The 71,370-nt window shown below is 41.2% G+C and overlaps 4 protein-coding genes and 1 long non-coding RNA gene across 8 annotated transcripts; 3 read left to right on the top strand and 2 right to left on the bottom strand.

Moving 5' to 3' along the window:
• Positions 1–1,799: 1,799 nt before the first annotated feature.
• Positions 1,800–5,478, top strand: tlnrd1 (talin rod domain containing 1). Its single transcript, XM_064336599.1, has one exon. The coding sequence runs from the start codon at positions 3,851–3,853 to the stop codon at positions 4,913–4,915; it is 1,065 nt and encodes a 354-aa protein (XP_064192669.1). The 5' UTR covers positions 1,800–3,850; the 3' UTR covers positions 4,916–5,478.
• A 10,006-nt stretch (positions 5,479–15,484) lies between these two features.
• Positions 15,485–19,763, bottom strand: LOC135255428 (uncharacterized). Its single transcript, XR_010330168.1, has 4 exons — positions 19,568–19,763; positions 18,703–18,736; positions 18,285–18,416; positions 15,485–16,096 (listed from the first exon to the last, which is right to left on the bottom strand). It is a non-coding gene; the product is annotated as an uncharacterized LOC135255428 (long non-coding RNA).
• On the top strand, positions 17,474–22,017 carry cfap161 (cilia and flagella associated protein 161). Its single transcript, XM_064336600.1, has 7 exons — positions 17,474–17,737; positions 18,656–18,745; positions 19,236–19,480; positions 19,571–19,652; positions 20,444–20,602; positions 20,754–20,827; positions 20,982–22,017. Exons 1-7 carry the CDS (start codon positions 17,666–17,668, stop codon positions 21,211–21,213), a joined length of 954 nt encoding a protein of 317 aa, XP_064192670.1. The 5' UTR covers positions 17,474–17,665; the 3' UTR covers positions 21,214–22,017.
• Positions 22,018–23,676: 1,659 nt separating this feature from the next.
• il16 (interleukin 16) lies at positions 23,677–46,296 on the top strand. Of its 4 annotated transcripts, none has more exons than XM_064336595.1 (22): positions 23,677–23,836; positions 28,471–28,859; positions 30,996–31,129; positions 31,284–31,416; positions 32,413–32,544; positions 32,660–32,771; positions 33,007–33,155; positions 33,597–33,707; positions 34,244–34,358; positions 34,441–34,514; positions 35,735–35,948; positions 36,470–36,587; positions 36,735–36,867; positions 36,997–37,084; positions 37,721–38,241; positions 39,564–39,672; positions 40,008–41,232; positions 41,737–41,911; positions 42,830–42,931; positions 43,204–43,453; positions 44,132–44,251; positions 44,532–46,296. In XM_064336595.1, the coding sequence occupies exons 1-22, from the start codon at positions 23,824–23,826 to the stop codon at positions 44,696–44,698; spliced, it is 4,584 nt and encodes a 1,527-aa protein (XP_064192665.1). In that variant the 5' UTR covers positions 23,677–23,823; the 3' UTR covers positions 44,699–46,296. The 4 variants fall into 4 exon arrangements, with proteins under 4 accessions (XP_064192665.1, XP_064192666.1, XP_064192664.1 ...); XM_064336596.1 differs by having other exon boundaries at positions 35,732–35,948; positions 40,026–41,232; XM_064336594.1 differs by having other exon boundaries at positions 35,732–35,948.
• LOC135255427 (transmembrane channel-like protein 3) lies at positions 46,166–64,142 on the bottom strand. Its single transcript, XM_064336601.1, has 22 exons — positions 63,900–64,142; positions 60,628–60,774; positions 59,473–59,548; positions 58,336–58,417; positions 57,728–57,834; positions 57,292–57,390; positions 57,007–57,149; positions 56,457–56,604; positions 56,096–56,139; positions 54,631–54,778; positions 53,096–53,205; positions 52,754–52,832; positions 51,677–51,925; positions 50,961–51,089; positions 50,777–50,844; positions 50,225–50,353; positions 49,171–49,281; positions 48,845–48,970; positions 48,470–48,548; positions 48,188–48,230; positions 47,727–47,988; positions 46,166–47,451 (listed from the first exon to the last, which is right to left on the bottom strand). The coding sequence occupies exons 1-22, from the start codon at positions 64,019–64,021 to the stop codon at positions 46,593–46,595; spliced, it is 3,360 nt and encodes a 1,119-aa protein (XP_064192671.1). The 5' UTR covers positions 64,022–64,142; the 3' UTR covers positions 46,166–46,592.
• Positions 64,143–71,370: the final 7,228 nt, after the last annotated feature.

The following is a 71,370-nucleotide window of genomic DNA, read 5'->3' as shown; positions in this document are numbered from 1 at the left end:
ATATGGAGCAACATAACAGACAATCATTTTACAATGTAGCATCTCTCTCTCTCTCTCTCTCACACACACACACACACACACACACATGGACACGCATTATTATTTATATTATTTATATTTTTATCATTATTGTTATTAATACTATTATTTATATGTAAAAGTATTATTATGTGTATGTATATTATATGTAATATGCATCTGTTATAATTACAAACGGGTTGTTCAAAAATGCAGTTAATTAGCTATGCAATATGCTTATTGATTTCATAATTATCATAATTTTGTAATAATACAGAAATTATAACCCAGCTATTATCCTACTCATTAAAAACCTTTCATTTGTTTTGCACACAGCAAAAGTTCGTTTTGAATAGCTTTTCAATAGCACTGATGTTACCTAACCATTGTCTGTTTGTGGGGTGCAACAGCGCCTAAGTTTCGGTAGCTATTATTCAGCTAGCATTTCCAGACAAAACTTTCAATTCTCGGCGTTGGAAACACGCCTACAGAGGGCGTGTTGTAAGAAACAAACCCCAAATAATGCCGCCGGATTGGTTAGTTTACCTCCCCAGCGTTCTTTTCACGCCGTGTTGGATCGGGTCTATGGCAATGACGTCATATTACAACAGACGGCATAGACTCAGATTACACGCCCTGTACGTTTTTATGGTTCTCAGCCAAAATTTCAGACGAAAACCAGTGCGGCTATTTGTATTAAAACCATACGGTGTGCATACGGACACATACGGAAACGGCCATTGAACTCATGTTTTTATGTTTTGAAAGAGCCAGCATGGAACAGTGCATGATAATTTTTTAAAAATCCATAAATAATATGGATATGTCGAAGTAAATACATACATAGGCTATGTAAGCCTGTAATTACATGATTGAACATTGTTTTTCGCAAGTTAATTAAACGTGTGTAAAATAAAAGACATTGTAATGCTGTAGTTGACACAATAGCATAAATACGTGTCCATCGATCTGTTTTATTGGACCATAACTAAAAAGTAGGATTAAAACTACACTATATGATGCATAAACCATTATAAATTCATAGTCTATATAACCTGGTCCACGTTACAAATGTTATCATTACAAATTGCCCGTATATTTAAATCTGTACAAAAGCACATTATTCAGCCACATTAATTTCCTACTGACCGCTTAACAATATGACAAGAAAAACCCAAGAGTGCCAGTGTAACACATAATGTTCATAATAGTTATAGGTACATTTTGTCATGGTAGAGAACATAGTAGTTTTGCTAGGAGCTTCAGTTTGGTGTAATCCCCGTTACCCCAAGATTGAATGTAGGATTTGGGTTGTACGACTTGACCTTTGAAAGACACCAACCATTTATGGTAAATTTGATATCACTGAAATATAGCCATGTAATAAAGTTAAAAGCTGCATTCTATATAACAGTGATACAATAACAGGTCTATATTAGGCTACTGCTTGAGTTTCATTCCATATACTTTTATTTTCACAATTTTTGAGTTCATTTCTATGCATCTGTCATGAATTTTAAGTAATTAAAAATAGTTATGATGACCAGCTATCTTTACTAAAACCTAAAAGCAATATTTAAGCAATTCGGGTTTTTTCACCCCCGAAAACACTTTATAATCAACAATTAGAAATTACTGGAAAGTATACCAGTCCAAAATACTCAACTCAATTTTAAACGGTGTTAGCTATTGTGTTTGCATAATAGGCCATTGAGCCTATTGGAAACAATCGGCCGAATAAGTAAGCGGTAACGTACAACATAAAATTAAAGTTGAACTGAGGTTACAGCAAAGGCACTGCTCACTAAGATCTTACAGCTGTGTTTCAGTGAGTGTGAGCCTAAAGTACTTTGAACAACGACTGCAGTATGTTACACGCCTAAATTATACATAATTTATAAATAAAATAAGTAGAGAAAGAATTCCGGACAGGAATGGAAGGCGGACAATCACCCTTACTTGGGAACATTACTTCATTGGGTGGAATACAGTAACTTTGTCCCGGCTACACCGGTAGTCGAATGCACCCACGTCGGGGCCTCGGGAGGAGAGGGGTTGTGGCAGAGAGATCAGCTTGCACTAAATCCGGACAAAATAGACGAATCACAAGGAAAACTATCTACTGCTTGGAACTACGACTAATTTAAAAGCAAGATGTGTGCGGAGACTACAAGCAGCGGATCTCTCTCTGCTCGCGTGGTTATGGGTTCGTAAACACAACCGAAAGTTGCAGTATTTCGGTGAGTAAACGCTCGTATTTGCCGTGCTGCGTTACAACCAGGCAGCACAACCACGGCCACACCCTCTTCTGCTTCCTGATACAGAAGATGTAGCGGGAACACATAACCGACTCCCAATCAAGAATCACGACCACTTCTCTCCAAAGGAGTTTCAAAGTCAACATCGGAGGTAAAAGTTGTGAGTTGTACTTCAAAAACGGAAGCTTTTCGACCGGAATACGACTGATATGGATACCAAAACCGAAACCCGACGCCACGAACGCCGGACTAGATCATGCCTAGTTTTTAACTAAAGAGTGCTTATGGACAGTAGAAATGTACATAGACTTGTACCTGGAGGAGGAACTATTTTATATTCCGGGACCGTGCATGAAAAAGAAACGATTGAAAGCCGTGAAAGGTTCGCCGCAATTGGCCTGTTGCTCTTGCACTGGAGGCTTTTATTTTGGAAGATTAATGGAATGATGGTGCAGGAAAAGCACTGCGATCCTGGTGAGGTCAATCGGAACTGCTCTGGTGGTGGTCGTGTTGTAAGAGGCATGAAACTGCCTCACTGTCACTTTAGGGTGGTCAAACGGATTTTGAACAGATCAACCTATAATACAGTGCACAGAAGCCCGGCTGCTTTCATGCTAGCGGGTATTTTAAATTCAGATTTGCTCGACACAAAGTAAACGAAAGGACACTTGGCTGATTAACTCAAAGGTTGTACCTAACACAAACAGACTTTACTAATACTGTTTATTTTCGTAGCTGCATAGTATACAAATATTTTTTATAATTGTTGTGTTCAGTCTGCACTTCGCCTACACAGAGGCAACCCGGTGGCACTGCAGTTTTTTTGATTTTACATTTTGTGTTATTGTTTTGACCGATATATAGCAATTTATATCTTATTAATGCAACAAATACAACCTGTGAATTATTTTAAACAGCTGTGGGCTAAATTGGCATACCTTAGGTGAAACAGTAAGGGCATTTAACCAGGTTAATATAAGTAAAGATAAAGCACAGAAAAAATCCTGAGTTACAACGAAGGGAAGTTCAGATGCAGCTGCTGGGTTATTGATAATCCATTTACATGTTCAGTGAAAGGCATACCAATGCTATTTGGTCTTCTAGGTGAAACATAATGAACATCACTTAAATCTGTGGCTGTCATACTCAGTTTAGAAACTAAAACCTGTTGAAAACTAAAAGCTTTATTTGGATTCTTAAAAAAAATAATTCTGTATCACCATTCCCACTCCCTTGCTGTTTACAAATTGAAATCTTATTTGAAAAATACTGCATTGCAGTTATCCATTCTGCATCAGTTTTAGTAAATGTTTACTTTTATTATTTCAATGTCCTGTGCTTTTTCAGTTTTGGATTTAACGGTGGATAAACTTAAATGCATACTTTCTGAAGGACAATAAGGAAGTCTTTGGCCAGTTTCAACTCTGTGTTTGTTTTTAAGTACATGAGGATTTTGGCACAAAAATGTCTTAAGTAACAATCCCTTACAAGGGAGTGTGTGGTTTAATCCTTTTTGTGGAAAAAACAAAGCACCACAAAAAAAAAAAAAAAAAAATCAGCTTGACCACCCTACTATGGCTAGTAGTGGCTCGGGGAAGTCAGCTAGTGAGGGATCTACCAGTGTTCCGAGCGGCAGCTTACAGCAGAGGAAAAAGCTCTCGTCCGTCTGTGACTCATGCAAGGCCAAGATGCAGCTGGTTGCCGACCTGCTGCTGCTGTCCAGCGAAACCAGGCCGGTCGCTGGTGCTGAAGGTCCGCCGGTGGCAGAGACGTTCGAGGCGTGCCGGGACACGGTCATCGCCAGGACCAAGGAGCTGTCAATCCTGACGCACGACATCCAGAGCCAGCTCAACATGGGCAAGTTCACCGAGGTCGGGGACCGGCTCCTGGAAATGGGCGACCTGGTGATCTCGCTGACCGAGTGCTCGGCGCACGCTGCTTACCTGGCTGCCGTGGAGACGCCGGGCTCCCAGCCCTCCCTTCCGGGCCTGGTGGACCGCTACAAGGTGACCCGCTGCAGGCACGAGGTGGACCAGAGCTGCGGCGCGCTCAGGGTCACGGCCCTGGCGGACCTGACCCCCCAGCTGCTCCTGGAGGTGTCCCAGAACATCTCCAGGAACCTGAAGACCCTGACGGACGCCTCTGTTCTGGCCAGCGAGAAGTCCAAGGACAAGTTTGCCAAGGAGCAGTTCAAGCTGGGCGTTAAGTGCATGAGCACGAGTGCCACTGCTCTTCTGGCTTGCGTGAAGGAGCTGAAGACCTCTCCCAGCGAACTGACCCGGAACAGGTGCGTCCTCTTCAGTGGGCCCCTGGTGCAGTCGGTGCACGCTTTGGTGGGCTTCGCCACTGAGCCTCAGTTTTTGGGCAAAGCGGCCGCCATCAGCCCCGAGGGGAAGGCAGTGCAGACGGCCATTCTGGGCGGGGCGATGAGCGTGGTCTCTGCCTGCGTTCTCCTGACCCAAGGCCTCAGGGACATTTCCCATCAACCCGAAAACAGCACCAAGATGCCGGACTACCGGGAGCGCTTACGGAATTCGGCCTGTGCGGTCTCGGACGGATGCTACTTGCTCTCTCAGGCACTAAGGGAAAGATCTTCACCCAGGACTTTACCGCCATTCAACTCTCATTCTGTGAATTAAACCCTTTTTAAAATAATGAATCTCCCAGAAAGTTTTTTGTACCAAAGAAACTGATTAAACTGACCCTTTACAGTAGTAAAGCGAGTGCAAAGAGCAGCGGCGGAGAGTAGTCGGTGACGTGGGTTGGTTTGCGCTTTTTACCGAAATCAGACGCAACGGGTCTTCTCACGCTGGATGTGATTGAAGCCTGACTAAAACAGCCAAACTTAGCAACTCAGTCCTAATCAGCATTCACTGTTAGCCCCCCCTCCCCTCTTTGCAAGGAAGTAACAAATTAAACCAGAAAAGTTTACCTCAGTTTTCAGCCATTTGAAAACAACTGATGGATGTAGCCTCACGCGTGTGACATTTGAGCTGGTGATCTATAGAAGTAAATGAGCTGTGTAAAAGTGGGAAGCGTGGCAGTGTTTGTTTTCCATGTGTGAATTTTAATGGGTAAAAGCTGCTGTGAGTGTGTGCTATAGATTTTACACTATTTACCAGACTTACTAGTCCTTTCAATGTGTTTTGATCATGCATGTACTGGAGTATTTATTTCAACTATTAAAATGATGTTTCTCATAGGTGCAGCTGTCAGACTGCTCTTTGGGTAACTATTCAGTCAGCTTAGACCCACAAATAATTTCGAGTATTCATAAAAAATGGGCCAAAAATGCAAATTTCTTTAGAATATGATTAGGAACAGTAAACAAATGCGCAAGGGGAGTTGGACAATGGTGGTAAACATTTCACATGTGCCTTGTGTGGTCAATGTAGGACGATTAATGACTGCATATATTGGCACTAGTACCGATTTTACACAAGACAGTTCTGGAATTTCATCTTTAGATGATTAATGTGTGTGAACACAAAACTCAATATACACAATCCTTGCACAGATATTATTTTAAGCTTCAGAACTTTTTGAAAAAGGCATTGGAAGTATAATTTTCAAGATTCTCCTAACTTCCAGGCCTCAAAATCTAAAAAACCGCCATTGACAAACTTTATTCATTAAAAATGAGAGCACTACTCATGTATTTTTGTCATGATTTTTTTTTTGCCAAATCACAAGAAGCATACTCAAGTATAACTTGGTTGTATGTAATTCATAATACAAGAAAGTATGTCCTAACATGGTGTGGCGGCATAGCAACAGTGCATCTAATTTGTATCAGATTTTTCCCCCTAGTAATGACGCATACAGTAGTGGTTATACATGAGCAAGTCAATGGGTATTTGAAACTGGAATTTATTTCGGTATTGTCTACCAGCAATAACTAATGCTTCATCAGAAATTTGTGAAACAGGATGGTAATTGCGTGACTGTAGGCATGTGTTAGTGCTGAAGGAAATATGACTATTGTGAGGGAAGTCCAGCTTGTCAGCCATTTTGGCTCTTCTTCAGGAATGTGGGGTCTTAAGGGACCTCAGCAAAAATTACTTCCTGGAATGCGTACATGTGACGCACACTTTGGGGTGGCCCCTGTGGGGTCCTCTTTGAAGTGCTCATCCTGAAGCACTTTCCAAATGGAGCACTCCTCAGGGTGGCTCCTGCCAGTTTGTGACTTTCAGAAAGGCCTCTTTGGTGGGTGAAATCTTATCATTTGGAGCCTAGAAATTGGGCCTCATGTTTCTGTTTGCCTGGAATACCAAGCACTTACCCTGGGTTTCCATAGTCGGCATGAAGGCTTTAGGTAGCTTTGACACAATTCATGAGAGGGAAATCATATGTGTGAAATCAGTATGTGATAGTGTGAGTCTGTCCTTTGAGTACAGAAATATCAAGTGTCTAATCCTCTCCTAGGAAAAAAAGAAAACAATGCTGTTTTGTGGCTTCTGGTGCATTATAATTGTTTAAATGAATCCCATCTGCAGGGTTAAAATTGGAATTGTTTAGTTGAGTTTTTGGGAACTACGCACATATGTTAAATTAGAAAGAATTTATATGTTTAATTGGTCTCTTAATAACTGGCATAGAAAGTAACATGTTGGTAGTTCCTATTTAACATAAATAAGAAATTCATACTAAAATGTTAACTGTAACCAGAAATGTAACTTTGAAGTGATGTCCTGGACATGGGACCATATGGGAATATAGGAATTAGACGGCAATATATTTTGTAATTCATATTTTCAATGTTTTATGCATTTTGTTATAGACTCCATCACCATGTACAATGTCTACCCCTTCATGATAGACAAATGCTGCATTGATTTAATTTCTTTACAAATCCACTTACATGAATTCTCCCAATTCCAAAAAGAGCTGCTAACTGCATGTGAGAGTCATTATTGTCTTTGAACAGTTTTGAATGTTTGTTTTAAAGTCCAAAGGGTGCACAAAGAAAGATTGGTTTCAGTTTCAAGTCACCAGATGATTGTAGTGGTCTGTTAACCTAGTAAGACAATTATGAATTTTATGGGATCCGAGGATCGAAACTGGCAAAAATGTTTACTGTTGGTACAAGATAATTTTTGGGACAATACAGTTTCAAGCCAAATATTGGCTTAAATTGCATAACATTTTGTCACCAAAATATAACTTTCCATTATATATTTTTTGTTGAGCTATCATTTGACTAAAACATTTACCAGTGATGTGCATGTATAAAACACAATTAGTTCTCTGTTGTCCAAGCCATAGCTTGATTTTACAATGAAGTGGTATTAAAATTGCTGTGATATGAATATAAAAAGTATCTTTAAAATCGCATACAAACTGTACAGCTTAGTTTATTCAGTTCATTTGTTATTTCTTCATGTATTATTAATTTGGTGCTGTTAAAGGCAACATCCCCTGGAAAAATAATGTGAACACAAAATGCAAATATTGGTGAATTAAGAGTATCTTATTTGTTTCCTATTTATTCATTTATTTGAATTTAAAACGGCTGAGACCTTGATCTGCAAATTCAGCAGCACTCCACAGTGGGATTGCTGGCACACCAAAGTCTCTATTTGTGAAGTGCTGCTAAGTGTCCTCAGTATCCAGGTGTGTGGTTCTAATAGACATTGCTTTCTTTGAAATGGACACAATCATTTGAATGCAAATACTTTAAAGGATAATTAGTTTTATTTTCAACCTGGGTCTTATTTCAGCAGTATTTTCTATAAATAGTATTGGCTCTGTTACACACCTGCTACATTGTCAACAGCATCTGTGGGGCATATCAGGGTACAGGTTCAATTTACCTCAAACAAGTCCAGTTTATTCAATTATTGGATGTGGAAACAAATGTGAGAGTTCAAATTTATTCACTGAAGATAAAAGTAAAAATTCCTTTCAACTTTTGAAATTCCTTTTCAACTATAATGGCTGATTATTAATTGGACTATTGCTTGGATGTTGTTGAGTCTCATCACTTTGATGGCCGCACATTTATTGGAACCGTAATGCACAGATGAAGAGCTAAATTAAATTATTGTGCGGTAGGTAAATTCTCAGAACTGATAGGCATGTAGGAATGATGGAACATACTATGAAAATAATAATTGTGAATAAATAATACTTTTTCTAACTTGGCTTGAAAAAAATCCAAAATATAAACTGAATTATCCTTTAATAGAAGTGAATGACCATTAAAGACTTTGGAGCCAAAGGGCCAGGAAGTCCACAGTGCAATGGTCCATTGCATTTATAATAAAAGGCCTCAGCTTAATCAAATTTAAATAATAATCAATTTTAAATTTTAAATCTGAAACCAAATGAAATATATTCTTAATTTACTGTTAGGTAGAATTTGAGTTATGTTTTTTATTGAGGATTGATTCCATCTGTAACTATATTGATAGTTTTGGTATCAGGCTGACACCAAAAGTATCAAAGAGTAGTAGTAGTTACTTCGCTAGCCAATGCTAACTATTGCTAGTGTTGATATTTAGTGGTTGTTGTTTTGTAGCTGATGTTTAATGGTTGAGTGTGTTTCTTTGTATTCTTACTGTGAGGCTTTTGCTACAACCTTTAGGCCAGAGCTTCAAGGAGATTTCTCTCAATGGGGCTCATGTGGATACATAAACACTAAATGAACAAATAGCGAACACCATAGGCACAAAGAACATACACTAGGAAAGAATTGTCAGTTATATTTTTGTGTTTTAAAAATAGCACGGCTTGATAGGAACTTGCTGTATTCAATGATTTAATTTATTTTTTCTTGGAGAAAAAAATCTCATGGATTTCATCTGTGGTCATTGAGATGTGAGATCAGTTTTATATACTGTTTTTACCCATGTGCATTTTGAGGAATTCTAAAGAGTAGTTTTGCTATTTTAGTTCAATTTGTTGTGGTGATCTGTGGCAGGGAAATGTTTATTTTAGGGAAATGCTCAAGCTCCTTCAGTCATGCTGTTGCCAGGTATTCAGTAAAGTCAATAGTCTCAGCCCAGTTTGAATCCCAAGTGGTTGCTGATTCTTAAGACTGCGCCCGATACATCAACATACAGTGGATCGTAAATGAAGGAGAGGCAAGGCATAGTAATTTACTGAATATTTTTTCCCATTTACATTTCATGAACAGTACCTGGATGTGGATGTGATATTAGTCAGTAATGTAGCTGGCTGCCACCCCTCTGGGAACATTCTGATAGTCTGATCAATTTAAAATAAAATGAGGTAAAATGGTGTGCCTGAAATTAGTCATGGCTGAATGCATTGCAAGCTACTGAGTGCTGTCATGCTGCAGGTGCTACACATAGCATATGATAGCGTTGAAAAGAAAATGTTTGACTTCACTGCCTTCGTGCTGCCAAAATTCTTTAAAGCATGTGTTTCGGGTTTATGGATTGTGTTGGACCATGCGTTTGTTAAAAGGTTGATTTTAGAAATATAATTTCTTAAAGACCTAGAGGTCATAATGTTAAGGTTTTTATGCTGTGCTTTGCACATTAATTCCTTGCTATAGTGAATAATAGGCAATACTGTTATCTTTAACTATAAGAAATAATACATGCTATAATCATTTTAACCTGAAAATCTATTGCTATAAAATGTATTATGTTCACTACAACCTTTTGTCTGTAAATGCCATGTTAGAACAAATCAACACCACATTTGCATTCAACCTAATGCAGTAAAGAGTGCCTATAAGCTTTATTTATCATACAATTATTACAATAGATATTAAAGAACAGCAAGGGAGCTTATTTAAAATATCTAAACCACTGCATTTTTATATGTATGGAAGAAAATATAGATAAGGGTAACATGTTCTGAAAATGCAGCCTTTTGATGTGGTTGAGTTTCCTGTGAGAATAGTATATTTTTAAATTGCCTATGTAAACTTATAGAAATAGCATAATCAGTCGTAAAGTTGTATAGTTGTGTACATCTGAACATGTCATGAAACAGTATGTATCAGGCTTGTAAATTGGCATTTTAGCATGCTTTTTCACCATAATTTTATCTTCAAATGGAGACTAATGATAGGGCCCAAAGTGAAAGTGAAAGAGTTCCACATTTCAGCATTCGTTGGGCTTCCAATATTACCCTGACCATAATGAAATTGCATTGTTGATTAGCACTGACAGCCTTTACACAAGAAAACTGTTGGTCGATATCACCGCATAGTGGTACAGTATACAGAATCAAGGCCTTGTGCAGGTTTATGTCTATAGAGACCTCCAGGTGTACATGACATGTATTGTCATATACTATGATGGAAAATGCATTGGTATGTCCAGTACCTCAGTATACTACTTAGTGCCTGCACATCACATACCATAAATACACGTACTGTACACTCTGGTGGACCGTGAACAAATTAAGATTTTCAAGGAAAGATCCATATCTCCAGTAATATGTTCTTTGCTGGGTCAGAAGCCAGCATTTCTGTGCGATTACCAAATCGTACTTTTGCTAATAAGTGTGTCCCAGGTTAGGCCTTATTCATTATGCCAAGATGCAGCCTTTGAGGAAGGCAACCCAGCCAGACTGAACACTGATTTGTTCCATTTGTTATCGTGGGTTAAGATAAGCTCTGTGCAGCTTCCAAATCCATTCCTGTCCACATTTGAAGTCTGAATGCTTTATCTCACTGCTGCAACCCCTCACATGGAAACGCATCTCCATCATCCTGAAAAGGCCAACAGCCCATTCCACGCTTGTTATTAAAACAATGCCGCCGCTATCTGGCTGCAAAGTAGTCTAATCCTCTTTAAAATGAAATGCCATTATGGAGGGATATTCAGTTATTCATTTTCTAAATCAAATGATGGCTCTCTCTCATGGATTTTTCATTTCAGCGAGTGCAAAGCCCATTCACGTGAAACATACTGCTGGTCAGTGATCAGTCATATCCTTTCTCAGAACGTTTCTCCTAAATCCCTTGAGATTTTAAAGCCTTACCATGACAGGAAGCAGAAGCAGAAATGGTCATACAGGATTGTAGTGATAACACTGATTTTTTTTTTTTTAAAGCAACCTCAGTGGTAATAAAATGTTTCCTTGTCTCTTAGCAACAGGAGGGGAAAACGCACTGACACTGAAAGTTTGAAAGAACGCTTTACTCACACTTTTGCTCACTTTACTGTAGTTATACTGCAACAGAACTTTTTTTTTTTTTTTCTGAGACCCTGGACCATGTGCCCTTCCTGTCCATGCCTGGGTAAAGCCAGTACTGTTAGTTCACAACAGGAAACCAACAGCTTGTGCTATCAGGAGACATTTCCTTCAGAGCACAAAATGTCTGAGTAATAACTTCAAGCTAGGTTTCGCCCATTTCCTGCTGAAGGGGGGAAGTTCTGCCTTTCCCAGTGTCTTGGAACTGATAGTCCCATCCTACCCTGATGCAGTGTTCAATTCTATGGGGAGATGGATCCATTTTCCTCTAAATGGCATTTTCAATATCCTATTTCAGTACAGTGTCTGTACTATAAACAGATGTACAATATTATGGCCAAAAGTATGTGGACACCTGACATCCAACATCTCATCCAAAGTTATTGGCATTATTAAAAGGTTAATATGGAGTTGGTCCACTCTTTGCTGCTATAACAACCTCTACTCTTCTGGGAAGGCTTTATTATACTAGATGTTGGAGCTTTGCTGCAGGGATTTGCTTCCATTCAGCCAGAAGTAAGGCCGGACAATGATTGGGTGATTAGGTCTGGCTTGCAGTTGGCTTTCCAATTGATCCAAAATAAATTGGATGGGGTTGAGGTCAGCGCTCAGTAGGCCAGTAAAGTTCTTTCACACCGTTCTTGACAAAACCATTTCTATATGGACCTTGCTGTGTGTCCCAGGGCGTTGTCATGCTGAAACAGGAAAGGGCCTTCCCAAAGTTGTTGAGGAAGCACAGAATCATCTAGAATGTAATTGCATGCTGTAACATTAAGATTTGGCTTCACTGGAACTCAGGGGCTGAGCCCAAACCAAAAACAGCCCCAGACCAAGGGGTGTCCAGATACTTTTGGTCATATAGAGTATCTCTATAGCCTGAAGCCTGATGTAGAGCGACAAGAATAGAAACCACCTCGCACCTTTCGTGCTTGAGTATCATAGTAGCATTAATATCTCAAGAGAACTTCAGTGGAGAAAGGAATAGAGCTTTTCTGTTGACTGATTGAGAATGTAACTTCTGTAATATTACCAGAATAAGCAGTGTGTGTGTGTGTGTGTGTTTGTGGTCTTCTATTCAATGCTTTTGCAAATTTGAAATAAATATTGGATGGAAGCAGTAACTGAGAGAAAAAGCAGGCAGATGCCTGTTTCATTATTGATGATTGTGGCTGATCAAGTGACAATGATTGTCTGAGGATAGTGTTTCCTGGCTGTTGATTAGTAAAAGGTAATATTACTAATGACTATGCAGGTGCTAAATATCAACAACCTTTTTTTTTTAACCAAAGGCAAATGTTATCTAAAGCCAGGTCATTCGCTTGGTCTTTGTTAATATGTGTTTAAAAATTATAAATGGATGGTTGGATGTATTTTGGATGGTTGACCAAAATGGTTTTATAAACAAGTCTGGAATAATTTACTGAGTGCCTCTTAAAATGCAGAGAATTTCTTTTATAATACATAAGAACATATTTTACAACATTGATGGTGAATTTGATATATTGAATGGACATTAAAAAAATGGAAATGCTACAGCTATATGTGAATGTTAAATTAACAAGCAGGGAACCGTCCAGACCCACGGCGCAACTCACTTCCGCAGATACATTTTAGCTGGCACCACCTGCGCATGCGTCCCACAAAACGTCCCTCAAAGGTTGTCTGTGAGTGTGTGAGTGAGTGAGTGAGTGAGGCTTTGCCATGCATAGCCCATGGCGGCAGTTCCTGCGCGCCGTGGGAAAAACAAGAGGATCTTCCCAGCCAACTCAGTAGTGGTTAGTCTTGTTAGTGCCAGGTAGTTTCAGTCTGTAACAGTCAAAGTGCAGGGGGTCTAATCTCACAAACTGTAACTTCTTTTTCCAAATGCTGCAGATTGTGTACTTTTAAAATTTGGTTGATTGATTTAGCCTTCATTTGACTTGATGAAAAATATCTACTTTGCTTTCAAATCTCTCAGATTAATTTAAAAGTCCATCTGGTAAAGCTTCTCTTTTACAAATTATGATCAATAAGATAATGTAGCAGCTGCTCTTGCATTTGCCATCATGCTATTCTATCTACAGACCTCCTGAAGCACTGAATGTAAAACTGTTCCATATTTGTCAGATACGCATCATCCTATGGTTTGCTAGATGTAATGCATTTGTGAACCTGAGGCATTAGGGCAAATGTGCATAGATGTGGAACATTTGAATGGAATGCCAGCCATAGCAGTGCATTTGTATTTACAGTTCAATGAAATGGCAATGGAAGTCTGAGCATCTCACATATAAACCTCTAGGGGTTTGGAGCTCAAAACTCATGCTTCCCGGCCTATCTAAGGTGTTTATTCTTGTTTGTAGTGATTCACCCTGCTATTCAAAGCAAATCCTGAACATGATTGGGACTCCTGTGCATTAGCCCATAGTTCTGCCCCGGCAGTCAGGGTTCAGTTGGCAGGATGTTCCCAGTCTTCTCACAGAACAGCGACTCTGGTCTTCCTGCACCTGTTGCACAGTCATCCAGAGCTGTCGCAATAACTATGCAACTCAACTAATGAACTGCAGAGTGAAAATAAGCAGCTGCTGGCTTAATGTTTTATATGATATGTGTGTTGATAAAGGGAACTGCAGTAAGAAGACACCCCTGAGGTTTGGATTTATGGTGTGACATGAAACTGAAGCATATTTTTGTTTCAGATTTACATCTGTACCCTAAATGTATTGAAACAACAGACACTGACTGATTGCACTCAATCCAGGTGCCTGAGTGCCCTTGAAATGCTACATTGGGTTACCCTCTCAAGATCTTGCATCACCTTCCACATAATTTAAACCCGATGAACAGATATGGAGTGATTCACATCTTCTGGCATTCTGAAAATTTTGCAGGTGTCTTTGTCCCATGGTGCCACTGTTATTTCCTCCTGATTAAAAGTTCACAGACAAACATGTGTGGAAATCTGGAAGTCACCCAAGCACACTTTTTATTTCTGTCCTTTCCTTTTTGGCATGCCTGAATAGTGAGGTCCTGAAACACGTTCTGCCCTTTCAGCCTCTCTTAACCGGATCAGGGTTGTTCACAGGATATTCTTATTCCTAAAAAAACTCCCTCGCACATGCCTGACAGCAGCTTCTTTGTAAAGGTTGGACCACGCCCGCCGGCTGCATGGCCCCTATGAGCCATAATCACCGGTGTCCATGTGTTTTGACAGAATCCTCTGCGGGACTGCAAACAGAGCGTTTTCCCACCCTTCCTCGCACCGCTCTCCGGACAATCTCCGGTCAGGGCTAGCCTAGCCGCACCCCACCTCCTATTGTCTCCGGGAGTCATAAAAGCGGAGACAATGAAGGACACTGCTGAAGATTGCCTCACCTTTAGTCCCCCATTGTTTGAAATAAACACAAAAACGGCCCATCATCTTTGGGGTCTTACAATAAAAGGAACTCCCATTATTACACTAAATCCTGTCTCATCATCCAATTAACTGTGGGAAATTGTTGCCTGGCAACAGCCAGTATTGCTCTATGCCTGTGTTGCCTTCATGGTTCATAGGAGATTGAGTGTTTCTCTTTAGGTTAATCTCCTAGTGACACCAGGGAGAATGTAATACAATATCACCGCGTATGGGCAGAGTAGATATACCTGGCCGACTTTCTGGTGTGTGATCTACTTGCTTCTTGGAAATGACACTTCCTGATACTGAAGACAACTCCATACTGGTACATTATGCAACATGAAGGGAAGGGTCAGATTTAAACCATTGTTTTTTTTTTGTTTTTTTTTAGACCAGCCAATTAAATTGCAGTTAGTTGTGAGAATCATAATCTGTTGTCCTACTGCCTGTACCATCACATATGAAAATATGTTCACATATTGCATTAATTTAAATCATGAAATGACAATGGTAACCATAATAAAAATGAGTACCACCAGCCAAGTCAACACATTGCATAATAGAAGCACACATGAAACACACAAACCTGATTTTCATTGTAAACTCCGTGGTCCTGAGATAACCAGTCATTGTGTTATTTTATTTTTTGCCAGTGTTAAATGTACAACCTTATTTCTTACACATTTGACTTAATTTTGAGATGTCATATAGCTTGTAATGTCATAATCTTTTACCAGCATTTTCGAGTCAGTACTGTACATGTATGGTTTTTATAAGGGCTTCTGTTTTTGGTGTTTGTATAGGAATTACATCGGTAAAATCTGTGGTAAAAAGCTTTAACTTGGTCTAAAATACTGGTTCCACTGGGCTAGTTCACACCATACACCTTCCCACATAATATAAACCAGCAGTAATTGTCCTCTGGGAACATTCTCTGTGTGTGATGTCATCTGTTTGAGTAAGGTTTGAGGCCTCCTTTTTATACAAATAAATAAATGAAGTTATTCTGAATACTGCACAACACAAGACATTTTTGTTGAGAATTAGAAAAGGCACAAGATGTGTAAACATAAATGTGAATTCTCTAGTGGTACATTCAGGGGAGATTTCATGGTTTCAAAATAACAGGACAAACTGAATTTACAGACATGCTGATCATAACATATCAGAGATTTGCTGGTCAGTGTTTAGAGAAGGAACCGATTGGTCTTGCTTTGCGGAATTCTGCTGTTACCTCTCTTCATTTGCAGTTGTGCTCATCAAGTTCCTGGTTTAAAAAAGCCAGCAACTGCATGTCATTTATGAGCACCTCAAATACTGTACAGAGCATCACAGAGTAACAGCACACAGTTCATTTGAAGTTACAGTTGGTGGATGGTGAGAGGAACAGAGACACAGAGAACTTATCTGCACTCCGCAGGGATATGTGTCATTGGCAGGGTGGGAGTAGAAGCCAGCATGTTATTGTTCAAAAAGAATACAAGCTGAAAACAACAATGGAAGTGGGAAGGTTCTGTGTTCCGGTGTTCCACAGGCCAGCCACAGCACTGAATGCTTTCCCCGGCCTAGCTGCCTGTTTACTGGGGATGTTTCAACTGTTTTGGCAGAGGTGTGGTTCACTTCCTTAACAGACAGGGCACTTGCCTGCAGTCTCTACAGCATCCTGGCTGGTCTGAGCATGCTCACAGCTGCTGCTGTGATGTCACAGCAGTATAGCAGTGACCCCTCCACCTTCCACACTGGTGAAGGTCAGGGGTCTCCAACTCACTGCCCTCTGTTGCCCTCTTCCTGTATTTACTATATTTGCTTATATGCTGTAAAAGAGATTTGTGAAAATGTTTATGAAATAACAGCCAAAAATGGTTTATTTAAATAATCAGACAAAGGGTGCTGGAAAGGGGGTTGAAGGCATTATCTGGTGTTTTCTTTAACCTCTGTCCTGAAAAATTAATTAGCTGAGTTATTTTCTCAGCTTTCATGATTGCTGACTGATAAATCAAAGAAGTTTGTACTTGACCACATTGTATTTCAATGCGTCTTACATAATTTTGTTTCTTGGGGATTGCACGCATGTAAATATGTGTGGTTGGTTAACTATTCAGAGAAAATCTCTGGAATAAAAAACCACATGGTAGCGACCATCGATCAACTGAGTTTGACACCCCTATGAGACTGAATATATACAATAGCCAACTGGCAGGCTGGCTAGTATATCGGCACATCCAGATGTGCTCTGAAATGTCCTGGGAAAAAAAGCATTTTATAAAGTCAGTTAATAAAGACACCTTAAGGAGTTATTTCTGGCTGATCACTGAGCATCTTGTTTGTATTCTTTGTAGGCTGGCTGATGGTTACTCTACCTGGGCTGCAGGATTTGCAGAAATGTTAATTCAATTAAAGATATGACCAGAGCTGACTGGTATAGGTAAAAAAATAAAAATAAAAATAACATATTCCACCCAATTAACAATATATTCACTAAGTTGATACTCGTATAATCGCTGGTTTCTGTGACAATTTAGATGAACAAATATTTGAATGTGTCCAGCAGACTTTTTGAAAAACGCACCAATTCTTATTGCGCGAGAACGCCATCTATTGGAAATGCATAGTACGCGACTTCAAAGTCGTTACCGTGGAGATGTATAAACAAAAACCTCTTAAACCTTCGGTCTCCAGCCTACCCACCACAGAACTAAACAAGATCCAACCCAGCTAACCAGTTAACTTAGCCAATGTTAGTTTACCTTTGTAGGTGGACTAACATTAAGCTAGCCAGTTAAATCTTTGTTAATATAGGCTAAATACAAACCGACCTCATCAATCCTGAGTAGCAATGGCATACATCAGGACATACAGCTCACGTGTTCATATTGGGAACTGGACAGAAGATGTTGCTCTTGAGGAGGTAGGAGAAACAATTAGCGAGTTGTAATGTTAACTAGCTGGTTAACGTTATCTGCAGTGGCTCTTACAGAGGTGTAAAAAGGAATGCACTTCACAGCGATTTCTTAAACGACTGCATGGTGCAGTCAATATGCTTACAGGTAGCTAGCTTCACTGTTTCTCGCTGTATTTTTTCTCCAAATTCTAAATGGCCATGATGTGCATTACTTTTCTGATGATTATCATACCTAGGTATCAGTGTATCATATGGCACTTGGTAACTTTGGCGACATAGACACAGAAATCCCCTTGGCAAGTTGCTCACAGTAGCCAGAAAAAAGTTTCTACCAAACAGATCGGCAAGCTAGCTGCTAATTTAAATGGAGTTGAGTTAACTTGTATCAGAGACTTCCCGGGAAAATCCATCTTATGGACGTCGAATCGGTTCTTCGGTTGGCCAATAGAGGGCAGTCCCGGCCCAAGAAGAAAAGAAATGCCCTCGCGAAGTGCTAGCACAGTTCTGTGAGTGCTACTGTGCAGACAGAGATTCAGTTTTTCGTGTCACTTACGTTGAGGTGGGATCGCACACTTGCATCCTCGGCCAACTCCAATATCAGCTCACACTTTGCTACAGAATCTGCGTAGATCTCGCGGACACTTCCTGAAATTTGCATTCCTCGAACGGAGCCCAATATGAAATTCTACATAACAGAGGGAGAAAAATATTTTTGGAAATATGAATGTAAATGTTATCGAAACAGTCAAAAACCATTGTATAGGAAGACACTGCACCAGAAATGATTATTTAAAAAATATGTAAAATCAGTACAGTAAATGCAATTCTATGAAAGTGTTCAGATAGGCTACATGCTGTTAGTCTGACTGCTGCCATAATAATTTTTTGTATGTGGCTAAATATGAACAATATATTTCACGTCAGGATACTCTGAAGGACTTCTTGGACAGGCGGGAGAGAGGAGAACTTACCATTCAGAAAACAGGTCTTCTCAAACAAAATATCCTAAAAAAGGTAAGGACAGGGATGTGTCGCAAAATAGTATCCATGGGAAATATATTTTCAGTAAAAAAAAGTATGACCTTTTTGGTAGATTTCAGTGTCAATTTAGTAATATTTATTTATTGAATAAAAAAATATTCCAAAACATAATTAAGAATGTAATTGCAAGGCTGCTGAGTGGCTCATCCTGTCAATGATTGTTGAAGGAGTGGTTGTTCAGTGGGATGTCTATGTCTCAGTGTGTACCACTGACCCCTTCTGGTCAGTTGGGTACCCACAGTCAACCTGGCAAACTGCTCATGAAGTTGTCCCTCTCTGACTCACTGTCTGTTGGAAAAACTGGAAATAAGGCTGGTGTTGTTGTGTGTTGGAATTGAATTGAGGTTGAAGCAATAAACACAATTAATTAGGCTTTCCTAATTGATAATATAGGAGTAAAGTAAAACAATATATATATAAAAATCGATTTGGTTACAGAGTCACAGCTTGCATTGTCTTGCAGGTTGATTTGTCAGTGTCAACTGATGGATGGTTGCACTTTGGGGACACAGTCATGCTGGTCAACCCTGGGTCTGAAAGACGCCACAGTGCTTCTCACCAGCAGAAGACACCGCAAGATCCTGCTGCCATTGGGATAAATGCTGATGTAAGCGGACTTAGTGCAAACTCTTCCATAGGGGCTCCGTGTGCTGTCAGTGGAACCAGGACCTTTGAACCATCTGCTAGGACCGCCTTTGTAATCACAAGGTACCAGAGGCCTAAGTCTCAATCAGAATGTATACATGTGTACAGTTTGCATAATAATTATTTACAAAATGGTATTTTTGATTTTACCAGTGTGGATGGAAGTCCAGTGGGTGAGACTCTGAAGTACAATCAACGTTTTGCTCTGCGAACAACAAACGGGTTTGCAGGAGGGGTGAGTTTATAAATGAAGGCTACTTGAAAGGTTTGTCAACTTAAGATTTGAATTATTCAATTTGAATAATTGGTGCAGGAGTAGCACTGTCAGCTCACAGCAAGAAGGTCCCGGGTTCAAATCCGACCTGGGCCTTTCTGTATGGAGTTTGCATGTTCTCTCTGTGTCCGTGTGGGTTTCCTCCGGGTACTGCGGTTCCCTCCCACAGTCCAATGACATGCAGGTGGGCTAATTGGAGACTCTAAATTGCCCATAGGTATGAGTGTGTGAGTTAATAGTGTGCGTGCCCTGCGATCGATTGCCGGCCTGTCCAGGGTGTATTCCTACCTCTTGCCCAATGCATGCTGGGATAGGCTCCAGCGACCCTGCCCAGGATTAGTGTGTATAGATCAGGGGTCCTCAATCTTATCCAGAAAGGGCCGGTGTGGGTGCAGGATTTTGTTCCAACTAAGCAGTTACACACTTGATTCTACTAATAAACCACTACAGTCTTTGCTAAGGGTCTTGATTAGTAGGATCAGGTGTGTAACTGCTTGGTTGGAACAAAACCAGCACCCACACTAGGCCCTTTCCGGAAAAGGTTGAGGACCCCTGGTATAGATGATGGATGTATGATTGTTAGATTTTAATGGTTTCAGTTAAATTTTGAATACATTCTGTTGGGCACCAGTTTCTGAGTAAATACGACATTGAATAATGTTTAATATTGAGTTCAGATTGAAATAGTCAAAAAAATCAAATGACGGTTAACCTTGTTCCGTTTTATCCGTAATGTCATCCACACCTTATAGTTGTGGCTGGAGAGCGATCTTAAGACTCCCCTGAAGTATGCCAAGATGTCACGCCTACAGGAGGTTAGCCTCACAGATGAGCCCTCATTCCTGAGCTGTTGGAATGTTGTGTACTTCGATCCGCAGGAGCGTCTAGAGTATGAGGGTCTGCCTGTACCTGTGAGTTATGTCTTCATCTCTGTTACCTTACCTTTTCATTTTATTCTGGATACATGCTTGTGTTCTGGTGCCTTCTGAAATGAATAGAAAATAATCATTTTGAATCATTGTTATAGGGTGCTCTCTCTGACATTAAGACATCTTTTCCTAGGTGAATACAAAAGTGCTTATTGCTCATTGCAAGACAAACCACTGCTTGGGTGTCCTTGGAAATTATGTTTTATGGTAAGACACTGAAGATTCTTTTTTGTTAGGTATATGTATTAATTTTAATTGTAATTCTAAACTAGACTGTGCTTGACTTTACTTCGGTAACAGTGTCCGTCTATGTAAATTGTGTAGGTAGTATTAATTCAGACTGTTCTATATTTTTACTCAGGACATCGTTTGGAAAAGAATATGAAGTGGTGGCTCAAACGTTTCTGGACTCCCATAAGGCTGAATGTGATGTTAATCACTGGCTATTTGTTACTGCCAACCCTGGAATGGAGAGCCAGGCAATTCTGGACAGGCCTGACCCAATGGCAAACACCACAGCCACTGAGAACCTGGAGAATCAATTTACTGAGTCAAGTGATAATAGATTAGCTGATAAAAAACAGGACATGTAATTTAATGAAATGTATGTAGCCTAGAGGTACTGAATAGTCTTAACAGCCAATGATATGGCTATATTGTATGTGAAACTTAGGCTGTCTATATACTATCTATATTAAAAACATACTGCTATATATTTAAACTATGCTTAAAATTTTACATACATTCACATAAGGTCCATTTTTTAATACGTTCATCTGATTATGCTTACATCTTTGAATATAGCACATATTTCTCAGCATCTAGTGTTGCTTTCCTTTTAGAGGAAACCTTGGCTGGCTGTAAAATGCAGTTGTAGTAATTTATGTAACCACTAGAGGCTGACAAAGGCTTACATTCAAAAGGCATTATCCACATGGTTTCAGTAAATCTGAGAGTGGTGAACTACTTATTGGCACAATGAGCAGCACCTGATATTCTCACTAAAGGGGGGGGGGGGGGGTTACCACCTATAAATGGTATGATATGTGTCAATAAAAAAAAAAAATAATAATTATGGTCAAATGATGTGATGCGTTCCAATTTAAGTCATTTGTCTTGGAACTAATCTTGTTTCTTGGCCAAAAAACACAATATTAATTGAACACAAATGGATACAACCGAGCAAGGCATTAATATGTGCTTGGGTGAAGCCAAAACTAAATTTTTTGCATTGACCCTAGATGGAAGATTAACTCTATAAGACTAATACTTGTTATATAGTCAAATGTGTTTACCAAAAAAAATGCCCTTCTTGATTATAAAGTCACTAACTCGGTTATCATGTTAATTGCTATACTTGTACCGTGCAGTACATGCTCTTGCTATCTCAGGTTATACAGGATCCAGTCAATTTCAGTTCATCTACAGTGATAATGAAGGTAATCATAATTTGCTTTCTGGGCACGGATTATGATTACAGGGAAAGAGCATTAAATAAGTCGAAGCATGGCGAGCCCACAAACAATGGCTAACATTATGTTTGCATGCAAATGGGCACTTGCAGCCTGAAAGCACTTTATCAACAGAGGACAAAGGTATACATTTGTGTGAATCTCATCTGAATGCAAGTGTGCCCGCAGAGTGAGTTATGGAGGAAGGAGCCCCAGCCGTAGCTGCAGTGCCCCAAAGTAGGCGTGTGTCGGGAGGCTTCTCTGTGCGGCGGTGCACCACTGCTTCAATCCTGCCTCTGTCCTGGTTTTGTTTGCTTTGGGATTCCTGTGCACCGTGCCATTCATAGAGTACAGCTCTCCACACTAGTTGCTTTCAGGGCCTGGACTTTTATCGGCACTGAGGAGACGTTTTTGCTGGACGCACTTGGGTGAACCGAGGGGGGGAAAAAAGTCCCCCCTGGAATCACTTTCATCCTGACCTGTGGCTGAGGAGGCCTGCATCTGGTAGCGTAAACAAACCGACACGAGGCTTGGTGCTCCGAAACAGTGGAGCCGTTCATGAATGGACACCCTTGAACATGTTTGCATAATTTTGTATGCTAGTAACACACGGCATTTGACTTCATATATTTATTGTAAGTCCACTATGTTGTAGCTCTGAAAATGGGGATAATCCTATTCTGGCCAGTGAGGGGTTGCAAGTCTGTGAAACTACCTTTCAAACAAAGCATTTCACCTACCAATTACATTGTAAGCAATGAAGGGGTTATTTGGGCAGAAAAAGCTGTGCATGCATGTGTGTGTATGTGTGTGTGTACCTCTGCATGTAATTAAGCTTGATTCTGCCAGTAAACTAATAGAAATAATTATCTCCACTTAACAATTTTTTACGATGCTTTAGATCTTTTTAGGTACATTTTCTTCTGATAAAAATATAACTAATTTTGTGTCCTTAGCATTGTTTTAATTATAACCCCTGAAACAATTTACCGATAGTGTCATGGGAGGCTATCTAGCAAAAAGGTTAGGTGAAAGATACAACATCCATGGCTTGTTTCCTGTAATTACTCTGTACTCAGTACAACATAAATAAGCAATGTGGCGTAGTGACTATAGAACTGGATTGTATGACATTTAGTATACCCCAAAAACTTCAATGTCCCAACTTCTACTCTGTTCTTTTACTGTAAATGTTACTGGAAATACTTCTAGCAGTGTTCAGCTATCCTGGATTTAATAGCATGTAGGTCACATGCTTGAATATAACTAGCGCATAAATTGGGAAAAGAAAAACCTACCAAATAGAGAATGCATTCATTCCCAGAAACACAGACTCCCACAGATGTAGGTTAGCACAACATGACAATCGCACACAGAGTGTGGCATTATAAACGCAAAGTAGGTGTAAGGTCACGAAGTCCCAAGGAAAGTTAAGTACTTTCTCTTTTTTTCCCCCAAATTACCTAGACAGGAAAAAGGCTACAATTTGGTGGCTTTTTGCTAGTGAAACGTCTTCTGTGCTCCCAGCTGCTTAAAAAAAAGGGAGGCGGTAGTTACAAGTTGCCCAATCTAAATCACTGAATAGTTCTGGCACAGATCTCTGAGCAGACCTCTGCAGAACAGCAAAGCTTGTGAAACTAATGCACCTTCAGCACCTAAAGCACTACCACGTCCATGCTTACCCAGGAAATATTTTGAAGCCTGACACAAACTGAAGCAGTTTTTTCAAAAGTCACTTGAGCATTAAAAAGGATGATCAACTTTGGTGAGTAATTTGTTGACCTTCTTTTTTACAACAATCGTCATCTGTGGGACTGTGTCAGTAAGGTTCATGTTGAAATATGGGGGGCGGGGGGCGAGGGGGGGGGGGGGGGGTGTGTGCATTGAACTGGCCTAAAAGCCTCACAGAAGACTGTAGGTAATTCACTTGAGGCATGCAGAGAAAATGTTTCTTTTTGCTTTACATATTCATTGTGATTAAGTGTAAAGATACATTAATCGCTTCCATACAGTATGTTCTTCAGATATGGCATGATGGAATTCATCAAAGCTGAATAGAAAAGTCATTACAGGAGGATTGGTGGATTTTGAAAGTATATTCCAGACACAAATGTTTATATAATTTCGATCAGCAAGGCTGCCATTGAGTTAAATGCCTGAATGCATTCAGTTTACCCATGCTTCACTTTTTCATTTACTGACAGATGAAATTATTTAATTCATTTCCAGCCTCGTTCATTCACACAGTTATACATTTGGTTATTAACTGACTGGCAATTTAAAACATCCAAAAAAGGCAGTGACTCATTTTAAAGACCCTGGCAAATGTATGACTTTAATTAAAAGCAGAGCAGTTCTGGAAATCAAACATGATAGGACGAGACTATTTAAAAGGACGGGGCTGTACTCTATTAAGCTGTACACAGGAAGACCGACAACTGTCGGGGAGTCTCGGTATAATCAAATAATTGTTTAATTTACTGTATATTTCTCTTTACCTTAGAACAAGGATTATATCAAAGACCTAAAAAATGGAAACTGTAATTTGTGGTCATAATTTATTTAATGATTTGTTTGGTTGTTCATCCATTGGCTCTTTTCTCTCATTTTGGTATTCTCAGTTGCTGAACTTTTTCATTAATGTACCACTGCACCTGCAGATGCAACTTCGTAGCTGACGCATATGCACTCCTGCAATGAGCTTGCTAGTGAACTAGTGACCGAAGTCCTCATTACAAACAATACAGCATGCTACAGAAGCACTAACTGATGAGAAAACAGGCAGATCTCAGGCAGGTTCCTGACAACTGGTGTATAGCAGTAACCAGTTTCAGGAGGACAAAACGAATAGTGTCACCTAGCTGCAGACTCTCATAGAGGATATAGGGCTGTGTTTTGACCAGCTGAGGCACTCAGCAGTAACAAGCATTAATATTTAGGGTGACTTCCAATATGGATTATTTTCTATTACCTGCTTGTAAGCCTGGGCAGTTGATAAAGTCAGATGGAACACCTTGTATAAGGATACAAGAGCAGGACTTTCTGAAATGCAAGCCTACGACTTTCTGGTTACAATTATTTCCTCATGTACTGTGCTCCATGTTTTTTCAGGCCATCTGTAGTTCTCTATCCTAAATAAACAAAGTTTAACTTTGACATTCTTTATCTGTCTCTTTGACATAAAAGGATTCAGTGAGTGAGAATGTTGTTGTCGTGTACTTCACATAAGATTGAAATTAAGTATGTTTATTTCATGATCACAGACACTGCTAATGAATTCAGAGGCCTGTAATTTTTGCCAAGCTTTGGTTTTCCACTATCAAGTGGCACTGGATAAAAAATAAAGCTGGGAACGATATCATTTTAAAAGGGATAGAACAGTTTGGCTGTTAATATGAAACATTTTCAATGACAGAACTGAATAAATTGAAAAAAATTATTTCAGGTTCAGATTGTGTCCCCACAGTGGGCAGTATGAGTTCAAAAGGTTTGGCCTACAAAGTTGTTTGCAACATTATTGGCTCATAGTCCATAACTCTTTTGTGCAGAAAACAGACATTTTATGTATTTCAGCATTCATTTTAAGGAGCCCTTGTCCTACCCTTAGGAATCCCACAAACAAACCAATAAATTATTTGAGTGATAAGTTATCTTCTTTGTGTAATGTCAAGGAGGGATATTTCCTGTTAATTTCTCCGGGGAATATTAGATGAAAGGGCTGGCCTGCTGTCAAGCTCAAGGACTATCGGCAATATACTTGGAGTCTGAACACAAGACTTCATTTTTCAGGATCAAACACTGGTCAGTGCCCTTTCAACGGCAACTTAAGAACTTCTGAAGTTCATGTAAAAAAAAGCAAATGTAAGGCAACAAACCCTCTCTCTGCCTGGTGGCTATGGGTCTCTGCAAAGTTCTGCCTGTTTCTGGGCTGCTAGCTCGTCGTTGCAGCTACAGGCAAAAAATCTGTTTTCTGTGTTCTCTCCTCCCAGGTCTTGGCCACGGTCTTAAAACAAAACAAAACCACTGCTGTGTGCCATTCCAGCAGTATTAGCACAGTTCCTTTCTGAGGAAAGTCAGAGTCACGCTGTAGCTATTAAAAGCAATGGACGTGCATCCTTTTCTATCATAAGTGGTCAATTATAAGCTTAAATAGCCACTGGTGCTCCTCAAATGGCTTGGCAGGAGAGGGTTTTCATGGGTTTACACGTCAGATACTTGCAGATTGAGAGATGTACAGTAAACAGACATTTTGGCAGGGGTGGGCTACTATGCATCAAAATGTATTTTGTTTCAAAATTACAAAATACAAATACATATTTGTCTCCTTCCTGATTTCCTCTATTATTGCATATTTGCCACACTGAATATTCGCAGTTCTTTAGACAAAATGTAACATTAGACAAAGGGAACCTGAGTATACAGAAAACACATTTCTTTTAAAATTATTATTTCATTTACCTAATGGAAAAGGTCATCAAACATCCATTCATGGTCTGATATGCTGGGTTATCTCTAAGCAACTTCAGAAGACTGGCATGATTTAATGCATTTGACATTACTTGGCATATGAAAAAGTAAATCTCGTTTGGAATCATAGGCCTCAACTATATTTATTAGTTTTACTGAGCTTTTCTTTTTCTCATCTGGATACATGTGTATTTGTCAATGTCATCTGTAAATTTACATTAATCAACCCAAAAGTATGTTAGAGCGTGCTGACATCACACCGAAGATGCAAGGTGCTGATACACGACAGTTCTGTTGTACCGATGGCTCGAACGAGTGGCTGCAGTAAGCCACATGACCAATTTATTTAGAGGAAGCACGTTTTCAGCCTGTTGGACATTGTGCAACCTTCAAGAAGCCAGATAAAACATCAGCCCCTCTGTTTTCATGGAGATAGAGTGAACAAGCCAGATCCACTACAGCTGGAAAAACATCCACGCCCCCATACAGCACGCTGAAAACGTAGTGAAGATGAAGAATAGTATGTCCGACTTCCTGGGTTTACACTCACGGTCCTTCTGAGTGTGGATACTAAACTCCCACCGGATTCAAGATTTGTATCACATGGCAATGTCATTTTTTTTAACTGGATGCACTAGTATTTGCTAGTAGTCAGTTAGCATGGTCCTTTGGCAGCCTAACCAGAAAAGACAGGCTGGCAAGTGTTTGGACTTGACATAATATTTCTTTTGTGCTTGCTGCGCTCTTCCAAGGCTCAAATGGGTGTGCAGTACAAGCCTACATAAAATATTTTTCACACTCTCGGTCTGGAGGAGAAAAGCCAAAAACAGATATTTTCAGTCCTTTTTTTGTAGTTTGTTTATTAGGCTACATTTTCTAATGCCTTCTGCAGGTGGTGCATTACGCAACAGAATGATTTCTGATCCAAGGCCAGTTAAGAGTGCCTGGTATGTATCTCAAGACACATCAGCGGAAACAAATTTATTAATGTGAATCTTATTAGGTTTCCTTGCTGTTCTCTTTGGTTGGGACTGTGCTAAAAACTGTAATTTTCTATATAGCGTGTGCACACATGCGTGTATAAGAACAGTTCCATTGATGCACAATTTCATAGTTTCATACATGCAAACATCAAATTGTAGAGCTGATCATTATGACTAGTACAAAGTCTGTAATTAAAAATAACACAATATGTATACTATTTTATATACTATGCTGCTGATGGTCAAATCATGTGTGTTTTGTTAAGAGGAGGGTGACAGATATTTGACTTCCTAGTGCATAAATGGTCATGTCAATGAACTTACAGTTATAGAATTTCTCTTATCAATGCAACATACATACAGAATCTTGCACTTTACATTGAACTGTGTGTCTTTTTGTTAATGGTGCATAGCACCACGTATTCTCACTAGCATACAACACCTCCCCCCTCTTCCAAGTTTGAAGAAAGTGGATAAGTGTCTGTGGCCAATAGGCCAGTTTTGGTTCGTCAGTGCGCCATCTATAATACATCAGGGTCAGCCTAGAAAGCTTTTAAGCTATTGAGCTTGTCAGAGATCATGTGTGACAGGCTGTACTATCCAGGGCTTCATAAACTTAATGAAGCCTGAGTTCAGCAATTACTCCACCCCACCCCCACCCACAATTCAGTAGTGAGGTGCTAGCTTTATGCCGATTTTATCAGGCTGCATTTTTCTTTTCAAGGGTCCCCAGATCAGAAACATCCTCAGAGGCCGTGGAGGTGTGACTTAAGCCTGAAAGCAGCGTAGATGACCAGGAGAGGAACTAAACAGGAATCATGAGGCAACATGTGCCTTCCAACGGCAGCCACGGGGGAAGAATGAAGCTTTTATCTGGTCTCTGCCTCAGCAGTTTCTCAGAACACTTATGAAACAGGATTCCTAACTGAATTTTCTAATTGCCTCGCAGAGCGTCCCCCTCCATTAGCCGGCCCGGCCGGGAGGAATCCATCAGCGGACATGCCTCACAGATACACCCACCACAGGAGGAAGGCGAATGGCGCGAACGGCTGGAGGATGGAGCGGCGCAGCAACGCGGGCAAAGCCAACCACCGGTCCAGGAAGCTGGCGGTCATCTCCCGGTCCCTGATCCTGTGCAGCTCCAGGACCAGCGACGACGGCTCCAGCCCCGAGGAGCGATATGCTGACTTTTGGGAAGCGGAGAGAGAGACGGAGAGGGAAGGACCCGGGAGGAAGCCAGGGAACGCGGCTCCATCCTCCGCAGCCTCCTTGGCTGTGCCTCCGCAGTGCCACCCAGGGGAACTGAGAAAGAACGCGAGGAAGACTTTCTCAATTAAGGTACGGCCACTCCTGTTCCGAGTCACCATGGCTGAGCAGGTTAGGGATTTCACAATCTCGTGTGAACACACATTTACACTCTGACAGCAGCAAAAGTTTGAGATGACAATACATGAATATGCTGCATTGATGTAATAATAAACAATTGTGCTATGTATTGTAACGCTGTTTCCTTGAAGTGGTGAATTTTATTGTTTTATTCTGGAGATTATTAGAGGAAAGCCATGATGGGGATATGTGTTTTCATTTTCAGACATTGGTTTCAGAGCAATTGATGGGTTTTGATTAAAAATGGATGAAGTAAAGTGCTTTTGCTAAATGACAGCATGACCAGACTGGCAAATGGCAAACAGATTTTGTTTCTGTACAATTCTTCAAGCATACTCTTAACCCTTTCACACTAGGTACAAATGCAATAGTAAACAACACAAATTAATGATATTTCAAAAATGATATTTTGATTTAACATGGTGTCATTGTGTGGTTTAAAAAAATTGATTGCTACAGTATTAATAAATGTAATGTATTATTTCTGTCATACTTGGGTTCAGCTATTTAGAAACTGCAACTGAAGTCTGACAAAGCCTATAGTCTTATAAATGGTAACATGATGCCATTCAGTGCATAATTGATTTCTACTTCTAGATAAACAAAATAATAAGCAATTATGCAATAATGCTTCTATTTAGAAAAATGATTCAAAGCAGCATCTCAGAGCCCACTATGGAACTTTGGTGTCATGCTGGGAAAGACCTCATAATCTTTTTCAAACAAGCTTGCTGCTTGTCAAATTTCAATGAAATCTGCTGCTTGTTAAATGTACACAGTACACAAATACACGTATACGCATATTCACATTTTATTGTATGGCAAATGGCCCCATTGGTCATGTTCCATAACATACTGTACACAAATCTTTCAAAGTCCACAGTCAGTGAAAAAATATTACTAACGTGTATTTTATGTTTGCGTGTATAATATGTATGATTCTTATGAAATCCATCAGTTTTCAATGACCAGACATTGCTATAGAATCCCTAATCACCGAAGACAGTGTAAAATAAGTACAAATCCTGAATTAAATTCTTCCTTTACATGTGTTTAAGAATGAAAAATATGACCCATTTTGCTTTATTCTTGCTTCTGAAATGTTGCAGCCTGGTCTGCCTTTGCGGTGTATGTTTGTGTTTCCTCTGTAAATTGAATAATAATCACATGCTCTCTGTGTTTGGAACACTCCAATGCTGCAGACCGCTGTGCCAAATGGTTCATACAAAAGAGGTTTTGTTGTGACCCCGAGGGAGGACTAACTCACGCAGGTCTTATAAGACATTCCAGTGATGTCATGGTCGCATGCCCCCCACAAAACAACAACAGTCTGTACAGTACTCACACATCGGCTTGCTGTTTGATGGCTCCGTAAAATGCCCAGGCTATGTTTTAAAGCTGGTGGCGGATAAGAAAAATTAGAAAGGAAGCAAAATCATGGCATTGGATTAGGATCACAACCCTGCGTGTGGAGACCATGAGGAGAAATGTTTGACCCATTCGAGATTGAGTTAGGATGGATGTAATTACACAGCGTACACCCGAACTCATGAATGCAATATAGTTGTATAGTTTCTCAGCAGACTGAGGCCTACGGTCACGCGACAATCCATTCATAAACACATGTAAACACTGCTAAACTTTCAAGATGAGGGTATTTCCGAAGGCAGTCTTAACTTGACTGCAGCAGGCATGAGTTCCGATAATCTTTGAGACATTCAAAAAATTATCTATAGCCACAGTGTCATTGTAATGTGCATCCCATAATATTTATTCGTTTTATAATTTCACCTTCCAGGACAGGACAAAAAAGTAATGTACATTTTGTCTTTACATAAGTAGCACCTGAAAATAATATTAATTTATTTTTTTAAATCGTTTAAAGTAGAATATTAATCATGTTCAAAAAAAAGCAAGAATGCTCTTGGTTCAAATTCAGGGTAAATACAATGGTAATGTTATGGTGAACTTTTTTCTGAGCCTGTCACTTTGTTAGTTTAGGGTCTTGATTGAGCCATAAAAAGTCACCTTTTTAACCTTGAATAGAGATCCTCTTGTATTAACATTGCGATGTCTTTATTGGAACAGGAAAGCAGTATCTGGAGAATGTGTGTTGCGACTGGTGAGGATAGCCTGGGGCTCCAAATCTCCGATAATAACATCCAACCGAGTGACAAAGGGCTCACTGTTGGCCATGTGAAAAATGGGGGGGCAGTGTTCAGGTAATGGCTCCAAGCCATCTATATATTTTATAGCACTTCCTTCCTGATTTATAATGGACAAATGCATCAGTGCTTTCAAAAAAAAAAAAAAAAAAAAAACTACTCATATTTTTATTTGATAATTAAATAAATGCATTTTTGTTTTCATCTGTAGAAACAGCTATATTCAGCCGGGAGATGAACCTCGCCCACTCATTGGAAAGTTTCTAAATGGTCATTCACAGATGGAGGCCGAGCCAATGATGCAGTCAACCACGCGGGCAATGGATACAATGACTTACACTGATGTACGGCATGCTTATGCCCTCCCACATATAAAATCCACTGGGGTTTTTTTTTTCCAACAAAGTCAGGAGAGTTTAAAATGGTTTTCTTCATATTAAATGTACACTAATGACAAATATTCCATTACCAAGTCAACACAGGTTAGAAAGGCTACAGCAATGCAGTTCTTTTTCCATACGCAAAAAATTTCTTCTGACAGTCATTAAGGGGGACAGCCTTTCTATCCCTCTTTCCCACACAATTTGTGAGATTTAATCAGAGATTGCATGGGACATGTGATGCACCCATAAATGCAAGATGAATTAGGTTTGTTCTTAAGATGACAGTGAAATGTCCACTCTGTGGTACTGACTGATGCATTTTTGCAGACTTTCAGAACCTTTAGTGAGAGATATTGCATAATTGCAGTGGCAGTATAACCAAAATTTGGTCTTGAAGTGGATGAGAAATTGAGAAATTGAAAAAAATTCCCGGAAGTAATCTGGATTCAGTTGGTCTCTTAAAAAATTGTTTCTAAGTCGTTTTACAGCGTTGCTTTGATCAAAGTGAAATAATTACTTTGAATGACCTACTACTGCAGAGACTCATTGGTTCAATTGCTTTCTCCTTGAAGAGGAAAAACAGTCGTTACTCATATTAAACCAAAACAGAGGAAAGTCCATTATTCAGAACAGACATGTCTTTGTTTTGTTGAAATGGCTGGTCAGAATTCAATTTTAAATTACATTTAGGTTAGAAGTCTAACCTAAATTTGGCAGGGCTACAGTAAGTGTAAGAGAAGGAACAGGTGCAACCTGTGGACCTACTGGGGGTCCTGATTCCTATTCATAGACAGCCCTGTCACAGTAAAGTTTATAACTTTGGGTATGATTTGGTGAAACAGGGACACACTAACATGCTGGAAATGAACTGCTGAGTTCATAAATGTAGGTAAATTACTTCAGGATGTTGTTATTCTGGGATGCTTTTCATTGAAATATGCACATCTGTTTTTGTAGAATTCTTGGAGAAATGGTATGGCATTTTCCAGTCTCAGTGCTCCTCCAGTACCACCCACAGACAGCAAGGACCCACAATCCGTGATCAACTGTGGAGATAAAGAACACATGGAAATAGATGCTAGCCATAAGGTAAGCCGCCATGTCTGGATAGTATCAAGAGCAATCAGACACGCAAAAAAAACCAATGTAATGCAGAAATATAATAATACTGTCTGCTACATCTGCATTGTTTCATGTCTGAAAGGAGCCTATTCTAGAGGTGGCGAGGGAGAATGGAGGATGCTGGGAGAGAGAGAGGGCTGAGCAAGGCTCAAAGAATGAGTTAGCCTGCAAGAGGACCAGATCCAACTCCACCAGTGAGTGGCATGGATACAGTACCCAGCAAAACTGCACTAGCAGCAACCCTGTTTACTCCATGCTATGTTAGAAACTTGTTTGCAAGCATCTGTTTAAGAGTCAGCCTTACTTATTGCCATATGTATTTGTTCCCAGTCCTTCCTCACTCATCACACAGGAAATCCATTCCAAGTATTTCCTGACATCTGCGTAAAAGACACTGTTTGACATCATCATTTCATTTCCTGGTCGCAGGTGTCAATCCCTACTGGATCGGGGACTTGGACGCACTCATTATGAAAGCTCCGGAGCTCTATGGGAGCCATGCCCAGGGGAACACAGGCTTTTATGGAAACAGAAAGTCCCTCTCACAGCAGCTGGAGTTCCCTCATGGGATCACACAGGTGAGCATGAGCATGCATTAGTCGAGGAGATTCATTGTCCGCACTCTTTACCCAATCACATCATTCAATCACAGGGCACAATGCATGCATGTGAAAAGCAGATGTTCTCCTCTGGGATACTTGTGCTTCATATACAGAGTGCTGCTCCAGAAAGAAACTTGGATCTCATTGTTTCTGTTTTTACTTTAAGAGAGAATTGTTTGCACATCAATTTATCTCAACTTGCGAGCTCTGGTATGAGAGCCACATATCTCTCAGTTCATTGCCCTAGGCCCTTTAGCATACTGTCCTTTTGCATACTGAAAGGGAGACATGACTTGCAAGTGACAGAAATTCAGACCGTCATCTGGCATTAACTGATTGTGCCTATCTGCATATCTACAGATGTTATTATTGTCCTGTATGAATGTGCTTTAGAGCGTTGTGGCCTTGTGTCCACAGGTAGCTCCCAGACCCTCCCGGTCTCTGAGCTCGGCTCACTTGGTGCACTCCAGCAGCACAGTGCAGGCCTTCATCATCTGCAACATTGTGCTCATGAAGGGCCAAGGCAAGGTGAGGCCACGTTTTGCTCTGCGCGACTGTTTCTGGTTTCCAGAACATTCCCAGGATGTTTGTCCAGAACAGCATTTTTAGGATCATTATTACAGCTGTCTGTAAACCTCAGTTTGTTGTTGTCTTGTTATCTTTTAAGAAAAAATAACAGTTGTTGAATTGCAGATGGTGATTTATTTTATCCTGATATTTGTGAAATCTTTAAGAATCCTACCTTTTCAGTGCTTCAGAACAATCTCTAAAAAGTTGTTGATATGTGTCCTCCATGTTTATTCTTAACTAAATAACTTATGAGGGGATTTTACTAGTATGTTTGTATGCAGCATTCCTGGAACATATTTTTTCTCTGTGATTTTAGCAGAAGTTGTTTGGAACAGTATGTTCAAAGACTGGCTGAGGACTATTGCACGATAACGTTTTCTTGCAACATAATGGGAGTGTGACTGGACTGTTTCTGAAACGCTGGAACCCACCTCCATGTTGATAGCATTTTGGCCCACCCAGGGCAGATACTTACTGCTGTCCTTGCCTCCCAGGGCTTGGGATTCAGCATTGTCGGGGGGAAGGACAGCATGTACGGTCCCATGGGAATCTACGTCAAGACCATCTTTCCTGGAGGGGCGGCGGCCGCAGATGGAAGGCTGCAGGAAGGTAGCGGCCCCCCAGTCAAACCCCCAGCTTTCCTCCCTATGTGCACATGCTAACCCCCCCTCCTCCCAATGATGTCACGCAGGAGATGAGATCCTGGAGCTGAATGGGGAGTCTCTGCATGGCCTGACCCATGAAGACGCCCTGCATAAATTCAAAGTAAGTGTGCATGGTGTTGCTGCTAGGGAGAGCTGCTTACCAGTATTTTCACATCTGTACATTGCAAGATTGATAGAGAATGCAAGCATTGCTTAGTATTGCAGAAGAAACCTGCAGAAGAAACAGTGCTAACAGTAGTAGTAGACCATATGTGAAAGAAAGTTTAAAATGTCATAATAGTATACTTAGCTAAATCATAATTCATCAAATAAATCTTAACAAGATTTATGGTAAATAGCAAAATGTCTGGTGTTAATTCAACTCTAACAGAGTACATATGAGTCCAACAGGGACCATATGTACTCTGAAAGAGTTGATTTAACACTGAACATTTTACTGTGTAAGCTGTTGATGAATTATATAAAGCTCAAAAGCAGAGCAGATTTCATTTTTTGGAAACTGTCATTTTGGTATAGCATCTGAAAAAATGTCAGCTAATCACACCCTTACCCAGTTATTACTAAAAACGGATATATTTCATCTTAACGTTTCCGCTGGGTTGCACGCTGTGTTTTAAAGAGCAGTTTGCTCACGGCTACCTTCCAGCCTTTTGCAACCTGCCTTCTCGCCAACACAATCCCTCCAAATCATCAGGAACATTTTCTGCCTGACTGGCCCACTCCATCCCCACCAGCTGCTGTCCTCATCTGCTTCCCCCGGCCACTGATTGCAGGCTGCGTCTATTTCAAATCTCCGGTGCTGTCATACAATGCACTTACGTACCAGATGTCTTCCTCTCCTGCTCCTTCACCTCTCCCTGCACCCTGTGCTTCTGTACCACTAACCATTACCTAGCTACCCCAACACCTGCCACACCCACAGCTCTCTCCTAACCCCTACCCCCACCGAGCACAATTTAAGCTTCAGTGTTGTTTTTTTTATGATTTTGAGGTACTTTACAGGTTTGGGGGGTCATAATTTATAAATATTATGTAGGACTTTTAATCTCAAAACTCATGAAAGTGAGGTGTGGAAGCTCTCCTCTGCTGCTACCAAGGGGATAGCTGAGGTGTAGAGAGGTGTCATTATTAAGCTGTACATTGTGCATTGATTGTATTTTAAGACTTTTCCATGCAGGGCTCCTGAATAATTACAATACTGACCGATGTGAGAAAACGATGTCTCTGTTTGCGTACCCCTAAGTTCCACTTATGTCCTCAGCCATTTTCACCCGTAAGATCCTGCTGCTGATTTGGTGTCGCCCTTCTGCTCTGAAGCAGATAAAGAAAGGGCTGCTGACGCTGGTGGTGCGGACCAGCCTGCGGGTGGGGGCGCTGTCGAGCCAGGCCCAGGCGTCCCAGCTCTGCCGCTCGCGGTCGCTGAGCTCCAGCGCGAGCATCGCCAGGACCAGCGCCGACATGGGCGACTACAGCTTCCTGGCCAACCCCGCCAAGCCCAAAGACCGCATCATGATGGGGGTAACGCTGCAGAAAGGTCAGCCTGGGACGGAATTGCACCCCTGAGACACCCACCCCCATTTAACTGTGGATCGCCAATGCTGTAGAAGAGGAATATCAGGTTTCACCTCACCAAGTCCATTCTGGAATAACGGCACTCGGGCTCACACTCAGCCGATGCAGATTCATTAGGTGTATTGTTTCTCATTGACGTATTCCGCGATTTGTGGTTGGTTTACATGTAATAAATTCACATTTGAGTTTCAAGCTTTAAATTACAGTGGTCACACTGCTTCTTAAATACTTGTATGTGAAAGTATTATATAGACTGCATAAAAGCATAAACTGTTAATTGTGCTTTATTAATTTATCTCACAGGTTTTACAAAGTAGTGTAATTAGACAGGTACAAGACCACTGGAGTGTAAAGTATTAGCTACCATAGTTGTAACTGCATGTAATAGAGCTGATTGTGGGATGCTCAGGGAAGCTGTTCTTATCAGTCTCACTCTCAGCTCACACTCTGCCTCTCTCTCTGCTGGGTTTGTGTGTGCTGCAGAGGTGGGCGTAGGCCTGGGCATTGGCCTCTGCTGCGTGCCCTCGGGGGAGGGCTGCCCCGGCATCTACATCCACACGCTGTCCCCGGGCTCAGTGGTGCACATGGACGGACGTCTCAGGTGAGCGACCACCCCCCCCCTCCACCCCTTCCCCAAATCCCCCATCGAGTTTTCCGCACGGCTCAGCCCACCCTTACGCTGCGCTGAGGTTCTGGAGTGCTTCACACACTCACTTTTTCCCTTGGTCTCCAAACACGCTCTCCTCAGGTGCGGGGATGAGATCATCGAGATCAACGACACCGTGGTTTACAGCATGACGCTGAACGAGGTCTACAATGTTCTGAGTCAGTGCAGCCCGGGCCCCGTTCACGTCCTCATCAGTCGGCATCCGGACCCAAAAGTGAGTGGGCCGCAGTCTGCCTGGCAGAGCCCTCCCCCGCTAATGTGTACACAGCTGTGTAGCAGCTTAGCTCCTGCAGCCGGGGTTCCTTAAGCACCGCCCCTTCCGGTCTGTGTCACCACTCTCCAGGTGTCCGAGCAACAGCTGAACGAGGCCATAGCACAGGCCGTGGAGAACAGCAAGCTGAAGAAAGACAGGCACCAGTGGTGCATGGAAGGTGTGTCTCCGTTTGCTGCATTTCAATCATCAGCCTGCCCTAGAAACCTTGGTCACCAGTGGAAACATCAACATTTTACGCTAGCTGGGCCAAAGTGTATAAATGTACTTGGGACAGTCATAAGAACTTTGCTTGTGAAAAGGAAACAGAAATGACCTCTTGCAAAAAACAATTCACAGCAAGTATTAATTTGTTTCATTGAAAACACTCCCCAATATTGTCACTATTGGAATTAATGGAGCTCTATTTTTTGTTAATGCTTTTTGTGTTTCACATTTTAATATGTTGCACTATTCACCATATGAATCATTGCAGTATTGCACACATACGTATAAACAGTGCGGTCAGCATACATGGTGACTGCAATATCAGCTGAGGAACAGGAAGAAAAAAACAAAACATAACATATGAAAATGACCAAATGCCTTCTGCATGAAATACAATTGATTCCATTTCCGTCTTTTGTTATGCACAAATACATGTGATCAAAGATAAGAGAGAAGTCACAGATGCTTCAGTCATTTGTTCATTCGCACAGCACTTAGAACATGTGCTAGTTCAGTTCCAGATGATAGGGCTGTTTGACTCAAAGTGCCTTGGTGCGGTGAGCTCATTCTCCCGTCTGTGCATTTTCAGGCTTGAAGAGGCCGGAGGCCTGCTCACACGGGAAGCAGAAGTGCGACCGCTGCCTGGAGCGGAGCTTCGGTCAGCTGACCGGGCGACGGGCCCAGAAGACCATGACACGCTCCTGCAGCGACAGCACCTACAACCACCGCTCCGTCGGGGGGCCTGCTGGCCCGCAGCACGTGCACCAGCACCCCGACCTCAAGGCCCGCGTGCACAGCGTGGACGTCTCCATGCAGTTCCCCCACGTGCTCGGGCCCGAAGGCTGGCCGGACGGGGGGCCGTCTCCTCCGTACGCGGACGAAGACTACAACATCCCCTACAGCAGCTCTGAATACGGCTCTGCTCAGTTCCTTTTAGACGCGGGCTTCAGTGCCTCCAAGGCCTCCAAACCCAAGCTGCCAACACCTCCCAGGAAGCACTATGCACAACAGGAAGTAACGAGTGAAGAGACTCTCCCAGACTCAGAGGGGTCCAGCGGGGATTCGCCTGTTAAGGAGGACGCCTGGCAATCTTCCCATTCCAACTGCCGGGTAGGGTTTTTGCTCCAAGAGCATTATGCATGTTCAGTGCACAGACACAAATCACGACCCATGTTAGAATTTATTTGAACATAAAATATTTTCGTAAGTATTGGTAATTGAAATGAGATATTATCTAAGCAGCTTTGCGAATGCTAATCATCACAGTGCTGAAAATGCACAAAGTACTGTGAAAATACTTTGAAACACCTGGCAATAAAATGATTGCTTGCCAAATTTTTTTTTTCCTGTGCAGTATTAATATGAAATATGTTTTCCAAGTTTTTTGAGCATACAATATTGCTCTTTCCCGGTATTGTTTATTTTATGCTGCCTTTTTTTGCTCAGCGTTACCAAGAGAGGCAATACATCTGGAGGGTACTGCGACTTTAAAAATAAATATGGATTATTATTAGGGGCAATATATTTACTTTGTGCAGTAGTGTGGAAAACCGGACGGCTGCTTTGTGAGGCAGAGGAGAATATAGTCCTTGGCCTTTCATCAGCTCAGTAAAACTTAATGATCTTCGCTGGCTTTTGACTGGGCCCATAACGAATGTGAAGGAGAGCAGGAAGCCTCACAGCGTTTCTCGGCGCAAAAAGAGACCGCAGGAGGCTGTTACTTTGTCTGTGGGCGGATCGCAGTGTGACTTCACAGTCGGTGGCGCCACAGCAGCGAGGAGAGTGCGAGTTTAGCTCTGCTTATCGATCGCCCGGTAACTTTTTATTCACAGAAATGGGTACGAAACAGGAGCTTTTCAACACTTATAAATATCTGTGCTCTTTCCCTACATGCCTCCACTGCAGTTATTCTGCGGTTTGTACATGGCTTTGAGAAAGATCCCAGGGTTACTCTTTAAAAACGTACGTTGGATTCCTTGAGATCTTTCGTTGTGAACTGGTGGAAGTTGTGCATGGGGGCAACACTGGACTGAAAACCAAATTCTTCTGATAGAAAATATTGACATATTTTCTGTGAAATAGAATACACATACTAGGCATATAAACAGCATCATCACCAAATTTACAATAACTATTATTTCATTGTGTATTCTGTAACAGTGGAAAATGACATTATTTCATTCAAATAAGATTCAATTTAGTGTTTTTAACGAGATTTCATTGGTATCCTTGAAGTAGCAGTCTAAGTGATTCCCCAGTCCTGCAGAAGTCGTTGCATGCCTGGCATGGAGACTGCAAAATTTAATCAGTGGTGATCGATGCAAACAAATGCTTGACAGTAATGCATGTCAAATGGAAACCAAACGGATGTGTTGCTGTACCTTTTGCGGTGTGTGAAAATGGTGGTGTCTCACTTCCTGTTTGTGAAACAGGAAGCAGCTAGCAGTCTTTCCGAGGGAACTAAAGCAGCTCATACCAGTTCTGTCACAGCCAGTTCTGACTTAACAGAACACTGCTTCAGAGACGACACAAGACATAAAGGTAAGTGAAAAATACTTTATGCATGCAACTTGTTGCGACGAACTGTGGTTCCATTTATTTTTCTGACCATTTCTATAGCAGCCTATGACATAGGCTACTATAGAAATGGTCAGAAAATGAAAGATTACTGGAAGATTACTATTTTCTTTGTCAGATTGTAATCTCCCAGTAATAATCTGTCAATAGGCATATTGTCTTTTAAAAAAAAAAAAGATATTTCCACACATGGGAATGCAAGCTATGTTTGGCAAAGCAGTTTGCTTTTCATCAGAATATAAGTAGCTTTTTGTTAGAAAGATTATGATAAATCTGTTTAGCATATGTTTTATTGTCAGTCCCCTCTCTGTGCACAGGTAGTGAGTCAGCTGTCCTCATCTGCTCCCAGAGTAAGAGGCCAGCGCTGAGGAGGCAGGCCCACGTGGAACTGATCCAGGAACAGCTGCGTGACCCCTGGGTGAGGATCTCTGACAGCACAGAGGCCCAGTGTATCTCCCTGACCATGAGCGAGGAGAACGGGACCGCTGACCTCAGCGGCCAGGCCGAGCCAGAAGACACCCACGTGTCCTCGGCCCCTTCCGAACCCAAAGAGCCTGAAGAGCTGCTCGGCGCAAAGAGAGGACCGCCAGTCGCGCCCAAGCCCAGCTGGGTCCGGCAGAGCCTGAGAAGCGGGAGGGTTGGAGGGCAGCTGCAGGAGCTTTCCAAACCTCCCGACAAGAGAGCCCAAGACGCGGGCAGAACCTTCGGAGTGAGTCTGAGAGCTACCTCGTCTGGGGGAAACCTGTCCTTCAAACAGAAGCTCCACTCGTTCGAGACTTTCTCCAGCCCGGAGACGCCGCAGAGGGGTAGTTGGAGGCCGGGCCCTTCCGCGTCGCTCTCGTTAATGGACAAGGCGCCTGGCCGGAGCGACGTTGCCCACTCCCCCGCGGACGCCGGCAGCGCGGTTAACGGGAAGCCTGCGGTGAACGGGAGGCCTGCGGTGACCCGTGCAGCCGAAGAGAAGAGCCCCTCCCCCGTCCCTGCCGCTGCACCCGCGCCTGACCCGACCCCAGTTACAAGTGCCATCCCGGAGGCCTGCAGTCCCCCAGAGGAAGCGCCCAACCAAAGCGAACCCAAAGAGGAGGTGCCCGCCCCGGAGGAAGACGTTCAAACAGCTTCTCCGCCTCCTTCGGAGCCCAGGAAGTGTGAGATACCTGTCGCCACCCCTAAAATCCTCCCTGCTGAAGAGCCCCTGCCCCTCAGGAAAGACCTTGAATCTGTCACACAGACAAGCCTGCGGACCAGGAGTCTCCCACTGTCCGCCTCCCTCTCTTCAGAAGGCCCTAGTCTCCGGGTGCTGGATGGCGAGAGCTTGGGGAAGATCCTGTCGTTCAGCAATCAGGTGTCCCATGCTCTGATGCGCTCCATGCGCTCTCTGCCTCAGTCTCCCTGCTCTTGGCCCAGTAATCCCTGGAACCCCCCTCCCGGGTCTCCCCTGGTCAACCCCGATGAGGACAATCCCTCGGCCGAAAAGGTCCCCCTTTCTCCAGGAGTTGACAACAGTGAGCCAGGCTTCTCTGTCAGGTAATTGTAAAATGAAATTATCGGTGCGTTGAATCAAGCACCCTATGCATTCAGCTACATTGATTGTAGAAGCTGAGTGCAAGATAACATGCAAATGATTTCTGGGCTTCTGTTATACATATAGAGCATAAAAACCACAGTAGAAGTGCAATTTGTCAGCTGCATCACAGAAAGGAAGTGTTAACAAATTTCTCAAGTTAGATGGGCAATTTTACATCTAGTTCCCCTTCTGAACAGAAGAAACACTCGCACACTGTTTTTCACACCGGAATAGGGTCATTTTCATAGATAAGGCTGTTGTTGTCGAGCAGACATGTTTCAAATTCATCGGCCGAGTTGTCTAACTTAGACTTATTTATTTGTAAATGTGTCAGGGAAAGGGCGTGCGCATAGCGTTCATTGTTGCAAATGAAGGCGGTTTTTGGAACGAGATGGGGGGACAGGGAGTTCCTGTGCGGGCGAGAGGCACGCGTCTGACCGTGTGTTTCCCCCCGTGGGCGGCAGCCTGGCTGAGTTGAGGGAGTGCACCATTGAGCGGGGGGAGGAGAGCGGTGAGGAGCGCTTCGCCCAGCCCGCGTCCGCCTCCAGCTGCGCCCAGTCCGTCATCTCCGCCATCCCGTCCGATGAGATCGAGAGGATGATCGAGGAGGTCCGAGCGCTGGACGAGGACACCCTGAAAGTAAGCCCGCCGCTTTCCTGGCTTTCTCCGTCCCGGGTTTGCCCAACAGCGGCCGCTAATGTGCCAACACTACAGAGGACAGTGACCCAGCCCGACTCTAGCCATGGAGCTGGCTGGACAGCTATGTATGCCACATGCATGCTTACTGTCGGACAAAGAGCTGAACCAGAGATTAAGCACTTTGCCATCGCCTCATGGCCCGGCACAGTTCAAATGGCCTCTGTCTCCATTTCAGCTTTGCTCTGGAATCAGGTCTGCACCTCCTGTGCAGTGCTGGCTTTCCCCTCCCTTGGAGGAGTGTTTGGCCAGCCTACCCAGAGCACATCTGCAGGCATTTCCTCTCCATATGTCATCGTTTGTGTCCTTGCACCAGCAAGCGCTGTGACAGCCGCAGCCCTTTCCCAATCTAATTAACAGCCGGCAGTGCTCTCCCAGAATTACGGTAACCTGTAGCTTCAGATTCCCCCTCACGACAGCTGTTCACCGTAAAAAAGGCAGAGGGGGTCAAGCACAGCAGACAGCAGAATCTCTGTATGTTCTGACTCCCAGAAATGATGTTGAGTCTTTGGGGGGTGAGGGGTGTGTGCTGCCCAGCATTAAAAGTTACTCTATTACAGTGCAGATAGAGCCATCTGGAAATGCTAACTGTAGCAGCTGGTGTTCATTAGGAAGTCAAACTGTGATCTTTTTGTGAATGCAAATGCACTCTTGCAGACAAATGCCACTGTTGCAAAGTTTAGAAAACTCAAGCAAATAATGGGACAAAAAGTTAAAACGCATCGAGGGCTCCTTTAAATGAAACTTCTGAAAACATCTCAGTGATGACTAATATTAGTCTGTAACGGTTTCAAGAAAATGTTCCTGTGAACAACGGAAATCCAGCAATGAATTAAATCTTTTCTCATTTTTTCCTTTCAGCAATTTGAGGACATTCATGTTGTCATATTGCACAAAGAGGAGGGTGCCGGCCTGGGATTCAGTATTGCTGGAGGGATTGACCTCGAGAACAAAGCAACCACCGTATGTAACACTTCATAAAAATAAACAAACAAAAAAAGCTGTTAGAACAAATATACGTCAGCATGTTTGAAACTTCCGTGTATTGCTGCTGTATACTGTAGAGCCACACAAGCTTACAACTGAGCACATTTTAAAAACCTGAGCCTTAGAAAGAGAGAGACTGGAGATAATTGTTATTGCAGTTAAAATGTGAAGCAAGCTGGTTACAAGGGTATTGCCACACCAAGAACTGTAGGGCCTTTTTATTTCATACTGTCTTCTGTGGTTGCCAGGTTCACAAGGTGTTCCCCAATGGGCTGGCGGCGCAGGAGGGAACCATAGAGAAGGGAGACGAGGTGCTGTCCATCAACGGGCAGACACTGAAGAACGTGACGCACAGCGACGCCACCGCCACCCTCCGGCAGGCTAGGACCATGAGGCAAGCGGTAGTGGTGGTGTGCAAAAGCAAAGAAGGAGAGAGGGACGACGACGACGGCAGCACCAAAGAGCCGGTCCACAGCAGCACAGAGCAGAACCTCACAGGTGAATACAGCTGCCATACTGCTGGCCAGTGGCACCACTGCACTGTACTGGGCACATGCTTGGCTTCTAGGATTTTAATTCACTATTAAGGAAAAATGTAATGGTAACACTACAGATCCCAGCATCCATATAGCCATGACAAGCTGGACTTGGCTAGAGCAGTGAAATACACCCTCCTGAGTTTCTGGGGTTACTGCTGTATCAGCGCCCTTTGGCTGCTGATCATTCAAAATGGAAGATAAAAGATAAAAGTGAGAAAAATAGAAATATCTTCATTGAATACTTTTACAATTTGACTGAGCGTTGTTTTCTGAAGTTGTGTAAACACAGTAATATTTAAACAGGGTGTTACAAATAGCTATTGGCAGAGCCCGAGTCAGGAGATAAATGAATCCATAAATTGCTGGATGATACAGATCTGTATGACAGAAGGCCATTAATGGCAGTTGAGGTCCACTTTAATCCTCCTGGGCCACATTATAATGGCTGGATATTCATTCAGCCCCTGGTCTGAAATGGAGGCCGTATACGATTGTTCTCTTGCCAGTCTATTTAAGTTCCGCATTTAAGGTGATGTAATTCTCTAAAAGCCCTAAGGAGTTGACAGTGGTTTGGCCCACTTGCCTCTGAGCTTTGAGGGCCACATGAGGGATTTGACTGAATTCTCTCTTTTGTCAGAGGGTACTACTCTAACACTGGAGCTGGAGAAGACTGCAGGTGGAGTGGGCTTTAGTTTGGAGGGAGGCAAAGGTTCCATCCATGGAGACAAGGCCATTGCCATCAACAGGATTTTTGCAGGTATGTTGTAGGAGTATGTATCATACAGGAATAATACTAGGTAGTAATACTCAGTTTGTTGAGCATTGCAGGCCAAGGGATTATGATTTCTAAAAAGCATTTAACTGTGATTAACCTTATTAAACACACTTGTGCTCAATACGTTACTTATAAGCTAAGGATTCACTAAAAAAAGCTGTGCATCCATTCCCATTCTGTATCTTAATGCACATGGAGTGCAGGCATGATTCTACTCCGGGCTTTTCTCCTGTCAACGTGTACTTCATCTGCCCATCTGCAGGCGGTCCTGCAGAGCAGGGTGGAATCCAGTCAGGGGATGAGCTGCTGCAGGTTCAGGATGCCGTCCTACAGGGGCTAACGCGCTTCGAGGCCTGGAACATTATCAAGGCCCTCCCCGAGGGACCTTACAAAGCCATCATCAGGAGGAATCAGGCAGAGCTGTCCTGAACACCGGCCTCACCGCGAGAAGACTGTGCTGCAGAAGGCAGCCCAATGGGGCCGAGGTCACAGTTCTATTCCAGTCTTGATACCAGTACTGTAATGAGATATTGCCTTACAGATGGTCACTTTGTTGTTTTTTGTTGCGATGTGTTTACACTCTAGGTACTTTGCTTATACTGTATTTTTTAATCCTCAGAAAAAATCTTAATCAGGGAAGCCAGTGGACACATCCTTGTTTACTCATTTCAGTATTTTGCTTTGCACAGACACTGTTTAACATGTCACGTTTAAAAAAAGCTGGAAATACGAAGAAACGGCTTTACTTGATTTTTAACAAGTGGCTTTGAAAGCACAACTCAGATGTATTTCCAATATGTTTCTTTTCATAACAACTATTTCAGAGTTTGCAACAATGGATACAACAGCACTGTGTAAAGCTTCAATCTGTAGCTTATAGGTTCATTTTAAAAGTCTCAGAGAATATGCATTGGCTTGGAGTATTTGCATAGATTTATTTGTCTTACAGGAGGCAGTGCAGGCTACAACAGTGCAGTTGTTCATGCAACTATCTCTCAGCTAAAAAAAGAAGCTATATTCAGGCAACATGTCTATATTGGGTAAATGTCCTAGGAATATTACGGAAATGTATTTTAATTATTTTGTATAGATTAAAAAAATTATGATAAATATAGCCTATAATGCCCAAAGTTCAATGTGTCAGAATTTTGATTTGGGTAGATTTAATTTTCAAAAGTAAAGTTAAAATTATTAACTAAAATGTGTCTGTGGAGCATTTGTCAGCTACCTGTTCCCATTGTATCTTTCCATACCACACTGAAACCCACTATCTGCTAAAGTTGATTGCACAGTGTACTTATACACTGAACAGTTTGACGACAGTACTATAGAGAGAGAGAGAGAGAGAGAGAGAGAGAGAGAGAGAGAAATAATTCACTGACCATTTATGGGCATCTGTTAGTGTGTTTTTACAAACAAATACTGTTCTTTATCCTCTTAGAATCGACAAACCTAAAACACAGTAAAGTAACCTAAATGAGCCCTAAATGTATGCCACTTGTTAGGATACTCACTAATTTCTCCAAAAGGCCAACAGCCAAGACGTTTTAGAGATGTTTAAAAAACATTCTATGGCATTTTAAATGGTTTTGACGTTAGTTAGAATCATATTTCTTTAGTTCTCTGCTGCCGACATGTGTCTGCATACAGTAACTACACCAGGCTAATCGTTTTCTCAGATTCTGCTGAGTACTTATGAATCATAGGTAATGTACTCAGTAAAGAAGGCAAAAAACAAAAATGGTCAAATTTAACTTAACCTGACCATGGACAACATTCTATTGATCCCACGTGTGCTGTAATCATATCATATGAAAAAAAAAAAAAAAATTTAAAAAGCTTGAATCCTTTTTTTTTTGAGAGCCATACATCTCTAAAACTTTACAAGGATCAGAATTTTATTGCAAAATTTTATTAGCCTGCTGAGTATTATTTATTCACACGCTGATGAAGGCATAACCAAAAACACCTTTGTTGTTTATGTCCACTCCTTTTTCCATTACAATAAACCACGACTACTACAATTACCTGAGTGAGGATTTACATTCTCTCATCCTATGTGCTTCTGAATCATGAAGAATTTAATATACATTCAACATTTAACAAAGCAACATGCCGACTATTTATTTTGTTATAGATTATGTATTTTATTATACATATCCGTGAAAACACAAGGTTAATGTACATATTTATTTCTGTTAGCTCTTGTGCTTTTTTTTTTGTTTTTGTGCCACATATACAACATGGGAATATATGAAGATTCCATTTGATACACTATAAAACACAATAATAAATAACATATTATACAACAGACTGCTTTTCTTCAGACATTTGAACAGAATAGTTCACCTGGCCTGGACACATTTAACTGAGGGCTAGATTTAGGCTCCTGTTTTGCAGGCTTGCCTCTGGATTTTGGGCATTTCTCCTTGTAATGGATGACCTGGATGTACTGGTCTGTACTGCTGTTCTGCTGGTCACTGCTGGATGCAAGGGAATCAGAGTCTGACTCGGTCATGGACGGTGCAGCCTTCAGCCTGGTTTTGGGTTTGACCTGCGGTTCGGTGTACCTGACCGGAAGCTCGACCGTCTCGATGTTGGTCTGGGAACGGTACCGCAATGGTACATCCTCCTGGTTCCCCGCGTGGTCGTCCCATGTCCCACGCAGTCCTCTGACTGGGGTCCTGTTGACAGACAGCCCGCTGTCCACCCTGTAGGGGCGGGCGGGTTGGTGGAGGTCGGACAGAGCGAACAAGCCCCTCCTCTCGCTCGCCCTCTCTTCCTCTTCCTCCTCATTGGGGTGAGGCTGGTAGCAGTGGTGAGGAGGGTGGGCGGGGTACCTCCTGACGTTCCGTGGGCACAGCTCCAGGATGTCCACCAGCTCCTCGGCGCAGTAGCGCCGCGGTATCCGCGCGGAAGGACGCAGCAGCTTCTTGTGGGCCTCGTGCTCGTTGACGATCACGTAGTGCGTGGTGTGGAACCGGCACCCGCTCAGGCCCTGGGCTGGGCTCATTCCAGAAGCTCCTCTGTGTGGGGGCCAAAAGCTCTTCCTGAACAGAGGATCCGAGTGGACGTTCTCTGAGTGGACGTTCTCTGAATGGCGGCAGGCGGGATTGTACACCATCCTGTGGTAGGACTTTGACCTGCAGGAGCCGCTGGCCCCTCCCAGATATCCTGGATGCCTTCAAACATAAAAGTACAATGATCTGGCAGTATTACTATGCCTGAAGCAGCTGCTTGTCTTTCAGTAATAGGAATGAAAAGAGAATTAAAGATGCTTGGGTTGCAGAAGAACAAGCATGGCATTGCCAAACTATTAAAGACAGTAAACAAACTGAGATAGTTTTTATGGTCAAACATTCTTATGTTCTTACATGTTTTTTTTTAAATTTAAATGTGTTACTGATTCAGACAGCTCAGTAACTTCCAGGGGTTCATTCTGTGTAAGGCCTCCCACCTGTTTGGCGAGTGCTCCTCTCTGTGTGTCTGCATTACGGGGATGGAGGGGCTCCGCGACACGCCGAACGGGCGGTTTGCTCCGGGGCGCGGGGCGGACTGGGCGACGGTGCGAACGCCGCCGGCCTGCCTTTCGGGAGACTCGACGCTGCCGACGTTTGCGTTGCGCCTGGGTGACTGGGAGCAGATGGAGGACTCCGGGCCGGAAACGTGACCCTCCTGCTCCGGCTTTTTATCACCTCCCTCGGTGTCCTGCAGCCTCGCTGCGGAAGGTCAGAACAAGGCCGCGGTGACACCATAACCACGACAAGGGGAATATAACTCCAGGGATTTATTGGGTTTGTAAATACACCGAAGCCAATCATTTGGCAAAGGTACTCCGAGGTTGAGCGTGCTCTTTCTGCAATAAATGGCAAAGGGTCGAAGCCTAAGCTCTTTGCCATCATAAAACGTGAAGGTTACCTGCAGCCATCTGAAAAACCTTCTTCTTATCTTCTGTTCTTTCCTAAATACAAACAGATACTTTGAAATGGCAGAACCAAGCAAAGACCTGGACTCAAGAATTATATTCCCAAACTGTGGGTGAAAAAAACTGCTTTAAGTGTGGAACTAATACGATAGTAAACAAGTGGCACATGTTCAATATCTCACTCATAATTTCTCACAGGTCTGCTTTCTGTCTGCAAAGCACAAAGCTGTGTGTTTTTAACCATTACATAATGATCACAAAGTACTGACACTTACCGTCTGAAGCTGCATTCTCAGCTGATTGTTGGTGACTTTTAATGATCTTGCTATTGCCTGTAGATAATATATCAGCATACTGAAAGAGAGAGAAACCAGACATCAAAGAAATAAAACCGAGAATGCATTTTATAACGATTAAGTCGAACATGCATTAATGAACATAATTTGTGACTGAAACATCTGCTACTTTTTTTATTTAAATAACTTTGCATTGATGCACTTCAGAATGCTGTCTGTACAACATGAACAGTGTGCATTTTGCATGTGACATGCATTCTGATTATGCTTAAAGACTTATTCAATCTAAATGATACATGATATAGCCACCTGAAATGAATGCCTTTGCCAATAAAATTTGATAGGCATGCTTACAATAGTAAGAGGAGAGCTGGCAGCACAACGACAGGGCTGGTGACGTAGCTCATCACTTTGTTAAACCAAACGGGGAAATCTGTGGCAACCGTCTCCGAGATAATGTCATAAATTTTCTCTTGACCGCTGATGCATAAAAACAAATCCAGAGAGCAAAGATTTATCCAGAGAAGATCTAATTCATTCAATACTTAATAATTAAACTTTCAGACACAATTTAGTCCATATATGGCACAATTCCAGCACATGTTAACTTAATTTTAAAAAATGAATTAAAAGCTTAAAGCGGCTAGCAATGACTTTGCATGCATGGTGATGTGCTCTACCTGAAGGGTCCACAGTGTTGTGATGGCCTGTATCTCACTATTGCAAAGATGGTCGGAAGCATACAGAGAAATAGCATAAACAAAAGCATTGCCAAGTAGAAGTTGTTGGATCTGGAAAAAAAGTAAAAGACCACATGCAATTTAGACGCACGTTAGTAGCCTATTAATATCTAACTGACTTGAGGAATCGAGTGACTCAATTAAGTTGAAATGAGAAAAATGAATAGAACAAATGGAACATGATTTCCCATTGGGATTGTAGTTAAAATGTATTCATGGTGTGTAATTTTGGACCCAACACCGCTGAAAGATGAAATTTTGAGATCGTCTGACATACACCGTTGTCAGGGGAGATGAAGGAGTGGGCAGCAGTGTTCTCTTTCGCACCTGGGAGGGAACTGATAAGGCACAAACGCAGCGAACGATGAGGCTGTTAAATAAATCAGAAAGCAACGTCACTTCTGCTGATGAAAGTCGAAGTAAGGCATTCGCTCAGTACTGCCCCCACCCCACAATGCTGGGAAATGACATCGGCCTAAGGCCATGACACAGGGCAGTCTTATGCAGTCATGCACCCTGCTGCCAGGAACTAATTCTGTTCAGTGCAGACCATGGTGTCCAGCACTGTGACACACATTGGGCCAAATTATTGCCCAGGGAGAGAGGGTTTCAGTTGTACGGGTATCTCCAGATCATCACTTGATAACATTCCCCCTTATCGGATGGATGCCTGAGTCAGCAGCATAGTTTTCCTGTGCTACAATGATTTAGGTGAAATATAGCAGAGGAGGAAGTAAATGGTCAGCTTTGCACTCTCCAAAGGATGTACATGCTAGTCCTTGCCCTCAGAGGACATTGATGGAGGTCATTGCAATTGGCCATATCAAATTGGCATGCAAAATGGGATAAATGCACTGATTACTCTCTGCAGCGTCAGTCATAGTCATCATAGCAGATGCAGATCTCTCTGGTCTGAGACTGACTGGAGGCTCAGATTAAGGACTACATAATGGTGCTCCTCAAAAGGAGACATACATGGATACAGCTCACTGACCTGGAGGCTCTGAAAACTTGCTGGTGTGGAACGTTGCAGGTGAGGACAGCCCAGCTGCGCAGGTACATCAGCCCAATCAACTTCAGCACGTTGAACGCTGGCAGGCAGGGGGAGAAGAAGGCACCCATCCTGGGGTTCAGAGGTCAACAGGGAGATTTCAGAAATGGCTTTACCACCTAACCCCTTTTTCAGAAGAAAGTCACAATAGATTCTTTAGCAAGGAATTAAATATATATGCAAAGAACATACACGTTTGAAAAAATCACTTTTTAAAAGTCTATAAATACATGTTAACACCAAAGAGCAGTGCAGTAAAATTTAATGCGCAAAATGCCCTGAAATGTATATCAGTGCTTTGCTTTAAACTGATGATTATAAATTAATTATATAGGTAACATTTGGACACCAGAACCTAAATAAATGCATGACATTCTGAGCAATCTTGGGTTGATCATTACAAAGAGTTATTATGCCCTGTAGAAATGTCCTTTACAGCAGCAAGATCCAATCTTGTACTTTCATCAATAATGCATACACTAAGTCCTTACTTACCATATCATCCCTTGGTTGTATATCAAATGGAGGACATTTTCAGCAATTTTAAATTCACCGTATTCAGGCTGTAAATACACACACACACACACACACGCACGCACACACAAATAAACAGGAAACACATGTAATGTTGGAAATTGATTTGTGGTTATAAAAGATGTGGAGACGAAAGACTACTTACAAACTTGCTCTCCAGATCCCAGCACCAGCAGTCACTCAAGTATCGGACAAAGAGGCCTCGAATAAAGTCAATCAGTAAGATACTCAACACTGTGAAGATCATGTCAATAATGGAAAGCTTCAGCATTTCCTGGAATAAAATGGATAGGATGGTGGCGTTTAAAAGAAGAAAAATTATTGAAGTACAGCCAAATTTAATAAGCAACTGTCCATTCTAAAAACAATCCTTCAATGCATGTAATATCTTTCCTTAAATCATTATCATTAACTGTCCACATTTTAGTTCGTATCTAATCCACACGTGGTGATAGGTGAAAACATTGTTTACCACAGGGTGATGCCTTTCCAATTCTCTAGATGACTTATTGTTTTAAAAATCCATTGTAAAATTGGCAATTATATATAAGTATACTTTTTCAGAGGGCCACAGAGAGAATGATCGAAATTCTAATTGGTACTGGAGGTATCCTCTGAATTTTTTGTTAATTATGTTTTCTGCAATATTCACAGGCAGAGATAAATCATGATAGCACACTGTCACAAACTGAGCAGCTCATGTTCACATTGCCTGTGATTGCACCACTAGCCTTTTCATTATCCAGGGCCTCTAGTGGCAAAATATCATTAATGCAAGTGGCAATCAGTCACTTAGACAGTCAATGAGCGAGTGATGATCTCCCACTACAAATCATAAGCCAGGTGGGCCTATTGCTGTACCTGTCCGACATATGTCTCCCAGCACTGGTCCTGTGGGGTCCGCACGTTGTACCCGTACAGTGCGGTCTGGTTGAGCAGGAACTGCGTGGCGCCACTCTTGGTCCTATTGACCTCCAACCCCAGGCCAAATGTGCCGTTGTGCTTCTCGGAGGTATCGGGCACGATGGTGGACAGGTTTTCCTCCTCGGGCAGAGCGATGGTGGCCAGGAAGGCAGTGGAGTCTGTCCAGTTCCCATTATTGACCGGATTCTTAAACAAACGCCAGAACTATTGATTGTGCCCTAGTTCATTCAATTACATTTATGGAGTTAAACAAGCTAATGGCTCCCTCAGAGTAATGACACACATAATGTACTTTGCAATATCAAATATCCAATGGCCGAGGTCATGACTGTATGCGGAGCCGTCCCTCCCACTAGGCAGATCAGGCACTGCGCCTAGGGCCCCGCCTTCTCGCCCAGGGCCCCACCTTCTTACCCAGGGCCCTACCTTCTCACCCAGGGTCCACCTTCTCCCCCAGGGCCCCACCTTCTCGCCCGGGGCCCCACCTTACCCCCCGGGGACCCACCTTCTAACCCAGGGCCCCACCTTCTCACCCAGGGCCTTGCCTTCTCTCCCAGGGCCCTACAGTCTCACTCAGGGCCCCACCTTCTCATCCAGGGCCCCACATTCTTGCCCAGGGCCCCACCTTCTCACCCAGGGCCCAACCTTTTCCCCCAGGGCCCCACCGTCTCTCTGGAGGCCCAACTTTCTCATCCAGAGCTCCTCCTTTTCGCCCAGGGCCCCACCTTCTCGCCTTCCTTTGACAGAAGAAGAGTCAGAAGGAGACAATGCTTTGGAGGGACCCCAAATTATTTTTGGCTGGGGCCCCAAAAGTCTAGGGACGGCTCTCACTGTATGAAATCAGCACAAGCAGTATTTATTCCTCTTGCTCTTACTCTGTGAGAGTTTCTGAAAATAAATCTATGTAAATTCTATGTGAGTTTTTTTTTCTGCTTTCATACCATACCTTTACCATCATCTTTGAAAACTGGCAAAAGCAACATAGAGCTAAACATCAGGAACTTCAATACTTACAGCTGAACTCATGCTGTTGACCTTGTCCAGTAAAGCAATGATTAAGCTGTAGAGATTCCCCAGGTACAAGACCAGGACCCTGGAAATGTAAAAGCAATCTCAGCCACATTCACTCGGCACACCCTACAGCTTTCTCCAGTCCCAGAGGGTTTGTTGCTAATTACTGTGAATGATCGCCGTGAATAGGGGCCTCTTCCAAGCAAATAAAAACAATGTAATGTAATTACAATCCATTAAATAGTCATTTAAGAAGCCAATGATGTAAAGTGGCAGTAGTCACTTACAGCAGTTTTACCGATCCCCATGGTCAAACTGAACAGCAAACATGCTACTTCCACAGACCTGGCCAGCTGGAAGCGAAGGCTGGTCCTAGGATGGTACATCTCCAGTTGGGATACCAGCTCAAAGGCTGATGGGGCAATCATAGTGATGAGGGACACCACCACGCTCACCTGTGAACACATAGGCACGTTGCTCAGGACATTCTGGGTGACAGTGCACTTCCTGCATAAATTCTAAGTAGCATTGTTAGCTAAATTCATGGTCACAATGACAAATTGAAAATTATTGGTCATATATAGATCATTCTCACCTTTTTCATCCTAATTTGGAGAAGCCAATATGAACCCGTTTTGGGATGATTTTCAGATTGGCATCAAAGGCAGTCAGCAAACTGCTTTTTTAAAACTGAGATACTGTGGTTACAGTGACAGGAGACTAAAGCAGCCAACAGTGGTAAATTGCAGGTGCTGAAACAGCCAGAGGAGTCACAAGGGAGCAATGAAGCCAGAGTGAATTTATCAACTGAAACCTCGCCAATTGGGTGTATTTCAGCCAGCGTAAGATTCAATATAATCAATATTCCAGTTTACATATGTATTGAAGAATGATGCACTGGTGAATTCCAGTCCCTCTACAACTTCCAGAATAAAAATTGAATTTGAATTAAAACAGACATAAGCTTCAATTCCTGTCTGGATTCTTATCAAATGACCAGTGTCAGGTCACAGCTGGTTCTGGGACCTCTCTACCTCTCTACCCTGGGTTTTGTGCCAGCCAGTTTATTAATCAGTTCAAGTAATTGGAAAGGTACATTTATGAGCTTCTATGATTAATGACATGTTAAACAAACCTGATTGTGAGGAACTTTTTGTCCCTCCTTTCAGCATTCAAACATCTGTGATAGCACTTATCTATTAAATCGATCAGTTAATCACAGTTATATGGCATCCATTCAAAAATGATGACCATGTTCTACACAAAAGAAAGAAAATGCATTCAGCACATAAAACAAATGAGAGACAGAACTTTTATTCTGTCTTGGGTCATGAGATTGCTATTTCACCAATTCAGTTATAAAAACCACTGATTGTATATTTTTATGCATATGAAACATAATTTACAATGCTTTTCTTATCTATGCCTTATCTATGTTTGGACTTATGAAACAATATAAATGTTTGGTATTTTTGTTATGTAAAGTGGAAAACAAATGAATAATTTCTATAAAAAGACATTAAAGTTGATATCAACTGTCAAATGTAATTACAGACCGGTGTTCATTCAAGACTTAATGAGCAGCTTATTTAGCAGGAGGAGCTGTGCAGGAGGAACATTGCTGAGATGAAAGGTTTGTACAGAAACCTGTGTCATGAAGCAGGATCACTGAGTTAGCTTTACTGAGGAGCACCCAGGAGGACACAGGACCCTCTCTAATCTGGACTGAAGTAAAAAAAGCTGTTCCAGGTTTGACTCAGTGCAGTTATCCAGCTAAATGTCCAAGACATTTGAAAAACCTTGGCCTGGAGCATTCAGATATGATGACTGAAGGAGGCGTGAGGAGGTTTTCAGTTGCTCTATAAGCAGCTGGCTCTCACCTCATTCTTTTCCCACAATGTAAGCTCTGGCTTCTCCTGCTCCAGCCGCTGAGAACGGTCAACTACGAAATAGATGATGTAAATGCTCCCGGCCAGAGACAGCAGCACCAGGATGTTAGCAAGGATCCTCAAACTGACCAGAACAGCTCTGTGAGGAGGAACAGGAAGAGAATTACAGGAAACACTACTCATTTTAAACAGTCAAACTAGGTTAGGTCACTGAGCTGACACTGGCAAAACAAGGAGGGGAACGAGCACTAGAGAACAAAATAAAATTAAAAATGAATAAATTAATATGCCAGGAAGCTCTTGGATTTATTTATGATGGGACCATAAACAGAAGATAATTTTAATATGTCTGACTTGAATAACCCTTAAATTTGACTTTAACAATGATAATTTCTGGATTCCTCTACTTCATAAAATGAATTCGCCCAACAGATAAAGCCCATTAATAACCAGTTCTCATTCGCAATGATGACCTGGACAGGACGCTTCAGATAAAGAATATATTATAAAATAAAATAAAGAATTTAAAAACGTTGGGTAATTTCATACATTTTCAAAGCATGCTTCAGTCACATGCCATAAACCAGGGTTAAAAGCTTAGTTTTTTATTTATATATTCACATTAAATTGAATGAATATATATATATATATATATATACACACACACACACACACACACACACTGTATATATATATATATATATATATATATGGTTATATGCCATGTCTTGTTACTACCTAAAAGGAAGTTTTGCAACGAAAATGGCTGTTTTCGTTATAAAAAGCTACAAACTCATTTGGAGTAAGTGATTAAAAAGAGAAAGACAAAGACAAACAGTGACAGGCAAGAAGTGTGGAACGGTCACTGCATGTGCTGACACCAACTCTGGCCATTATAAATGGCCGTGCATGGAGGATTAATCCATAAGTTAGTGGACGTGTGCGCAGGTCTTACTGTGATTTATGTGCAGTCTTCTGGCCACAGTAAAAGATTGTTTGTGTGAAATATGACAGGATATTTTCTGCGGCACAGGATTGCAAAGGACTGGGTTTATAAATCAGAATGGGGCAGAGCTGGCTCTCAGAACAAGGAGAAAACACAGGAAGGAGAGGGGATACAGTATCACACTGATTAAGGATGAGATCCAATCCTTTTACTTCAGGGAAATAACATTGTGATATTGCCTCATTTTTTTTTCCTTCCCGTACAGCACACAATGCAGTAAGTAAAGAAATTATATTTGGGCTTTTCACCTGTATTCTAAATGTGTCAGCCATAGTTCAGAACAAGGGCACAGAACCACACTCATTCTGTTTCTGAAACAGAGCTCACGTTCAACACCTTATTACAGCACGGCACATCGGTTAAAGCATACAGAGAATCAAGCACCAAACACCCATTTAAACAGGCAGACCAATAAGCAAAGCATCCCAGAACAAGCACAGGGCCACCTACAGGCTTGTGTCTTTCTCCTTCTCTTGTTCTTCAACAATAGCCTCCTTCAGAGGGAACAAAAAGGGTGTTACATCAGCACACAAATTACGCTGAAATACAGGTCATATCAGACAGGCAGATCTGCAGATCTGTTTGAGTCAAAAGGGGCATGTAACTGTTAGAGCAGCACACCATTTTTCACAACACCACATGCAAAATCAATCACTCGGGAGGCTGTCTTGTACGGATTAGGGATAAATACTGATCGATATTCCCTCCCTAAGGAAGTCCTTAGCAGTACAATGGGCCATAATCCCCCTTGAAAACTGTTCCGCTGAAGTAAAGCAATGTTATGGAAACGAGAGCCAGCTTGGAATCCCACCCTGATATTGTTGACGATGGCTGCTCCTTTGCTTTCTGCAGCCTCAGGGTTGCCAATCAGGTAGTCCCAGGCACAGAAAAGGCGCCAACAGAAAGTATAGTTCTCATCTGAGGCACTGGCTAGGCTGAGACGAGAGTTTTTGGCCATCCTGGAATTGTAAAATAACACAGAAACATCTGTATCCAGCAGTTTGCTGTAATACAGCACTCAAGTACATTATGCACTCAGGACTACATACAGTACGTACAACACATGGTGAAAATTTCCTTTATGTAGCTTACTTTATCAAGAACTCTATTAACAAGCATTGCATTTCGTTTATTGTTTTAGGACTGGTAAATCATATTATACGTTATTTTAATTGTTTCTGTGCAAGAAAACAGAAGCTAAAGTGAAATATTGCAGTTTGCAGCATGATTTACCAAATATATCAAAGCAAGCTTTAAGACAGCCCAGTTTTACAACAAGGACATTTTCTTGCTGATAAATGAATCTAATTGTTTCCCATACGAGAATATAAAGTTTAGAAATTCAAGTCTCTGAAGATTACTTTCTTAACAGAATGATGAAGCTGTAGGCAAAAACAGCCATCCCAACCAGAAAGTAGGCCAGAGGAAGCCGGTAGCCGGCGCTCCCTATCTTCCGTACCCTGCCGTAGTATCCGTAAAACAGGACCGAATATTGGAGGTAGCCCTACGAGAAGGACACAATGACAACACGGGTCAAGGGAACTGAGTGCCTGTTGGGGGGAGGTGAGCAGGGCTTCACAAAAAGCTTGAGCGGCCCAAGAAAGCCAAATAAACTGAAAAAATGTTAGCTAAGATCTTAGCCTTGCCCCTAAAGACCAGATGGTGTCCAGGTCCTGTGCGGAGGCCAGGTGCTCTCTGGGAATGGTCTTGCTCCTGGTGGTTCCAAACGGCGCGCCTGCCAGCAGCTGAGAGGAAACCCAGAGAAGGAAAAGAGCGAGAGTGGTGCTTCCCCGGCCCGAAACCCCAGGAAATTGCCTTTGGCCTCATAATACACAGAGCCATAAATTAGCCGAGTAAGAACATGCAGCTAGAGGTTCCTCTGTTTTATTATAAACAGTGGCTTTATGATCACACTTATACAATATATAAATGTGTTATTTTAAAATAATTGAATAACATGCTACTCCCTGAAATATATTTTTATGCCCACAAAATAAAAAATGTAGGAGTAAACGTAAGAAGGAATCAGCTGTTATTTATATAGTAAGTTGTTTTCCTTGACGAAGGGAGGGGAAAACCCACCTCAGGCAGGACAATAAATGATCCGGTCATAATGGTCAGAACGATGTTGATTCCAAACAGCCATCTCAGGAAGATGAAATACGAGGCCACGCCGGATCCAAAATGACCTTTACCCACATGAGACAGAACAGTATCTGAATTATCAAAATTAACGAAATTGTTCACTAGGAGAAAATTTAATACGAACCTGATAATTTTTTCGTATTGAAACACGTAACGTCTTCATAAATGCTACAAAAGGGCATCCACGGGCATTCGTGAACATTTGTGTGTCCCCCTAATACGATTCATTACCATGTATGGCTGAGGTCATTGAGCATGAAACACACATAACAAGTAACATACAGTATGTAAACGACATCACAATTTTGAGAAACTGATCCTGATTATCAGAAGTGCTCAGGAATTAATATGATGGGTCACAAAAAAAGCTTATACTGTACATGCTAATTAACTCCTGTGAACACTAATACAGTTGACATTTAATATGGCATACAGTATTTCCATCAATTCTCATTTTCAGCAATGAATTTAATATTCGGTACTTCTGAAATATTGCTTGCTGTCAACAACCGTACTTAGAAGAAACAGATTACATTGATTCTTACTCTCAATCTTCTTTATCCTCATCTCCCATGGAATGAATAGAACAACGATGTTATACAGCAAGCGAGAAAGTTTCTTCAACAGCTGTAAATGACAGTGGAAGTTACTGTAGTTACAGCAACGGTACTGTACTGTACAAGTGACATTTTGATTTGCATGTCTCAGTCATCGCATTTGTCTTTCACTTTTTCAACAGGGGGCTGCCACACACATCCCACTGTAGGGAGATATTATCAGGGAGACTGGGAGGTATAATCCATCAGTTAAGCCAGTTAGCGGACCTAAGACTAGAGCCATACAAGCACTGCTTGTTCAGCATTGCCAGTCTGAATGGAAATTGAAAATAATAAAAACAGGATGTGTTGATTAGCAACAAGACAGATAGTTTCAATAAGAACATATGATGTCTAATTCAAATTTTCCGAAAGACTGAAATTCGAGGAGGCCAGAAGCTATAATAAGCCATCATCCATCTACTGGCCAAAAATCAATTCATTTCAGCAGCCCTGGGAAAGCTTCACCAAAAGCCTTTGACACATTTTAATTAAACTCGGCAATAACAACCAGCCATAAATTTCAGAAGTGTGTGTGTCTGTGCCTGTTGGCTCAACACGTGGCAGAAAGGCATGGAATAAAGCCAGCACATGTCAGACAAAAGTGAGAAGAGCAATGCAAATCAGTGTGCTGCGAGAACCACACACAAGCTTCTACCCAGTGAAGCACAGGAGCTGTGCATTAACAACTGTTTCAGGAAATGACATATAATCGTGCTTGCTGAGAGCTAGTTACTCTGGAGCACTTTGCTGCAGTGTAATTATCCTAAGTACTCCTCCCACGCTGGCTGACCACAGAAATTCCCAGCTATTCAAGAACTCAGAATTGTGTGTTTGCTAAACCCTCCAAAATCTAAACCTGGGAAATGAACATTACCTGAGAAATACTCCAAGAAAGATCAGATGAAGGACTTGCAATTTAATCTTAGTAATGTAGACTTCAGTGTCTATTATTCATATCCAGATTTCAATATTAGGATTATTTAAATATTATTCCCGCGGGTATATATGCATATCTGCAGCAACAACTGATAGCCAGTGTATGTATAGTGTTTTTGTTTAATTCTGGCAATACTGACTGCTTACATCAGCGCCTGCAGTCTGGTATCCCCGTGTCCTTGTCAGTCGGCCCTCATACTTCAGAACAATGTCTCTGGCATGCCTGGAATGACACATAAACCACCAGGACCTTAATCATGACGGTTCACACTTGTAAAACATTTGCCATACAGAAGTAGCTAAATGGATTTACTACAGACAGATGCTATGGCCATCAATATGAGAGGTTTGTTGCGGCACTGAGGTAGATTACTACATAGGCTGGCGCTGAGAATAGCCTACACTAATTTCACACATGATGATGCATAAAAACACAGGTATAGTCTATAAACTGGAGTCACATTGAGTGCAAAATATAATATTTATAGAACAACAGGAATTGCACAAACATAGGATTTCTAATCAGATATTTAAAATATTACAAATAAAATGTTTTCATAGGGATGGGGTCACTGGTTATTCATCCAATTTTTTCTCCATGCATGAAGCACAAGCTTGCAGCTCGCGTGAGATGACAGCACTAAACCCTTCAATGCAATATCAAGCTTGTCATAAAAACCTGATGCTGATAAGCAGATCTGCACTGATAGCCTTAGTCTGTGTGAATATTCAGAATTAGGGTGGGATCAAAGTTCACCTCACCTTTCTGCTTGCATGCCCTGAGCCCAGTAAACAAGATGGCAGGAGCATGCCTAATAGAATAATTACTCAGCTAATGTAGTTTTTTCATTTGGGCAGAGAGCTCTCCACTGCAGACGATTTGTTGGTCTTGACTGTTCACATTAGCGTCACTAAGGTCTCGCTTTTCATAATGAATGGACTCTTAGCAAAATGAAGAGCAACAGTTCATTCTCTTCACAAACATGTAAATGTCCTCAGTACTGGACAAGAAAAAAAACAGACTGCAGTGTGTGACCTTTTCGTGCAGGCAGAATGCTTCAAAGCATCATTCAGCAGAGCTGTAAAATGACGCTCCAATGTAAGTTAAAACTAATTCAGCGGAGCTATAATAATAACATTGCATCAAAATAAATTACATTATGTGATGCTTTATGTGAACAGTCATGCTCCAACCCCTTTATTGCTTTACTAGAATGTACAAGGGCAAAGCTCATAGTGTATCGGGTGTAGAGTGGCACTCCGTTTCAGAACCCTATACCTTCCATATTGTGAGGGTCTTACTTGAGGGCTTTGAGCTTGCGTCTCATTGGCCAGGGTCGGCTGCGAATGTTGGCGATGATCTCCTTCTGGAGCTGAATGTTCTGGAATATTTCCTCAGGGTCGCTGCTGTCCACTCGCTCATCCTCTCTGTCCTCCTCATCTGATTGGCTGAAAGAGAAGTGGCGCCCGATGCAACAATGTCAACTCCCTTCAAAACCCTCAAACAAAAGCAATACAGCAAGCAGCTTCCAGACCTGCTCTGAGAAGAATAAGCAACTCAAGTCAGCAAAGGAAGGAAATAACCAACACCTCAACACCTGACTTAAGAGAAAGAACATATATTTTACTCATGAGACACATGAGAATGTGCTTATGCATTTTTCAAATTACAAATGTACTTAAAATAATTATTTGAATAATTATGACATTTCTTTTTGTAAAAACGTTATCTCATTTTTGAGCATACCATATAAAATTGTATACAGCCTTCTCTGCTCCTTATCAAAGGTGTGAATGTGAAGGACACCACATATGTAAGGAAAAACCAAGACAAGCCCTGCAATTCTCCTGACATACACATATGCCTAGGGTGATAAAGCCATTCCACCACAGAACATATCATATGCATGCATATATCATGAGTAGGGTCGGAATTTTTCATAAGGATGTAACCCAAAGGGATTTAAACTGGCATTGCAATAAATATTATTGTGTGGTCCCCATAGGCACTGGATTAGTACAGTCACCTGACTAATCATGCTTAGTGGTTAATTGTTATAAAAGATATTTGTTTTCCTAACACAAGGAGCAAAGAACCAAACATGGACAGAATGTCAAATAAAAAAATGAGTAACCAAAGGCTGTATTATGGATAAAATATACTGTATTGTGCACAGTGAAATTTATCCATACATGCACACAAACCACCATAGATTGATGTTTACATTTACCATGATTTGACAAAGGCAATTTCAAATACAAACATTCCACTAGAAAAAATTGAATACCCTCATGCATTTTTCAGTAAGCAAGTAATCTATGGTGGATCAATCCCCTCTGTAAAACAGCTTTGATAGAAGGATGTGCAGTGGACTGCTGATGTGCATAAAGAATATATAAAGGAGCTCAGCTGACAGTTTGTCTGTGGTCACAGACAAGTTAACAGATTGCACAGGCAAGTATATGCTTTTTCTTTTGCACGCTCAATTTGTTTTAGGTTCTTGCTTGACACGGTGTACCATTCTGCTATACAGTCCTGTTTAGATTGTAGTTGGCATCAAGAAATGTCTACTGGAATGAGGTGAATTTCAACAAGGAGACTGCATTTGTCCTGAACGCATACCAGGAAAGCATCAGGTTTGATGTCTTGCTTCTAAGAAATGCAATAATTGAGCAAGTTTCCGAGCAACCGGTAAAACTCCCACCTGAGGCATTCAAAACAAGATGGGGCAGTGGGTATTCTCTGGTGTTGTATCATTCCCAGTGCCTGGATTTCCATTTCATATTGTGGAAATGGACATCTCACAAAATACTTGTTTGCTGGCACAGCCCAGGGAGTTGTTGTGTGACTAAGGCTTAGGAGCACAGCTCAGATTAATCATGGAACATTGCAGAAGCCTCCTTGAAATGATCCTCTAGTTGCACAGTCCAGTAGGCAGAACACATGAAATGTACAGTAAGATTGAACAACTAAAAGAGTAATACCTATCAACTGGCTCAGCATACACAAATTGTCAGTATAAATCAAACCAATTAATAGGTAAATCAATATAGCCCTTACGTACAGATTGTACATGCATACATAAAAGAACACACACACATACTGTATAGTGCAGTGTGTAAGTAGTACTTGGACAGTGCCACAATTTTTGTTGTTTTGACTCCAGCACAGTATATTTGAAATGAAACAACGAATATGAGGTTAAAGTGCAGACTGTCAGCAACATGGAGGGACTATAATATGTATTATAAAGGCTGTAATTCCTACATGAATCACTCGATATGGCTATAAATACCCTCAAATTAAAGCTGACAGTCTGCGCATAAACCTCATATTAATTGCCTTCTTGTGTTGCTGTCCAAATATTAATGCACTGCACCATGTATTGTGTGTGTGTGTGTGTGCATGATAAAAAGTATTTGTATGATACTCATGTAATTCCAAACTAATAAACCTATCAAAGAAACACAGAGAACAGTGGAGACCTGTATGCATTTTGAATAAATAAGTCTGTTATAACTTAGCCAATAATATTCATGAAATGAAATGAACGTTTCAGGTGCGACATGCATGACTGCAACAATATCCCCACATATGGGAGAAGGGGCTGTTTGTCAATGGTTATTTATGAGACTGCAAACTAGGCCATCTCTTCCATACACATTAGTGACAAATCTTAGACTAACTAAACTGCAAGGAAATTAGATAAATGAGAAAAAGACATATTTTCTCTCTGTTTTAAATGAAATTCAAATATATGCAGTGTTGGAAAATTCCTCCTCAGTATTTTGTTCCAGTCACCTGGATTTGCTAATTAGTGCAATTCTTCAGCTAGTAGGTAGAAGTAATTAATTAAATCAGCTGGCAGAGTTCAGATGGCAGAGTTTATGGATGGAAGAAACACATGGCAAGACTTTTACTTTTTGGCCCCTGGACATCCACCTCTGGATCTATGACAGCATTATTCCCAGCAATGGCACTATCGAGAACCAAAAATAAAACATGGCAGAGGCATTTCTTAAATAATTAAGAATAGTTCATACCATAATCTTACCTATTAATTTGAAATTAATCATCTTTCAACACCAGGGTTCAGGTAAATTCCATTTATATTCAGATTCATTTTATGAAATCATATTCAACTGGTGAACTCAAAAATGCCCAGCATTCTCTATGGGGAATTTTAAATTAATTGAATTTCAATTCATTTATGGAACTGAATTGAAATGGGACTTATTTCAACCCTAGTTATCATAGATTTATCTGAAAATCTATAATGTATGTGATCAAATATTTCATAGAAAAATGAAACTAAATGATACTGAATAAATATTCTTAAATCATTACTGGAATTAATTAAATTGGATATGTTCATTAAAACAGGAATAACTGCGTGAAATACATTATTATGCCATTATACTGCATGCACTTGATAATGATACTATTAATGCAGCTCATAGGTATAAAAATGACAAAGTGTGACAAACCTATGACCGAGACTTGTTGACAGCACTTCAAAATGTGGAATATGTCCTGAATGTATGATTATGAGACAGAGAGTCTGGGCACTCACCCGGGTTGGTGGCGGCGGTGTTGGTACAGTGTGTGGATCCTGGAGTTCCTCCTCAAGCTTCTGTGTCTTTTTGTGGCGCGCAGGGTCCTGGTAACAGTCGCAGGCTGGGCGTGAGCGCTCATCTTGCTCAAACTTTCGACTTTCTGGTGGTGTAGTGTGTTTCCCCTTCCTTGCCCCTGTGGCTCCTTACAGAATGTGGAGTTGAAGGAGAGGGACAGCAGTAGCTTTGCTACCTGCTGACTCCTTGCCTCCCTCTGGAGAGCTGTGGAGACCCCCAGCGGGAAGAATTTAAGATGACACGATCACTCCAATCACAGCTGCTTTGACCTCTTAAAGAGACAGTGTAACTGGACAGCGAGTAAGCTCCCATCACATCAATGGGCTGACAGTTAGACTGATTACTGCATCAATCCAAGCAAATATTTACATATCTCTAGCCACAAGCTCTATCAATGCACCAAATATATTTCAGTAGAACCCATATGCATTGTTACATTTTCCCACCTTTATCATGGCAAGCAAACAGAACAAACAAACAAATGAAAAACCCACTAAAAATGCTAAAAAAAAAAAACACTTTTACTTGTTATTAATTTAATACTTATGGGAGCACCCTTCCAAAAATAGATTGTCTAGATTAACCTTATACTTCAGGATTACATTGTATTGAAATATGCTGTTTTTATAGTTTACTGGAGGTAAGTCTCAATGCAAATTGTGCATGATTTCCACCTGCAATGTTTCTTGTGGCTCTTCTGCCATTTATTTAGCAGTTTATAGATCATAGACTAACTGCAAATGCTGATGGACAGTTATAGAAACAGAGGAATGAGTCAACTTATTACTATATAATGTGCCAAATGTTCAGTTGGTTTGTTTTTATTTTGCAACATTTTGAACAACAGAAGGAAGCATTCGTAGCCAAAACGGTTTTCACAGCCACAAAGTATTATCACTCTTTGAAAGTTTTATGTGCCGCATTATTATTTTTTGTTCCTTTTTTCAGAAGTTAAATAGAAACCTTGGATTTTATAGACAATCTGGGCAGAACGACAGCATTCACATGGGATTTTACATTGGAAAGAGTCAATGCAATCCGAGCCATTCCTCTAACCGAGTTGTCAGAACTTTCTGTGAGCTATGAAAATCTGGTAATTGTCAGCATAGTTAACATCTTCACATCATACAATCACAGGAATTGAGCACAGTAATTATTTCCTGTGTTAGATCATAAGCTTTTAAAGATGACAAGGTATTGACATGAGAATTAAGGGTTCTACAATGAGTAGATTAACTTGGCCTGTATTCAGTCAATATTTATCATTATCTTAAGCAAAAGCAAGCATTATAGTTTTTCATCTCAAGCTTATTTTGGCAAGTTGGTTAAACATGTTGCTTTTTGCTGATAGCAGCTAATGGCTTTGTCCTAATTGTGAATCAAAGTGGGGGACAAATGTTGATTGAAGCCCAGCCTTTGCAAAATTGTCACATTAAATAATTGGTACAATCAATCATGGTTTTAATAATGATAATATTGTTCTTCACAAAGAGCTAAAAAGACAGATTCAACAATTCAATGTTGAGATACTTATAATAACGGAAGCAAGAATCAGAATGTTGTACAAAAATGATGCTTTGGTAATGTCTTGCCACAAATAATAAAAAAGGAAGAGATATAAGTGTTTAAGACAGACCCTTTATGGGCATGAACATTCAGAGGTTAAAAAGGACGGACTTGTTTGTTCAGTCACTTCTTTAGTCATTAGTATCACAAGTTATACCAACCTTAAAGTTATGCCTAAATTGTTCAAGTCTGGCACTGTAACACTTATTATTTTTATTTGCTTCAGATCACAAAAATCACTAACTTCCAATGCACATGGATAACTAACAAAATCAATTAGAACGGTGGTATTATAGTGACTAATACAATAAGCTGAGTCTTCGTCATTAGCACGAAGAACATGAGAATTTAAATCCTGAATGGATATTTAATTTGATTAAATGTAACCACAAAAGAGACTCACAGCATCACTATATAAAGCATTGTAGATTTCTTGGGTACCCACAAAGTCAAAGTATCAACATTAGTGCATGTGCTTTTGAAATATAATTTTCCATATTTCAACAGTAGTTCTTCGATTCATTTAATTCAATTGAGAGTTACATGAGTGAAAACAAATTCCAGACATACATAATTCATCTATATGGTAATAGTGTAGCATTATTTAAAAACTAAACTGGCATGATAATTGCTTCTAAAATTTGTAAGTATATTACAAGTACTTTGTTTAATTTATTTATGGAAACTTACACCATAATGTCCTTTCCAATAGTGTGTTTAAATTGAGGAACTGATGTCCTTTTGTTGGACGATATGCTTTCAGGAACCTCTTAAGTTAAACCTAAATACTAAATAGTGTAATTCTAGATGAAACACCAGATCGTGAAAAGAAGTAGCAATAGCTTTTCAATATGTAAATAAAAGCTGTGACATTAGCGCCAGTGTTATGTTGTAAAGGACAAAGCCTGTGCGATTGCAGAATAATTGTTTAACATTTGCGAAAACACACCCACCAAAATGAATGAAGGTTTTTGACAGCCTCATGGGACAGTGTTCTGATGGTGCAAACAATTAGGTGCCCATGTTTATGGTGTGCAAGCACTCATTCATTTTTCACACTGTTGCATGCAGTTTTACAGGAGAGTTAACGCTGAATTAATCACCTATCCCTGCTGAAACTGGCATGAAATCTAACACATTAGTAGCCAAAGTCCTTCATTTATTCTCACCAAAAACGCACGTTGTCATGCTGTTGGTAGGAGTCACACAAGTTGTTATATGCAACGTCTAAGCTACACAGCCCAGCATACACTTGTGTCGAGCCTTTTTAACAACTGAGCCGCTGGAGAAACAACATAGGCTACCTTATGAAATATTGTAATATTGCATCGAGCACAAGCAAGCAAACTTGGTAGTTGATTGATTGAGGATATGAACTCTTAACACAGTGAAATATATCAAGGCCTTTTAAATGCCCTTCACTGTGAGTTCCCTGCATTTAAACAGGAAAGATGTATCTCCTTTTCTCATTAGAGGCCACCATATATCGATTTCTTTTTTTATGCTACACCACATAGATGAATTCAGCTGAGTGACCGTTGATGTTCAGCATCGGCCCCTCTACCCATGTGACCTTCTGTTGTGAGGTTCCCATCCTTTAGAAACCATTAAACGCTGTGGTACTATGACATGTCATTAACGCTGTCTTCTTGTGTCTGTGTGGAGGCGTTCTCTCTTCCTCACCCACAAGGCATTCTAGCCCTTCTGCTCTTTGAGGTCAGGACAGGAGCAGCTCTGACTGGCCAGTGTGGGAAGTCGGAGGCTCAGGGTGACACCAGTGCGCACACCAGACTCGTTAACCACTAAGCCTGTGTTGTTCGTGCCCGGAAATGGTTTCCATCTGGGTCAGAGCTTAATTGCTCACTAACAGCTGGTTTGAAACAGCTTTCCATTCTGATATGCCTTCCATAGCAGTATGGAAGATCCAAGGAGGCCATGACCCTGGTCTTCAGAAACTCAGAAAGGCAGTGTCTTTTGTAATTAGACATTCAGGTTGGCTGTGAAATCTAATAAGATCACACCAATGGGTGTTAAACCAATTTATCACATTCTCAAGGACAAAAGCAAGTGTGTGAATGTTCGTATTGGAATATTAATGTTCAAAAACAAATATTTCAGAGGCTCAAGCCCTGTGTATTTGGAGTGAAGCTTGTTATGCGAGGAGTAGGTCGTAAGTAGGTCTTACAATGTTGTTGTACATATTCTGAGATAAGTTTGATTAATTTCCTTTGTCTAATAATGTTGTTGTGCAAATTATCATTGTTCTTGTTCAATCATATTTATTCATTCTAAAAAAATAAAACACACACACAATTAGCTATTGCATTTCAAGAAGTTATATTAATATACATTTTAAAGTTAAATACAGTAATACAATATAACACTACATGGCTCATCAGCAATATAGACCCACTACCAACGTAGTTTTAAAACATATTTTCCATACTTCCAGTTCTACCCCTGATTGCTGAAATTAACTGTCTCATTAAAATTGCTGAAGTGCCAGGTGGCCAGCACTGTGCTATTACAGATCTTAATTTAGCATCCTGGGTGCTGAACTTTAAATACCCCCCTGTAGTTTCCATGGGGAACAGCACCTCTCATTGTTTTAGCCACCACTTACTCCATTCACTGCTGCAAGTGCTGATCTGGAGTCAGAGAAATTCACTCTCTCAACTTGTGCTGGTGACAGCTGGAAATGGTGATTACCCTTTGCTTAATTATAGATGTAATTAATGTGCGCATGTGTCCTGGGAATTCACGGCTCCTCCGTGCCATCATTTGGACATGGAACACACATTCTGAGATGATGGAGAAAATGATGCTTGATGTATTTTTTTTTTTTTTTTTTCATTTATTCTGGAAAAACACAAGGAGCAGAGAGGGAAGTGGAGGAGGCAGTTAGACTGCAGGGCTCACTAAGCCACAGGATGTGCCCAGACAGCAACAGAACAGCAGATGTCAGTCAGTTAGTCAGACAGGCTTCAGCCTTTCCTTCTTTTAACGGTTTTTAATAAATAATTGTCTTGTATTTTGTAACACTTTCTACTAAATATCAACACTGGCTTACAGTTGACAAATTTATGGTGATAATTTGATTTTGGAAACCATCAGGGAAGGGCACTTGGGCATCAAAGGTGAAACAGGCAGTGTTTACACCTCAATTGGCCTTCTCTCCCAACATAAGCTAGGCACAGGAGTGCCATGCTAGTTTTGACTGGCTATACCCTCATAAAAACTCATTATGTTTCTTTTACTGTATACAGCATCCTTTCATTCCTAATGTTCACTACCTAGCGTTCCTGGCAGTTAATTTAGTTCACTTTAGCTAAATTCCAAGAACAACTGCTTTTACTGAGTTTGAAAGCAATAATATTTTCTCTGTAATATGAGAGGCAATCAACAATTAACAGTTCATGATGTAACTATCACACTTCAAGATTTGAACTGAGAGAATGTAAATAAAGCAACTATAGACAAAACAAAGATAAGGTAGGGTTCTACTGTACAATGACTACTGCACAATGATTAATGAGAATCACACACTACAAACTAGGCATAGTGCATGGGAAAGAGTTGCTTAAGTTCAGACACAAACATAAACATGCTGCATGCTGGGGACAAAAATACCAGAGCTGGAAGATCTTGGGCTGACTGAAAGTGATCTTGGCAGTGAAAATGAAAAAAACAAAAAAAAAAACAGGGCCAGAGATTTATATAAGTCAGGGGATCACTTGGCAGACTTCGCCCTGCCATGTTAGCAAAATACAGCCTGAGTGCAGCTCTGGTCCCCTGGGTGTCTGACGGACTTCCTCTGACAAACTGTCTGCACTGTGAGCCCACCGCCTGCCAGCTCAGAGGCTGGTGACTGAATGTACGTGTTATGATTGCAGACCCAATTAAAAGCGCAAGCACTCTCTTAACAGGGGGTGCATCTGGACGATGGCTGTGGCCTGCCGTTGAGTAGGCGCTGAAATCCCCCGGAGTAATATGAATCACCAGTGGTTCCCCGCTGAAGAAATTCTGCACAAACACTGGTGTTTCATACCACTCCCGAGAAACAACATTCTAAATTTTGCTCCAATTAGAAATGCCTGTAGGTAATGTGTCTTGCAAACAGGTCCTGAAAATGAAGATAAATTATGTGAAAAAATTAAGCAAACAGAGAAAGAATATGGGCTACTACAGCTATTTCCATTCTGCAAGAGCTTATTTAAAGTATGGCCATATTAGTTAAATCTCTACAAATCAGTAAAATTAGTCATCTATTACTTGACATTATCTTGCACAGTTAGCCAGAGTGATACGAAGGCTCTAAGAGGATACATATGTATGCATAGCTTCATCTTCTATTGATACAGTTAATGGCAATAATGATTTTATTCAGGAGAGCTGAAGATCAAACATTTCTTGCAGCTAATTGAAATTGTTAATACAGCCTGGTAATATTTGTCATAATATCCATAGAAGTTGTAGGCCTACAATGGGCAGAAGGTGGCAGCAGAGAGCTTACCAAAGGCATTCAGTAATATTACTGTAGGAGCCACACCTATTAAGACTTACAGCATCATTCACAATGTTCACAAAATTCAAATCAGCTTTGTGGTAGCTTTTGTTCATTGTGAATTGCATATATTGATGTATACAGGGAATATTATAAAGAATATGTAAAGAATTGTAACTCTTCATGAGATATCGTTCATACAGATAAATAAACATGCATTCTTCACACCTAAGATTTACATAACATTTAACAATGTTACACTTAGATTGTGCATAAGATACACTGAAATACAAGGGAGGGTTGTGTACTAGGAATTGTCCTACAACACAGAAAAACACATCTTATTATTCTTTCAGCTTCCACTGTTGAGATGTTGTTCAATAAATTATTAATACGAAATGAATGCAGGATGTTTAATTTTCACACTAGAATTTCTCCCAGTATTTCTACTGTGTAGACAGAAATCCAATGGAGAGTTCTTATTATGTTCACTTAGCTTGATTTTTTCAAACAGAATATACTCAAAGCAGCACAGCCGACATTAAAGGGATGTTATAAGAAAGCCAGACAGATGTGAACTTTTCCTGAACTTGCATGATTTCACACACCATTCTTGATGCTACATTCTTATGACTCTATTTACAGTTAGGCCATCTTCAAGTATTGTAAGGCCAGCTACAACAGAATATTGTACCCATACTACTATGGTTTACGCATACTGAAGGCTAAGAGTCAAAAGAAACATGACTGTGAATTTATTACTGGTGATAAAAATATCTGAATATCACTTTTGTACTAAGTGCATTGCCATTTTATTAACCTCTTTAAGTCCAGTTATTCCATCCGCAGAAGCACTGAAGATGGAGGGGAAAGTTGCTCACGATAATCCATCCAGTGATGATATATGAAAGCTTGCTACTATTTACTCCTAATGGATTTACTTCAAAAGATACAAATAGATATTTAGAGGTACTGGTGTCAAATGAGTTCAAATCACTTTAACAGAATGTTCACAGGTATGAGAACAAAATGACAGGTAATTTTCTTATGGTAACTAGCATTCACTGCCAATAAGGGATCTACTGTGAAAGTCATAAGCCTGTAGTGTGTATGTAGTCACTGCTGGAAGCTATGACATAGATGTAGAACCTGATGATATACTGTATGCTCCTGCTCACTAGTCTCTATACCCTTTATGCCTCTATGCTCCCAAATCAGATGAAAATAGATTAATGAAAAAAAAAAAAACGGAATAAAAATGTGTTCAAATAGGTATGAAGGTGTATCTGCGGAATAACTGTCATGTCACATGCAGTTATCAGAGGCAGTATGAGGACTGTTGC

Source organism: Anguilla rostrata, chromosome 5, assembly GCF_018555375.3.
Source record: "Anguilla rostrata isolate EN2019 chromosome 5, ASM1855537v3, whole genome shotgun sequence".
In the NCBI taxonomy this organism is placed as follows: Eukaryota; Metazoa; Chordata; class Actinopteri; order Anguilliformes; family Anguillidae; genus Anguilla; species Anguilla rostrata.
This window is presented reverse-complemented; position numbering and strand designations above follow the sequence as displayed.

Excerpts from the sequence above, each read along its gene's own strand:
- tlnrd1 (XM_064336599.1), top strand. The coding sequence starts at position 3,851 with ATGGCTAGTAGTGGCTCGGGGAAGTCAGCTAGTGAGGGATCTACCAGT.
- cfap161 (XM_064336600.1), top strand. The coding sequence starts at position 17,666 with ATGGCATACATCAGGACATACAGCTCACGTGTTCATATTGGGAACTGG. Across the intron at positions 19,481-19,570 it reads ACCGCCTTTGTAATCACAAG|TGTGGATGGAAGTCCAGTGG; the intron begins GTACCAGAGGCC and ends TGATTTTACCAG. Across the intron at positions 19,653-20,443 it reads CAAACGGGTTTGCAGGAGGG|TTGTGGCTGGAGAGCGATCT; the intron begins GTGAGTTTATAA and ends CACACCTTATAG.
- il16 (XM_064336594.1), top strand. Across the intron at positions 34,359-34,440 it reads AGATGGAAGGCTGCAGGAAG|GAGATGAGATCCTGGAGCTG; the intron begins GTAGCGGCCCCC and ends GATGTCACGCAG. Across the intron at positions 34,515-35,731 it reads ACGCCCTGCATAAATTCAAA|CAGATAAAGAAAGGGCTGCT; the intron begins GTAAGTGTGCAT and ends TCTGCTCTGAAG.
- LOC135255427 (XM_064336601.1), bottom strand. The coding sequence starts at position 64,021 with ATGAGCGCTCACGCCCAGCCTGCGACTGTTACCAGGACCCTGCGCGCC. Across the intron at positions 51,926-52,753 it reads TCAACAGCATGAGTTCAGCT|AATCCGGTCAATAATGGGAA; the intron begins GTAAGTATTGAA and ends CGTTTGTTTAAG. Across the intron at positions 50,845-50,960 it reads GGGATCTGGAGAGCAAGTTT|CCTGAATACGGTGAATTTAA; the intron begins GTAAGTAGTCTT and ends GTGTATTTACAG.